Raw genomic sequence first — 70,976 nt, 5'->3', positions numbered from 1 at the left:
GACCAACTTGGTGTGTTTTTTTTTTTTCTTTTTTTGTTAGGGAATACTCTTTTAAACTGTAGGTAAAAACTGCCTTGGATTCATGATCCCAGGAAGGGGATTTAATGAGAACACAGAAAGGATCTGAGAGAATTTATGAATTATAAAGCCATGAATGGGTGAGGCTCCTGTGGCTCTTTAGCCACTTTTCAACATTCATCCTATGTGGAATCCGATGTGTTCCTCTTTTAGTTCTGCGGATTCCAATTCAGTGGGTTAGATAGGGTTCAGGCATCTGTACTATACCTTGGCAAAGCTCCTCCAAGTGATTTTAATTATAACCTGAACAACCTGTCCTCCAAGATTAAAAAAAATATATATCTATTGGATGGACCAAGGGTCTGACAGAGCCTCATAACACTCAATAGTTTTAATTGTCAAACTGCTTGCCTGGTGAATAACAATTCTAAAACAGATCCAGCTGGTGGCCTGGAAACCAACCCCAGAGCAACCATGACATTCTGAATCTGTGGGTCAGATCAAGCAGTGGAATCAACTTCTGCTCCCGGTTCCGTTAGAACCTTCTAGATTTGTGAGTCTGTCCCATCTCCAGCAGGGGTTCTAGAATAAGGTTCTACTTTTCAAAGGAAATACTCAGATTTACGTGTAGCGAGAAGGTGCAGACTTCTTTATACACTTACCTCATGGATAATTTTGGACACTAACATAGTATTAGGAATTCCGTTTTTCAGGAAAAAGTTTTATTGATTAAAAATTAAGTACAGGGCTGGGCGTGGTGGCGCACGCCTTTAATCCCAGCACTTGGGAGGCAGAGGTAGGAGGATTGCTGTGAGTTCGAGGCCACCCTGAGACTACAGAGTGAATTCCAGGTCAGGCTGGGATACAGTGAGACCCTACCTCAGAAAACCAAAAAAAAAAAAAAAAAAAAAAACAAACAACAACAACAACAACAAAAAATTAAGTACAGGGCCAGGCATGGTGGTACATGCATTTAATCCCAGCACTCCGGAGGCAGAGGTAGGAGGATCACCATGAATTTGAGGCCACCCTGAGACTACAGAGTGAATTCCAGGTCAGGCTGGGATACAGTGAGACCCTACCTCAGAAAACCAAAAAAAAAAAAAAAAAAAACAAACAACAACAACAACAACAAAAAATTAAGTACAGGGCCAGGCATGGTGGTACATGCATTTAATCCCAGCACTCCGGAGGCAGAGGTAGGAAAAAAAAAAAAAAATTAAGTACAGGGCCAGGCATGGTGGTACATGCATTTAATCCCAGCACTCCGGAGGCAGAGGTAGGAGGATCGCCATAAATTCGAGGCCACCCTGAAAATACATAGTGAATTCTAGGTCAGCCTGATCCTAACTAAAAAACAAACAAATAAACAAACAAACAAAACACTTTGGGGCAAGGCTACAGGGATTGCTCAGCAGTCAAGGCACTTGCAAAGCCTAACAAACTGGGTTCAATTCCCCACTACTCACATAAAGCTGGATCCATAAAGTGGCTCATGCATCTGGAGTTCATTTACAGAGGCTGGAAGCCCTAGTGCACCCATTCTCTCTCTCTCTTTCTCTCTCTACTTGCAAATAAATTATATATATATAATTTTTTTAATGGGGCTGGCAGATGCACAAAGTTGTGCACGCGTCTGGAGTTTGTTTGCGATGATTAGAGACCCTGGCACACTTATTCTCTCTCCTCTATCTGCTTCTTTCTTTCTCTATTTCTCCCTCTGCCTATATCTCAAATACTTACCTACAAACATACATATATACATACATATATATGAATGTATATGAATATATATATGTTCCTCAGGGTGGCCTCAAATTCTCTGCAATACTCCTACCTATGCCTCCCGAGTGCTGGGATTAAAGGTGTGAATCACTATTACCCTGCTTAAATATATATATATTTTTTAATAGGGCTGGAGAATGGCTTAGTGGTTAAGACACTTGCCTGTGATGCCTAAGGATTCTGGTTCAATTCCCCAGTACCCATGTAGTAAGCCAAATGTATAAGGCGGCACATGCACCTGGAATTCATTTGCAGTAGCTAGAGGACCTGGCATGCCCATTCTCTCACTCTCTATCTGCCTCTCTCTCTCAAATAAATAAATAAAAATAAAAACTTAGGTGGGCATGGCATTAAAGGCATGTGTTACCATATCCAGCAAGAGTAATTTTGTTGTTGTTGTTTCAAGATAGGGTCTCATTCTAGCCCAGGCTGACCTGGAATTCACTATGTAGTCTCAGGGTGGCCTTAAACTCATGGTGATCCTCCTACCTCTGCTGTCCGAGTGCTGGGATTAAAGGTGTGCGCCACCACGTCCAGCAAGAGTAATTTTTTAACCTCCTTAGGAACACAGCATTTAAATTCTTCAGAAGAGGGCTGGAGGGATGGCTTAGCAGTTAAGGCATTTGCCTGTAAAGCCAAAGGACCCCAGTTCGACTCCCCAGGACCCACGTTAGCCAGATGCACAAGGGGGCTCATGTATCTGGAGTTCGTTTGCAGTGGCCGGAAGCCCTGATGCGCCCATTCTCTCTCCTATCTCCCTCTTTGTCTGTCTCATAAATAAATAAATAAAAATAAAATATTTTTAAAAATTCTTCAGAAGAGTTAACCTTATGCCAAGAGCAACCACAAAAAAGTGTGCCCACTTTTTCCTTTCCAGTGCATCCACTGTGAAAGATACACATGCATTTCCAGAAGATGAGAATTATGTGCACAATACTGACCTGCCTCAAAAAACCTGAGCAGAAAGCCGGGCATGGTGGTGCACACCTTTTTTTTTTTTTTTTCTGTTTTATTTATTTACTTGAGAGGGACAGATAGAGAGAGAAAGAGGCCGATAGAGAGAGAGAAAGAGAGAGAGAGAGAGCGAGGGAGAGCGAGAGAGAGAGAGAGAGAGCAAATGGGTGCGCCAGGGCCTCCAGCCACTGCAAATGAACTCCAGACGCGTGCGCCCCCTTGTGCATCTGCCTAACGTGGGTCCTGGGGAACCGAGCCTCGAACCGGGTTCCTTAGGCTTCACAGGCAAGCGCTTAACCGCTAAGTCATCTCCAGCCCAGTGCACACCTTTAATCCCAGCACTTGGGAGGCAGAGGTAGGAGGACTGCTGTGAGTTCGAGGCCATCCTGACACTACATAGTGAATTCCAGGTCAGCCTGGGTCAGAGTGAAACCCTACTTTGCATAAACCATAAAAAAAAAAAAAACTTGAGCAGAAGTCATTCGAGGTCACATCAGGTTAGGAAGAGGCAAGATTTTCCTGACGTTACACTGTTCCTTGCGCATCGTAAGTGTTCAATGCTTTTGAGTGAGGGAGTCACTTTCCGTGTATACTTGTACCAAGTCACTGGATGTTTTTCTTGCTTGTTTTGGTATTTTGTTTGATGAGGCAGTCTCACTGTGTAGCCGAGGCTGGCTTTGACTTTATTGCATAGCCCAGGCTGGTCACTAACTCATGATCCTCCTGCCTCAGCCTCACAAGTGCTAGGGTTACAGGTGTGTACCACCAAGCTTGGCATGTCACAGAATTTTTGACTCTCACATTCCTGGTGACTGAGGCAACAACTACCTTACCTTCTTGTAATGCAATTAGAAATCACGTAAGAGTCATTGGCATGTGCCTGGCATACTGCTGGTACCTGAAAAATGTGAAAGGGCATGGTTATTACTATGAGAACAGATAACCAAAAACACAAGCCAACTGGAATGAGCAATCTGACATCTAGTGGCGCACTTTTAGAAACTACACCAAAAGTATAATTAATTGCTGGTTTGAAACTTAACCTGGGGAATAACTGGAACTTAACAGAGCACCTGCTTTCATATAAGTAACAATATTTAATCTTCACCAGTGATTCTCAACCATGGCTATATGCTACTATGGACCTGTGGAGGTTGTTTTTTCTTTTTTCTTTTTTGTTTTTTTTTTTGAAATAGAGTTTCACTCTGGTCCAGGCTGACCTGGAATTCACTATGTAGTCTCAGGGTAGCCTTGAACTCACAGCAATCCTCCTCTCCTACGTCTGCCATCCTACCTCTGGAATTAAAGGCATGCACCACCACGCTGGGCTAACTATGGAATTTATTTATTTATTTATTTACTAGTGTGAGAGAGCGCGCGCGCACACCGGGGCCTTTAGCTCCTGCAAACGTACTCCAGACACATGCGCCACCTTGTGTATTTGGCTTAGGTGGGTCCTGGGAAATCAGACCTGGGTTCTTTGGCTTTGCAGGCAAGTACCTTAACCACTAACCCATCTCCAGCCCTAACTGTGGCATTTTAAAAAAGTGATTTTAGGGCCAGGCTTGGTGGTACATCTTTAATCCCAGCACTCAGAAAGCAGAGGTAGGAGAATTGCTGTGAGTTTGAGGCTAGCCTGGAACTACAGTGAGTTCAAGGTCAGCCTAGACTAGAGTGAGATCCTACCTCCAAAAAAGGAAAGGAAGAAAGGAAGAAGGAAAGAAGGAAAGAAAGAAAGAAAGAAGGAAGGAAGGAAAGAAAGAAGGAAAGAAAGAAAGAGCAAGCAGGGTGTGGTGGTGCATGCTTTTAATCCCAGCACTCGGGAGGCAGAGGTAGGAGGATTGCCAAGAGTTCAAGGCCACCCTGAGAATACAGAGTTAATTCCAGGTCAGCCTGAGCTAGAGTGAGACCCTACCTTGAAAAACCAAAAAAAAAAAAAAAAAAAAAAAAAAGAAGAAAGAGAAAGAAAAAGGGGACTAGGGATTTGGCTTAGCTGTTAAAGTGCTTGCTTGCAAACCCTAAGGGCCCAGGTTCGATTCCTCAGTACCCATGTAAGCCAGATGCACAAAGTCTCAAATGCATCTGGAGTTTGTTTGCAGTGGCTAGAACCCCTGGTGCACCTTTTCTCTCTCCCTCTCTCCAGATAAATAAAATATATTTTTAAAAAGTAAAGAAAGAATAGCTAAAGCTCAGACACAGGAAGTGCCCGGGGAGGGCCTCACTGGGTCAGGAAGGAAGGCTGCAACATCTCTTACTGATGATCAGGAACCAGGCCAACTGCCTGCCAAGGCTCAGCTCAAAGAGTTGCTAGGATGATTTGCTTGAATTTTCTGGAGAATGTTTCTTCGATTTGGGCTGGGCAAGCCAAGGAAGCCAATGGTCAGCCAAATAATAGAGTCTAGAAACTGGTCAGATGAAAAGACTACATTAGAGGGTCACAAACTCAGTCTGAGGACTGAATTGGGCCCACAGATATTTTTGGCTCAGTGTTAGTTGGCAGTGTGTTGAATATGTTTCAATCAATTGCCAACATTTAACTCTAGGAAGATTGCACATAAGCGCTTGCCTGTGAAGCCCAAGGACCCCGATTTGTGGCTCAATTCCCCAGGACCCACATTATCCAGATGCACAAGGGGGTGCATGCATCTGGGGTTCATTTGCAGTGGCTGGAGGCCCTGGCGTGCCCATTCTCTCTCTCTCTCTGTGCCTCTCTCTTTCTCTCTCTCTGTCTGTCACTCTCAAATAAATAAAAAAAAATATTTAAAAAAATTCAGATTTATTGGGCTGGAGAGATGGCTTAGCGGTTAAGCACTTGCCTGTGAAGCCTAAGGAACCCAGTTCGAGGCTCGATTCCCCAGGACCCACGTTAGCCAGATGCAGAAGGGGCACATGCATCTGGAGTTTGTTTGCAGTGGTTGGAGGCCCTAGCGTGCTCATTCTCTCCTCTCTCTCTCTCTCTCTCTGCCTCTTTCTCTGTCTGTCTGTCACTTTCAAGTAAAGAAATAAACATAAAACAAAAAACAAATCAGATTTGTAAAGCTGGGCATGGTGGCACACACCTTTAATCCCAGTACTCAGGTGGCAGAGGCAGGAGGATCACTGTGAGTTAGAGGCTACTCTGAGTCTATATAGTGAATTCCATGTTAGCCTGGGCTAGAGCTAGACCCTACCTTGAAAAGCCAAATAATAATAATAATCATCATAAAATAAAAAACACATTCATATTTTTCCAGATGTAGTGGCATACATCTTTAGTCCCAGCACTTGGGAGAGGCTGAGGTAGGAGGATCACAGTGAGTTTAAAGCCAGCCTGAGACCACAGAGTGAATTTCAGGTCAGTCTCTAACCACTGAGCAATCTCTCCAGCAGCCCCCTTCCTTTTTTTTTGCCATGTAAGAACTTGCTATGTAGCCCAAACTTGCCTTGAATTTGTGGCAATAGCCCACCTCTGCTCTAGCGCATTGGGATTACAGGCATGTGCCAGTATGCCCAGGGTCTGTATGTGGTGCTGGGGATTGAGCCCTTGGCCTCACACATGCTAGACAAGTGCACTGTGCTACACCCTAGCCTTCAAGATACAATTTGTATTTGTTTTTGTGAGACGGGGTTTTATGTAGCCAAGAATGACCTTGAACTCACTAGCTAAAGTTGAACTTGAATTTTTTGTTTTTTGGTTTGTCAAGGTAGGGTCTCCCTCTAGCCCAGGCTGACCTGAAATTCACTATGGAGTCTCAGGGTGGCCTCGAACTCACAGCAATCCTCCTACCTCTGCTTCCCAAGTGCTGGGATTAAAGGCGTGTGTCATCACGCCCGGCTGAACTTGAAATTTAAAAAAAATTATTTATTGGGGGCTGGAGAGATGGCTTAGCGGTTAAGGTGCTTGCCTGCAAAGCTAAAGGGCCTTGGTTTGATTCCCCATGTAAGCCAGATACATAAGGTGGCACATGCATCTGGAGTTCCTCTGCAGTGGCTAGAAGCCCTGATGTGCCCATTCTCTCTCTCTCTGTCCCTCTCTCTCCCTTTTTTCCTCTCTCAAAATAAATAAATAAAAATAAAATATTAAAAAAATTATTAGGAAGTCAGCCTCAATAAAGATAAAGGTCTCTACAGCTTTAGAAATCTTTTTATTTATTAATTTATTTGAGAGAGCGAGAAAGAAAGAGGCAGAGAATGAGAGAGAGTGAGAGGAAGAGAATGGGTGTGCCAGGGCAACTCCAGATGCATGCACCACCTTGTGCATCTGGCTTATGTGGGTCCAGCGGGGAATCAAACCAAGGTCCTTTGGCTTTGCAGGCAAATGCCTTAACAGCTACAACATCTCTCCAGCTTCAGCTTTAGAAATCCTGATACTTCTTGCTGTCTTGATTTGGCCTTGCGCTGAGAACATCAATGTGAAAATAAACTTCTCTTTGGATTGGGTGAGGGTCTCCATTAGCCCTTCTACTGACAACAAAAACAATGTATACATACATGCTGATGAATTGTTTCTGGGAATGGGCTGCCCTGTGACTGATATAAACATATTTATACCACTTTCTATACCCTGCTCACAGATATAGCATGAAGAAAATGGTTACCTCAGAGGATGCAGTCCTCTTTCAAACTGAGGTATACTTTACGCCAATGAATATTCACTGTCAATCTCAGACCATCCCTTTGGCGTGTTCTGCATCTCGGAAATCAGCACGGCTTATAGCAGTTTGTACTGATGATGAACTAAAATTGGAACCAGGTCCCTTTATGGGTAACTTTAAAGCAAGGCCCAGAAGAGTCAGGATTACTAATTTCATCAAGATGTTTCCCACTAGAGAAGTGGAAACCATGAATTTTAGTATGGTAATTTTGTCATAGCAATATGTTTATTAAAGTTTATGAGCATTGTTGCAGCCAGGTTCGCACTGCTGGTAGAAATTACCCAACCAAGAGCAGCTTGAGGGGAAATAAAAAAGGGGGGGTTTATTTTGGCTTATGGCTCAGGAGGAAAGCGCCACAAAGGCAGGGGAAAACGATGGCATGAGCAGAGGGTGGACAGCACCCCCATCCAGCATAAGATGGACCACAGCAACAGGAGAGTGTGCCGAACACTGGCAAGGGGAACACTGGTTACAACACTCATAAGATAAGCCTGCCCCAACAATACACTGCCTCCAATTCCCAAATCTCCATCAGCTGGGAACTTAGCATTCAGAACACCTAAGCTTATGGGGGACACCTGAATCAAACCACCACATTCTGCCCCTGGCCCCCATAAACTGAAAACCATACATGATGTAAAATGCAATGCATTCAGTCCAACTTTAAAAGTCCCCATAGTTCTTATCAATCCCAATGATGTTCAAACATGCCCATAGTCCAAAATCCTTTAACTGAGCCATAATACCAAAAAAATCCCCGCAAACTCATAATAGCACAGAATAAACATTCACACTGCAAAAGATGGCATTGGGCATAGCAAAGAAGTATTCAGCCAATACAAGGTTTAAAACAACCAGGGTAAACATCAAACTCTGCACCTTCAAGTCCAACAACTCTTGTCAGTAACAAATCTCCAAGTCCGATAATTGTAATCAGCAAGTCTCTGGCATTCCAGTTCCGCTCCTCCAGCTAGGCTACTCACAGTCCTGGAAAACTTCATCAGGGCCAGCAGCTTTCCTTAGCAGCAATCTCATGGTCCTGGCATCTCCACTAGGTCTACACTGCAATCCATGGTTCATCCTCGTGGCCCCATGGGGTCTCCATTCAGGCATCCAGCAAACCTGCTTCACACTGCCCATGGCCATTTCCAAAACACAAGACCATGTTGCAAACTCAATGACCCTCTCTTTCTTGCATTTCTTATACTCCACAATACCAGGTAAGGTGCCAATTTGTCAATCCAGGGAGGAATAAAGCAGACTTTGAAGAACAGGACACTCCTTGTGCACTCAGGCCCCTTCAAAAGAGTCTACATTCTTCCTGTTGCCCCAACACAGTCAGCTGGCCCAATCTCAAAGGTTATAATCTCTCAATTGCAGCTGAATGGGCAACAGTTCACCCAAAGATTTTTCTTTCTGTGCCATATCCCTCTGTTCATACCAGTTCATTTCTATGCAAAGCAACCCTGCACAACTTCTCAGGACAGGGGCATAACTGCAAGCTTCTCACACAAACTGCTAGCCCAGTCCAAGCAAAGCTCTTTCTCACCCTCATAAGACAAATCTCACAGTCCACAGTTCTTACTGCATTCAGGTCTTTCTGTTGCTCTCAAATAAGCAAATAAAAGTAAACAAAAAATTTATTTAAAAAATATTTATTTGTAAGCAGAGAGAGAGAGAGAGAAGAGAGACAATCAGAGAGATAATGGGCATACCAGGGTCTCCAGTCACTGCAAACAAATTCTAGACTCATGTGCCCCCTTGTGCATCTGGCTTATGAGGGTCCTGGGGAATCAAACCTGGGTCCTTTGGCTTCACAGACAAATGCCTTAACCACTAAGCCCACTCCAGCCCTCCTTTTTTCATTCTTTCTTTCTTTTTTTTTTTTTTTAGGTAGGGTCTTGCCCTAGCTCAGGCTGACCTGAACTTCACTATGTAGTCTCAGTGTGGCCTCAGACTCATGGCAATCCGCCTACTTTTGCCTCCTGAGTGTTGGGATTAAGGGTGTGTGCCACCACGCCTGGCTCTTTATTTTTATTTTATTTATTTTTTTAAATATTTTTTTGTCCATTATTTATTTATTTATTTGAGAGCGATAGACACAGAGAAAGACAGAGGGAGAGAGAGAGAATGGGCGCGCCAGGGCCTCCAGCCACTGCAAACAAACTCCAGACACGTGTGCCCCCTTGTGCATCTGGCTAACGTGGGACCTGGGGAACAAAGCCTCGAACCCGGATCCTTAGGCTTCACAGGCAAGCGCTTAACCGCTAAGCCATCTCTCCAGCCCCTATTTTTATTTTATTTTTCAAGGTAGGGTCTTGCTGTGGCCCAGGCTGACCTAGAATTCACTATGGAGTCTCTCAGGGTGGCCTCAAACCCACAGCGATCCTCCTACCTCTGCCTCCTGAGCGCTAGGATTAAAGGTGTGCATCACCGCACCTGGCCCCTTCTCTTTCCTTTTAAGTCTTGTACAGTTTCAGATCCAACGAAAGCACTCAGTCTATAAAGCTATCTCCAGCCAGCCTCTTCTTTCCTGAGCTCCTTTAGTACATCGACTGTGTGCTGTACAATTCCCACTTGATTGAGCATGTTGTCTTGAAAGGGTCTTGAATGTGTATGACAAACCCCCTTGTAAATGGCTACAAGACAAGGGCCATTTCTTCTGTTGCTGCAATGTCTCCCACAGGGCTGATGGCCTAAGGACCCTCTGTACAGACTGGCCGGCTCACGAACTGGAGAGCTCAGTTTGTCTCCCGAACTCTTGCCAGCAATACAAAGTGTACACAATAAAGTCCTTTCACTACTAAATGACAAACTCAAAGATAGGAGGGCTGAGAAGAAAGTACACATACAGAATTATTCATTGTCTCAAATGCTTCATGGGAACCAGACCCACAATACTCAGGTTTGATGTGGCAGTAACTTGGATATGTTGCATGTTATAGTGTTTCTTAGATTAGTACTTCATGAAATGTATAAAGTAAGGACTACAAGGTCAGGGCTGGTATATTTTTTATAATCATGGAAAATGTTAATAAAAATTGAGAAAAAAATAAAAATAAACAAAAAAATTTTTTTTAAAAGTTTAGGGCTGGGGGGCTGGAGAGATGGCTTAGCGGTTAAGCGCTTGCCTGTGAAGCCTAAGGACCCCGGTTCGAGGCTCAGTTCCCCAGGTCCCACGTTAGCCAGATGCACAAAGGGGCGCACGCGTCTGGAGTTCATTTGCAGAGGCTGGAAGCCCTGGCACGCCCATTTCTCTCTCTCTCCCTCTCTCTGTCTTTCTCTCTGTGTCTGTCGCTCTCAAATAAATAAATAAATAAAAATATTTAAAAAAAAAAAAAGTTTAGGGCTGGGAATGTCACTCATTGGTAGAACTTTCACCTAGTATAACCAAAGCTCTGGGTTTATCTCTAGTACCACACAAAAAAAGAAAGAAGAAGAAAAAGACAGAGAGAGAGAAGAGAGAGAGAAAGTGAGGCGTGGTGGTGTACACCTTTAATCCCAGCACTTGGGAGGATTACTGTGAGTTCAAGGCCAGCCTGGAAATACAGAGTGAGTTCCAGGTCAGCCTGGGCTGAAGTGAGACCCTACATAGAAAAAAAAAAAAGAGAGACAGAGAGGAGGAAGAGGAGAGGAGGGAGGAGACTGGGTTAGATGGGGAAAGGATGAGTTTTCTATCACTATTCTCCAAAGTTCTCCCCAATCATAGTTCATAGTTAATAGTTCATAGAAAGAAAATATTGTTTCTCATATTTCAGTGGTAACAGTGCCACCAGAAGAGATGATGGAGGTGGAGGAGAAGACAAAAGAAGAAAGTTCACACTGCCATTATTTTCACTGTTAAATATTCCATTGCTTTTTAAGTTATAAACGGTAGTCAAGCCTGGTGTGGTGGTATATGTCTTTAATTGCAATGCTCCAAAGGCAGAGGTAGGAGGACTGCCCTGTGTTCCAGGCCAGCCTGGGATTATAAAGTGAATTTTAGGGCTAGAGTGAAACTCTACCAAAATAAAAAAGAGGAGACTGGAGAGATGGCTCAGCAGTTAAGGCGTCTGCCTTCAAAAACTAAGGACCTGTTCTCAGTACCCGCATAAAGCCAGATGCACAAAGCGGCACGTACATCTAGAGTTATTTGTAGCAGCTAGAGGCCCGGTATGCCTATTCACTCTCCCTCTCCCGTGCACTCTCTCTCTCTGTCTCTCCCTCCTCTCTCCCTCTCTCTCTGTCAGTGCTTGCAAATAAATAAACAAATTAAATTTTAATAAGAGAAAAGGCAAGGCTGGAAAACAACCTGGAAGATCATAGGGTTAAGTGCCTGCTTAAAAAAAAAAAAGTAGTCAACATTAGCAAGTAAAGCTAGATTCACACTTTAAAAAAATCCTGGGACTGGACTGGAGAGATGGCTTAGTGGTTAAGCGCTTGCCTGTGAAGCCTAAGGAACCTGGTTCGAGGCTTGATTCCCCAGGACCCACGTTATCCAGATGCACAAGGGGGCGCATGCATCTGGAGTTCATTTGCAGTGGCTGAAGGCCCTTGGCCTGCCCATTCTCTCTTTCTGTCTCTTTCTCTGTCTGTCACTCTTAAATAAATAAATAAAAATAAACCAAAAAAAAATCATTTAGGGCATGGTGGCCTACGCCTTTAAAAAAATCCTGGGTCTCTTCTCTTCCATAGCTATTTTGGGTACCAAGTCTCATCTAATGCAGTTATAGCTGCAACTGCCTGCTATGTCTAAATCTTTTTTTAAAAAAATACCTTATTATTATTATTTGGTTTTTTGAGGTAGGCTCTCTAGCTCAGGCTTACCTAGAATTCACTCTGTAGTCTCAGGGTGGCCTTGAACTCACAGCAATCCTCCTACCTCTGCCTCCTGAGTGCTGGGATTAAAGGAGTGCTTCACCACGCCCGACAAAATACTTTATTTTTATTTATGTTATTTGAGAAAGAGAGAATGAAGGGGAGAGAGAGAGAAAGAGAGAGAGAGAGAGAGAGAGAGAAAGAGAGAATGGGCACCTCCAGCCACTGCAAATGAACTCCTGATGCATCTGCCACCTTGTGTATCTGGCTTATGTGGGTCTTGGGGAATCAAACCTGTGTCCTTTGGTTTAGCAAGCAAGTGTCCTAACCACTAAGCAATCCGTCCAGCCCCTAAATAATTGTTTTTTGAGGCAAGCCCAACACATGGGCCTTTTTTTAATGTGAGAGAGCGAGAGTGAGAGCAAGAGAAACAGAGAGAATTGGCATCCCAGGGCCTTCCGACACTGCAGTCAAACTCCAGACATGGGGCTGGACAGATGGCTTAGTGGCTAAAGCATTTTCCTGCAAAGCCAAAGGACCAGGTGGCACTTGTGTCTGGAGTTTGTTTGCAGCAGCTGAAGGCCCTGGCGTGCCCATTCTCTATCTGCCTCCGTCTCTCTCTCCAATAAATAAAAAATTTAAAAAAATAAAAAAAATAAAAAATATGTATTTAAACTCCATCCCTTCCTAAAAAAAAACAAAAACAAAAAAAAACTCCAGACGCATGCCCCACCTGTGCACATGTGCCACCTTGCACACTTGCACACTTGCGTCACTTTGTGTGTCTGGCTTACATGAGACATGGAGAGTCCAACATATGTCCTTAGGCTTTGTGGACAAGTGCCTTAACCACTAAGCCAGCTCTCCAGACCTAATTAAAATTTTTTTTTTCCTTTTTTTTTTTTTTTTCTGAGGTAGGGTCTCACTCTAGCTCAGGCTGACCTGGAATTCACTATGGAGTCTCAGGGTGGCCTCGAACTCACGGCGATCCTCCTATCTCTGCCTCCCGAGTGCTGGGATTAAAGGCGTGTGCCACCATGCCCGGCTCTAAAATATTTTTTAAAAAAGATTTATGGGTCTGGAGAAATGGTTTAGTGGTTAAGGCACTTGCTTGCCTGCAAAGCCAAAGGACCCAGGTTCAATTCCCCAGGACCCATGTAAGCCAGCTGTACAAGGTGGCACAAGCATCTGGAGTTCGTTTGCAGTGGCTAGAATCCCTGGTGCATCCACCTTTCACCCCAGTAAATAAATACTTTATTTATTTATTTGTTTTATTTATTTACAAGGGGAGAGATAGAGAGAATGGGTATTCCAGGGCCTCTAGCCACAGCACACAAATTTCAGATGTGTGCACCACTTTGTGCATCTGAATTTATGTGGGTACTGGGGAATCAAACTCAGGTTGTTAGGCTCTGTAGGGAAGTGTCTTAACCACTGAGCATCTCTCCAATCCCTAAATCTTTTAAGCATTACATAATAAAGTCGCCAATTGGCCTGGGAAAATTGTGGAATTGTTTTCTAGGGACTTAAATATGTTCACATTCACCTTCACAGTGTGAAGGGGAAATGATAAATATATATTTTTTTCCTGAGGTAGGGTTCCATTCTAGCCCAGGCTGACCTAGAATTCATTCCGGAGTTCCAGGCTGGCCTTGAACTCACAGAGATCCTCCTACCTCTGCCTCCAGAGTGCTAAGACTAAAGGTAAGCATCACCACACTGGCTCTTCTTTAACCTTATATATATGATGCATATTAAGAAACTGAGGGGGCTGGAGGGATGGCTTAGTGGTTAAGGCGTTTGGTAGCAAAGGTTCGATTCCTGAGGACCCACGTTAGCCAGATGCACAAGGGGGCGCATGAATCTGGTGTTTGTTTGCAGTGGCTGGAAGCCCTGGCATACCCATTCTCTCTCTCTCTCTCTCCCTCTTTCTCTGTCAAATAAATTAAAAAATAAAATATTTAAAAAAAATCCTGGCGGACGTGGTGGCGCACGCCTTTAATCCCAGCACTCAGGAGGTGGAGGTTGGAGGATCGCTGTAAGTTCGAGGCCACCCTGAGACTACCTAGTGAATTTCAGGTCAGCCTGGGCTAGAGCAAGACCCTACCTCAGAAAAAAAGAAAGAAAGAAACTGAGGTGAAGCCAAGCACAGTGGCGCATGTATATATATTTGACAGAGAGAGAGAGAGAGAAAGAGGCAAAGAGAGAGAGAGAGAGGAGAGAGAATGGGTGCGCCAGGACATCCAGCCACTGTAAATGAAATGACCCTAAGGATCCAGGTTCCATCCCCCAGTACTTACCTAAGCAGATGAACAAGGTGGTACATGTGTCTGGAGTTTGTTTGCAGGGGCTAGGGGCTCAGGTGCTCCCATTCTCTCTATCTGTCTCTCTCCAAATTTTATATATATGTATATATATATAGCTGCGTTGAAAGCCAAGTCTATGGTGCAGGTCTATAACCCCCACTACTAGGGAGGCTGACTCAAGAATGGCAAGATCAAGGCCTGCCTGAGCTACGGAGAGTTCAGTGCAAGCCTGGGAAATTTAGTAAGACTGTGAAGGTCATGCCATGCCCTGTTCTGTTATTCCATATTGTGTAAAACAGTGTGGAAAAGCACGCCTTTAATCCCAGCACTCGGGAGGCAGAGGTAGGAGGATCGCTGTGAGTTCGAGGTCACCCTGAGGCTACATGGTGAATTCCAGGTCAGTCTGGGCTAGAGTGAGACCCTATCTCGAAAAAACAAAACAAACAAGAAAACCAGTGTTTTGTTTTGGTGTGTGTGTGCATGCACACGCAAGTGCAAGTGCAGGTGTGGGAGCGCTATGAAGTGTGTGAAGGTCAGAGGATGACCTTGGGTGTCAGTCGTCTTCCACCTTGTTTGAGACAGGATCTTTTGTTCTCATTCTTGTTCACGCAGCATTCACACGGCAAGTGGCCCATGGGCTTCTGGGAAATTCTTCCGTTCCCACCTCTACTGCGGGCATGCTGGGCTCGCGCAGGCTCTCTGCAGTGTCCGGGCTCCGCAGGTGCTGTACTCATGCTTATCCACTGAGCCATCTCCCCAGGCCCAAAGCAGTGGTTTTTCAGGTTGTGCCTTGCCCTGAAAGACTCCAACTTACAGAAGGTTTTTGTTTTTTTTTTTTTTTAATTTTTTATTTATTTATTTGAGAGCGACAGACACAGAGAGAAAGACAGATAGAGGGAGAGAGAGAATGGGCGCGCCAGGGCTTCCAGCCTCTGCAAACGAACTCCAGACGCGTGCGCCCCCTTGTGCATCTGGCTAACGTGGGACCTGGGGAACCGAGCCTCGAACCGGGGTCCTTAGGCTTCACAGGCAAGCGCTTAACCGCTAAGCCATCTCTCCAGCCCTTACAGAAGGTTTTGATTGCTTTTTTTTTTTTTTTTCTTTTTTGGTTTTTCGAGGTAGGGTCTCACTCTAGCTCAGGCTGACCTGGAATTCACTACATAGTCTCAGGGTGGCCTTGAACTCACAGCGATCCTCCTATTTCTGCCTCCAGAGTGCTGAGATTAAAGGCGTGTGCCACCACGCAGTATGTGATGGTATGAGAGTTAATATTAGTAGTTAAAAATGGAATACAAGAACTTATGTTTGCCTTAGCCTGTTATCAATATAAATCATGATTTCTCAGCAAGTTGCTCCCAATGAATCTGATACAGCTTGTGAATTTATTGTTCTTCAATAACTTCTGACACTGTACTAAGATAATTGTGTCCATCTATGTTGCTAACAGAGATCTTGTCTAGAAACTTTAAAAAGTAGGAGGGAAGAGATGGCTTAGCAGTGCTTGCCTTCAAAGCTAAAGCACCCAGGCTTGAGTCCCCAGAACCCACGTAAGCCAGGCATACAAGGTGACACATATGTCTGGAGTTTGTTTGCAGTGGCTAGAGGCCCTGCTGTGCCCATTCTCTCTCAAATCTGCTTCTCTCTCCCTCTCTCTGTTTCATACATAAATAAAAATAAATTAAAAAACAGGCTGGGTGTGGTGGCGCTTGCCTTTAATTCCAGCACTGGGGAGGCAGAGGTAGGATCGCCATGAGTTTGAGGCCACCCTGAGAATACAGAGTGAATTCCAGGTCAGCCTAGGCTAGAATGAGACACTACCCTGAAAAAAAAGGGGGGGGGGGCTTGAAGGATGGCTTAGTGGTTAAAGCACTTGTCTGCAAAGCCAAAGGACCCAGGTTCGATTCTCCAGTACCCACGTAAACCAGATACACAAGGTGGTGCATGCGACGGGAGTTCCTTTGCATTGGCTGGAGGCCCTGGCATGCCCATTCTCTCCATCCGCCCCTTTCTCTCTCTCTGACTCTCTCAAATAAATTATCTTAAAAAAATTAAAAACTTTAAAAAGGGGGCTGCTGGAGAGATGGATTAGTGGTTAAGGTGCTTGCTGAAGACTAAGGACCCAGGTTCAACTCCCTAGAACCCACATAAGCCAGATCCACAAGGTGACACCTGCATCTGGAGTTCATTTGCAGTGGCGTGCCCATTCTCTCTCTTTCTTCCTGCCTCTCTCTCTCTCTGTCTCTAATAAATAAATAAAAATAAAGTTCTGAAAAAACAAACAAACAAACAAACAGAGTAGGGCTATAGCTCAGTGACAGAGTGCCGGCCCAGCATGGGTGAATCCCTGCATTCAATCCCCAGAAACCTCCCTCCGGGTATGGTGGCACACGCCCACAACCTCAGGTTCTAGAAGCCAAGGTGGCAGGAACACACGTTTATGGCCCAGGCTACAAAGTGAGCTCCAGGCTGGTCTGGACTGCCTAGCAAGACCTTGTCTCAAGAGCAACAAGAAGAACAACCAAATCAAGTTCACTGCTAAATGATTTTTTTTATAAGCATAGTGACAATAAGATCATACCAAATCAGTGAAAGAGACAGACTATCACCCCATTTACTGCTCTGTGTGTCTCGAAGCAAGAGCACCAATGAGTGCATTTCCTTCCACGGCGAGACGCCTTGGCACTGGAAGATAAGTATTTGCCCAGCTAGAGATCGGAGCTGGGAGACTCAAAGGGTCCTCTCTGCATCAGTTTTTCCCGGGCTGAGCGTAGATCCCTTTTAAATGGTGACCGAGTCTTTGGTGTCTTTAATTCTGTAATTGGACTTTGTAACCAGACATTTGGTGTGCAGGGCATCACAGGCTGCAGAGAAACATTAGCGTATTAGTAAGTGTATCCAACATGTGGTCTCATGTGAGAAAAGAGACAGAAGTGAAAATCTCTTTAGCCATAGCTTGTTAGAATAATAATGAATTAGTCAATTTAATAAGAAAATAGAACTGGGCTGGAATAGCTCAAAAGCTGGGCATTGCCAGGTGTAGTGGCACACACCTTTCATCCCAGCACTACAGGAGAACTCCTATGAATTCAAGGCCAGCCTGAGACTACATAGTGAATTCCAGGTCAGCCTGGGCTAGAGGAAGACCCTACCTTGAAAAACATAAACAAACAAAAAAGCTGGGCCTGGTGGTATACGCTGGCGAGGCAGAGGCAGGCAGACAGGCAGATCCATGGGGCCTGTTGGCAGCCAGTCTAGCCTAATTGAGCAAGTACCAGGCCAATAAGAGATCCAGTCTCAATGAAGAAAGGTCGACGACACCTGAGGAATGACCCCTCTTCCAGCTTCTACGTGCACATACACAAACGTGCATGGGTACTGTTGTGGGGTTTGGTGTGGCACAAGTAAGACCACTGACTCACGGAATGTGAGGCAAAGTTTTATTGGGTAAAAAGAGAGAAAAAGAAGAAACCTGGTGCCTCAGGTCTGCAGCCCAGGGCTCGGGATCTCAAGATGCGGCCCTGATCTGTTCAGAGTCAGTTTTTATTGGAAATAACCACATGATGTTGATAGTAAAAGCAGGATCGGGAGTTAAAACACAAAATTACATACTGCTAAACAAGGGGGGGGGCTATTACAAGAAGTCACAAGGTTATATAGGTCACATAGGTGGAACTGAGGCAAGAAATATTCTATGCTATGTAATCACAAAGATATTTAGAAACAGAGATACAGGGAGGTCATCCCGTTCCTTTTACATTCCGTTTTCCAGGTACGCCCTCCTCCTCACATGTACACCAACACACACGTACACACACACACACCACAGTTCTTTTACAACCAATACAGCCATTCCTCAGGGACTTTCTTCCTTTTCTTTTTCTCTCTCTTTTTTTCCAAAGTAGGGTTTCACTCTTGCCCAGGTTGACCGGGAACTCACTCTGTAGACCAAGGCTGGCCTTGGATTCACAGTGGTCCTCTTAACCTCAGCCTTCTGAGTGCTGAGATTAGAGGCTTGTGCTACCACAACCACACCCGGCTCCTCAGGGAATTTATTTTTCTTTTTCTTTATTTTTTATTTTTTCCTAGGTAGGGTCTCACTCTAACTCAGGCTGACCTGGATTTTACTATGTAGTCTCAGGGTGGCTTTGCATTCACAGTGATCCTCTTACCTCAGCCTCCCAAGTGCCACCACACCTGGCCCCTCGGGGAATTCCTATCTTCAGTTTGGCAAGTATCTTTCCAGATAATCAATGTACAGATATGCACACACATAACACATGTGGCATTGTTTTATTTGTATTTTGAGATAGGATCTTATCAAATAGCCCAGACTAGTTTTGAATTCACTACACTCTTGCCTAAGGCATAATACTGGGATAGACACAGATGGATGCCACGATGCCTTCTGCCCTGCTTAACATATGTACATATTTTTCAATTTTGTATTGCTTTATTTTTAAAAAAATATTTTTATTTATTCATTTATGTGACCGAGAAAGGGGGAGAGAGAATGAGAAAATGAGTGCGCCAGGGCCTCCAGCCACTGCAAACAAACTCCAGATGCATGCAGGCCCTTGTGCATCTGGCTAACGTGGGTCCTGGAGAATCGAACCTGGATCCTTTGGCTTTGCAGGCAAACAATGCCTTAACCTCTAAGCCATGCCTCCAACACTGTATTGCTGTATTTTTTGGAGATAGAATCTTTAATTTTTTTTAAATTTTATTTATTTAAGAGAGAAAGAAAGTGGCAGATAGAGAATGAGCACACCAGGGCCTTTTAAAAAAAATATTTATTTATTTATCTATTTATTTATTTGAGAAAAGAGAGGGAGGGAAAGAGAGAAAGGGGCAGAGAGAAAGAGAGGGAATGGGCACGTCAGGGCCTTTGGCTGCTGCAAACAAACTCCAGATGCATGTGCCACCTTGTGCATCTGGTTTACGTGGATCCTGAGAAGTTGAACCTGGGTCCTTTGGCTTTGCAGACAAGTGCCATAACCACTAAGCCATCTCTCCAGCTCATGACAGGGCCTTTGACCACTGCAAATGCGTGTACCATCTTGTGTATCTTTACCTGGGTCCTGGGGAATTGAATCTGGATTCTTTGGCTTTTCAGACAAGTGCTTTAACTGCTAAGTCATCTCTCTAGCCCAGAGACATGAACTTATTATGTAGCCCGGCCCCTCTCACCCTTTCGCTGTACTGACCTGACTCAGGTTCTTGCATTTGCTTGGCATGTACTCTATCACTGGACTATGTCCCAACCCGTGATCAACTCTTAATTCTCTGGCCTCAGCCTTTCAAATGCTAGGATTACAAGTGTGTGCTATTATACTTTTCTTAGCTTAATTTCTTTGTTTTGTTTTGTTTTTCTGAGGTAGGGTCTCACTGTAGCTCAGGCTGACCTGGAATTCACTATGTAGTCTCAGGGTGGCCTCAAAGTCATGGTGATCCTCCTACCTCTGCCTCTCAAATACTGGGATTAAAGGTGTGTGCCACCACGCCTGGCAATTTTTTATTTTTATTTTTATTTTTGAGGCAGGGTCTCGTTCTAGGCCAGGCTGACCTGGAATTCACTATGTAGCCTCAGGGTGGCCTCAAACTCATGGTGATCCTCCTACCTCTGCCTCCCAAGTACTAGGATTTTAAAAAAATATTTTTATTTTATTTATTATTTGCAAGCACAGAGAGATAGAAGAGAGAATGGGCACACCAGGGCCTCCAGCCACTGCAAATGAACTCCAGATGCGTGTGCTACTTTGTGCATCTGGTTTTACATTGATACTGGGGAATGGAACCAGGTCATTAGGTTTTGCAGGCAAGCACCTTAATCATTGAGCCATCTCTCCAGCCTGGAATTTTATTTTATTTAAGTTTTTATTGACAACTTTCATATGCATAGGTAAGATACCATGGTAATAATTCCCTTCCACCACTCTCCCTTCTCCCCCTCCCAAGTACCCCCTCTACTGAATCCTTTCTTCTTACCAACTAGTCTTTCTTTTTTTTTTTTTTTTTTGGTTTTTCGAGGTAGGGTCTCACTCTGGCCCAGACTGTCCTGGAATTCACTATGGAGTCTCAGGGTGGCCTTGAACTCATGGCGATTCTCCTACCTCTGCCTCCCAAGTGCTGGGATTAAAGGCGTGCGCCACCACGCCCGGCTGTCTTTCTATTTTTTGTCACCATTTTTCCCCTTCTATTATTCAGGTCTTGCATCAGCCATAGTGAGGTCATGAGAACCACAGCCACTTTGGGTGAATATTTTTAAAGGATAGATTCCTAGTGGTAGAATTGCTGGTTGAGAGAAAATTTTTGATGATTGTGCTGGGCATGCTGGCGCACACCTTTAATCCCAGCACTTGGTAGGCAGAGGTAGAGGATCGCCATGAGTTTGAGGCCAGCCTGGGCTGGAGTGAAACCCCACCTCGAAAAACCAAAAAGTAAAAATAAAAAATACAAAGACCCCAATATATTAGGGACATTATTCTAAGTCATTAAATAATATAGATGAAAATGGTTATTAATAGCCGCTTTTGTAGTGAGAACTAACTACAGCCACAGGAAAAGTGATGGAATGAAAGATAAGTCAGATTCCAAAAGGCAACTCCCAGTTACAGGGGAAACTAGAGGACAGAGATATCAACACAATTCTTTATTTGAGGAAATCACAAGATGTTCCAAAAAGAAAAGGATGAGGTCACAGGAAAGGCTGGGAGGAGGAGATGTTTGAATAGCATGCAGACATGATGACCTTACAGCCGTCTAGTACTAAGCATAGGTCCTTAGCTTGACAGGCAGAAGAGCACAGTACTTCTACCCAGTCTACTGCAGGATGTGTCTTTTGGCAGCTGAAAACCACTCTTTTTGAATAGGTAATTTGGGCCTGGGGAGATAGATGGCTTAGCAGTTAAAGGGCCCTTGCCTGTCAGCCCAGGTTCAGATCCCCATTACAACCATAAAGAGGCACATGCATCATTTGCAGTAGCAAGAGGCCCTGCCATGCTCATTCTCTCTTTTTGCCCTTTCTTTGCTCATTTTTTTTCTTTCTTTTTTTTTAAAATTATTTATTTATTTATTTGAGAGCGACAGACACAGAAAGACAGATAGAGGGAGAGAGAGAGAATGGGCATGCCAGGGCTTCCAGCCTCTGCAAACAAACTCCAGATGCGTGTGCCCCCTTGTGCATCTGGCTAACGTGGGACCTGGGGACCCGAGCCCCAAACTGGGGTCCTTAGGTCCTTAGGCAAGCGCTTAACCGCTAAGCCGTCTCTCCAGCCCCTTTTTCTTTCTTTAAAAAAAAAAATTATTTTTAGTTATTTGAGAGACAGAGACAGAGAGGGGGAGAGAGAGAATGGACATGCCAGGGTCTCCAGCCCTGTCGCAAATGAACTCCAGAAGCATGTACCAACCTGTGTATCCGGCCTCATGTGGGTCCTGGAGAATTGAACCTAGGTTTTTTGGCTTTGCAGGCAAGCTCCTTAACTGCTAAGCCATCTCTCTGGCCCTCTGCTTGTTTTCTTTTTTTTTTTTAATATTTCATTTATTTATCTGCATGCAGAGAAAGAAGAGAGACAGATAGAGAGACAGAGAGAAAGAATGGGCATGCCAGGTTCTGTAGCCACTGGAAATGAATTCCAGATGCATGTGTCTCTTTGTGCATCTGGCTTTATGTGGATACTGAGGAATCAAATCTGGGTTGTAATGAGAGGTAGAGTCTTGTTCTAGCCCAGGCTGACCTGGAATTCACTATGTAGTTTCAGGATGGCCTCAAACTCATGGCAATCCTCCTACACCTGCCTCAGGAGTGATCTCAGCTGCAATGGAACGCTAGACATTTGTGCCAATGTGGGATCTGGAGAGTTGAACGTAGGTCCTTAGGCTTCCCAGGCAAGCGCCTTAATTGCTAAGCCATCTCTTCAGCCCAGTTTTGCAAGGAGTTTTAAAAAATATTTATTTATTTATTTATTTGAAAGCAGAGAAGACAAAGAGAGAGAATAAATTGACACGCCAGGGCCTCTAGCTGCTGCAAATGAACTTCATATGCATGAGCCACCATTGGCATCTGGCTTTACATGGGCACTGGGGAGTCAAACATAGGTAATTAGGTTTTGCAAGCAATCGTTTTAACTGCTGAGACATCTCTCCAGACAGGGTTTTAAAAATATTTTATTATTTTTATTTATTTGATAGGAGAGAGAGAGAATAGGCACACCGAGGCCCCCAGCCACTGCAAATGAACTCCAGAAGCATGCACCACATTGTGCATCTGGCTTATGTGGGTACTAGGGAATCAAACCTGAGTCCTTAGGCTTCACAGGAAAGTGCCTTAACCCCTAAGCCCTCTAGCCCCAACCCAAGAATTTATTTTAGTTATTTTATTTTTTAAAAATACTTTATTTATTTGAGAGAGAATGGGTGCACCAGGGCCTCTAGTCACTGTAAATAAACTCCAGACATATGTGCCACCTTGTTCATTTGGCTCACATGGGTCCTGGAGAGTCAAACCTGGGTCCTTAGTCTTCACAGGCAAGAGCCTTAACTGCTAAGCCATCTTTCCAGCCTCCCAAAAATTTACTTTATTTTATTTATCATGTTATCTTTATTTATTTTTTGGTTTTTTTAAGTACATTTTTGTTTATTTTTATTTATTTGAGAGCAACAGATAGAGAAAGAAAGAGGCAGATAGATAGATAGATAGATAGATAGACAGACAGACAGACAGACAGGAAGAAAGAATGGGCACACCAGGGCCTCCAGCCACTGCAAATGAACTCCAGACACATGTGCCCCTTGTGCATCTGGCTTATGTGGATCCTGGGGAATTGAATCTGGGTCCTTTGGCTTTGCAGGCAAATGCCTTAACTGCTAAGCCATTTCTCCAGCCATTTAGTTTTATTTTTTGTTGACAGCTTCCCTACTTACAGATAATAAACCATGATAATTCCTTCCCCTTCCTCACTTTCCCCTTCACAAATCCACACTCCATCATATCCCCTCCCTCTCTCCACTAGTCTCTCTCTCTCTTTCAAGGTAGGGTCTCACTCTAGCCCAGGCTGACCTGGAATTCACTATGTAGTCTCAGGGTGGCCTCGAACTCATGGTGATCCTACTTCTACCTCTGCCTCCCCAGTGCTGGCATTAAAGGCGTGTGCCACCATACCCACCTTTTTCTTTTATTTTGATATCATCTTTTCCTCCTATTATGAGGGTCTTGTGAGGATTTTTTTAAAAGTTTTATTTATTGGGCTGGAGAGATGGATGAGTGGTTAAGGCACTTGCCTGCAAAGACTAATGACTTGAGTTTGATTCCCCAGTGCCCACATAAAGCCAGGTGCACAAGGTGGCGTGTGCATCTGGAGTTCGTTTGCAGTAGCTAGAGGTCCTAACATGCCTATTCTCTCTCCCTCTTTCTCTCACTCTCAACTAAAATAAAATTGTTTCATTTATTTGCAATAAACTCCAGATGCATGTGCCACTTTGTGCATCTGGCTTTACTTGTGCACTTGGCTTTACATGTGCACTGGAGAATCAAACCAGGGCCATCAAGCTTTACAAGCAAATGCCTTAATTGTTTGAGAGTGAGACAGAGGGAAAGAGAGAAGAGAGACAGAGGGAGTGGTAGGGTCTTTAGCCACTGCAAACTGACTTCAGATGCATGTGCTATGCATCTGGCTTTATATGAGTACTGGAGAATCAAACCCAGGTCATTAGGCTTTGCTTTAACTGCTGAGCTATCTCTTTAGCCCATCTGCAAGGGTTATTATAATTATTTTTGAGCCAGGTGTGGTGGTGCATGCCTTGGGTCCCAGCACTCCGAGGGCAGAGGTAGGAGGATTGCCATGAGTTCAAGGGCACCCTGAGACTAAAATTCTAGGTCAGCCTGGGCTAGATGGGAAAACTCTTGGAGCTTCAATCACTGAAATTATCTGTAGAATAAGGGAAACTAGAAAGAACTGTGATCTGTGTAGACTCTTGAACTTTGACAACATTATTATTTGAGAGAGAGACACAAAGAAAGAGGCAGACACAGAATGAGTGAGTATGGGGTGCCATGGTCTGCAAATGTTACTTGCACCAGTTTGTGGATCTGACTTTATGTGGGTTCTGGACAATCGATCCAGGGCCATCTGTCTCTGCAAGCAAATGGCTGTAACTGCTGAGCCATCTCTTCAGCCCCAATAGTATTTTTTTTTTCCTTTTTTTAAAGTTTTATTTATTTGAGAGCAACAGAGAGTGAAAGAGGGAGAAGAGAATGGGCTCGCCAGGGCCTCCAGCCACTGCAAATGAACTCCAGATTCATGTGCCCCCTTGTGCATCTGGCTAACATGGGTCCTGGGGAATGGAGCCTCGAACTGGGGCCCTTAGGCTTCACAGGCAAACGCTTAACCGCTAAGCCATCTCCCTCTCTCTCGTTTAGGTAGGGGTCTTTCGTCTTTCTCTAGCCCAGGTTGACCTGAAATTCACTATGTAGTCTCAGGGTGGCCTCGAACTCACACGATCCTGCTACCTCTACCTCCTGAGTGCTGGGACTAGAGGCGTGCGCCATCACGCTTGGCTCCCATAGCATTCTTTTAAAACCAGATCTGTGTGCCTTCTAGAAGGAAGCTGCTGGGGGAACATCTTTTCACAAAACTGATGGCAGGGAGGACAGGCAATATGCGGACTTACAAAAGAGAAATTAGCCATTTGTCTTTCCCCTTGAGTGTTTTTTAAATTGCTCTGTTAATATGTGATCTTTATAACTCGCTTGGCAAGAGATTCTGCCTCTCTAGCGCGAAGCCAGGGGGTTTTAAATTCAATAAGGCAACGTTTAACTTTTTCAGCACCTTTGAGCAGGAGGAGCAGGGTAGCCCGAAATGGGCGTGGCCAAGCCGCAGGAGCTCGGAGGCCCCGCCCCCTACCCAGCGTGCCCTGCGCCGCCGCCGGCGCCGCCGCCGTGGGTCAGCGCGGGGCTCTGAGTCCCCCTCCCCGTCAGTCATGAATGGACTTGGGGATCCCGCCGGGCTGGCGAGGCGCGGGCGGGTGCGGCGCCGCCGCCAGCCCTACGCTGCCAGCGGATCGGTGTTGGCCGTGCCCTTGAGGCCCAGGAAGATCCGAAGGCACCGGAGAAGCGCGGCGTCCCGCATGGCGGCGCTGAGCGCCCAGACGTTGCCGCCGAGCGACGACTCGTCGGACTCGCGGCTGGAGGCGGCCGCCGACGGCCCGGGTGCGGGGGACGCGCGGGCCGGCGGGGCGGCGGCCGCGGCGACGGCGACCAGGACGGCGGGCGTCCGGGGCGCGGGCGGGCCACCAGCGTCCGTCCTCCGCGGGCCTGCAGAGCCTCGGGCCGCCTCGCGCTCGCGGCCGGCCCCGGCGGCCTCCTGTGTTCCCCGCGAGCCGGCAGCCGAGGCGGACGAGCCCGGCCGGGAGCCGCCCCGGGACTCGCCGCTGCAGCAGGTCCTGGCGGAGCTGAACCGCATCGCCAGCAGCCGGCGGCGCGCCGCGCGCCTCTTCGAGTGGCTCATCGCGCCCATGCCGCCCGAGCACTTCTACCGGCGCCTCTGGGAGCGGGAGGCCGTGCTGGTGCGGCGGCAGGACCACGCCTACTACCGGGGCCTCTTCTCCACCGCCGACCTGGACTCCGTGCTGCGCCACGAGGACGTGCAGTTCGGCCAGCACCTGGACGCCGCGCGCTACGTCCGCGGGCGCCGGGAGACCCTGAACCCGCCGGGCCGCGCTCTGCCCGCCGCCGCCTGGTCCCTGTACCAGGCCGGGTGCTCGCTGCGCCTCCTCTGCCCGCAGGCGTTCTCGCACACCGTGTGGCAGTTCTTGGCTGTGCTGCAGGAGCAGTTCGGAAGCATGGCCGGCTCCAACGTCTACCTCACGCCCCCCAACTCGCAAGGGTTTGCCCCCCACTACGACGACATCGAGGCGTTCGTGCTGCAGCTGGAAGGTAGGAAACTCTGGCGCGTCTACCGACCGCGAGACTCGTCCGAGGAACTGGCTTTGACCTCGAGCCCCAACTTCAGCCAGGAGGACCTTGGTGAGCCCGTCCTGCAGACGGTGCTGGAACCGGGAGACTTGCTCTATTTCCCTCGGGGCTTCATTCACCAAGCCGAATGCCAGGATGGATCTCACTCTCTGCACCTCACCTTGTCCACCTACCAGCGCAATACCTGGGGTGACTTCCTGGAGGCCGTCTTGCCCCTGGCAGTGCAGGCAGCAATAGAAGAAAATGTCGAGTTTCGGAGGGGTCTCCCTCGAGACTTCATGGATTACATGGGAGCCCAGCATTCAGATTCGAAGGATCCGCGAAGAACAGCCTTCATGGAAAAGGTGCGGGTATTGGTCGCCCGCTTAGGGCACTTTGCTCCTGTCGATGCTGTGGCGGACCAGCGAGCCAAAGACTTCATCCATGATTCTCTGCCCCCGGTTTTGACTGATAGGGAGAGGGCGTTAAGCGTCCATGGGCTCCCAATTCGCTGGGAGGCTGGGAAACCTGTCAATGTGGGGGCTCAGCTGACCACCGAAACGGAAGTCCACATGCTTCAGGATGGCATAGCTCGCCTGGTGGGTGAGGGAGGTCATTTGCTTCTCTATTACACCGTGGAAAACTCTCGTGTTTATCATCTGGAGGAACCCAAGTACTTGGAAATCGACCCCCAGCAGGCTGATGCCATGGAACTCCTGCTTCGATCCTACCCAGAATTTGTGAGAGTTGGAGATCTGCCCTGTGACAGTGTGGAGGACCAGCTTTCCTTAGCAACCATGTTGTATGATAAGGGGCTGCTGCTCACCAAGGCGCCGCTAACTGTGAACTAGGTCCTTGTTGATGGCTGGGAAGAACACAATACTGGTTCTGCACTACCATGGCCACATCCCCCCCCCCCTTTTTTTTTTTTTAACTCATGTTCTTACCTTGGTCACTGTAATACGGTCACACTTACCTTTATGGCCGCTTCGATGTCAAACTCTGGTGGTCCAGGAAGAACTGCTTGATCTAGGTACAAAAGTAAAGGCAGAAATTGGAGGGGGGGGGGGCCTATTTCTTCAGGGTACTACTACTGGATGTTATCCTGCTTGAGGCATTACAGGTTTTTATACGGAAGTTGCATCTTTTCATTAGTTTGTGGGGAGGGCTGGGGTCAGTATCCTGTTTGTTAAAACCTTTTGTGAACCTAGATTTATTAAAGTACCAAAGAATTTTTTTTTTTTCCTAAGCTTAGATTATTATGTGTGTTGGTTTGAAGAAGTGTGGGTAAGAGGAAGATACGGAGAGTCTACAGTGAGAAGAAAGGCACCTTGTAGTGCTTGCAGAAGGTAATAGGAGCAGGTTTAAGTGCTGGGAAGAAAAGGGCTGAGGTAGAGCACATGCTGGCCTATGCAAGGCCCTGCGTTCATCTTGCACCACACACGGGCACTTAGTAAAGAAGACAAATAGACGTGGTTGGGACCATTTTACTTAACTCTGGGGGCAATTTATTCACTGCATTTCTGGTACTTGAACTCCAAACAGGATAATCCTAGCAGAAGAGTGTCAGCTTTTGAGAGTGTATGGTTTTGCCCAGTGCTTGCTTTGAATCAGGAGCTGCTCTGCTCCCAGCACAGCAGCATGCCCCTGGTTCTACTCCCAAACCTCAGCCAACCAGCTGGTAGCAGGTTGACCACGAGGAAAGGGTGGTGGTCAAGTTACTTTCAACACTTTTTTTTTTTTTTCTGGCAGTTGGAAGAAACTTCCCCCAATCTGGCAAGTGCATGCTCTCATGGTTGGTGGAAACAGCCTGGTGTGCCAGAAAGAGCATGGAACTGGAAGACCTGGGTTTGGGGTGGTGGCTGGAAGGCACTGGCTAACTAACCTGAGGCTGCTGCTCCACTTGGGCACGCAGATTTTGTAAGTATATTGGTACAGTTCTTATCTACATCCTCATCGTTAGGCTATATATATATAGCACTCTAAGATCCTAATATCATAACTGATAGGGTCAAGGTGTCTATTTTTTCTCTGTTTGTTTATTTGATTTGAGAGAGAGGGAGAGAGAAAGGCAGATACTGAGAGAGAATGGGTGCACCATGGCCTCCAGCCACTGCAAACGACTGTACACCCCCTTGTGCATCTGGCTAACGTGGGACCTGGGGAATCGAGCCTCAAACTGGGGTCCTTAGGCTTCACCATTAAGGCATCTCTCCAGCCCTGTTTTTTAGTTTTTTGAGACAGGGTCTTGACCCAAGGTGACTTGGAACTCAACTCTGTAGCCCCAGGCTGGCCTTGAACTCACTACTGTCCTCCTACCTCAGCTTCTTAAGTGCTGGAATTAAAGGCTTGTACCACCATGCCCAATTTAGGTTGTTTCCAAGGCTGAGAACTTGCTAAAAATTTTATTTATTTGCAAGCAGAGAGGAAGAGAGCCAGTGGGTACACCATGACATAGTGCCACTGCAAATAAACTCCAGATGCATGTGCCACTTTGTGCATCCAGCTTTACATGGGTACTAGGGAATAGAACCCAGGTTGTTAGGCTTTGCAGGCAAGCGCCTTAACCGCTAAGCCATCTCCCTATGTTGAGAACTTTTATAAAGTTTTCAAAATTGCAAGGTGGAAAAATTGTGTTATATATAACTTTTAAAAATATTTTTTTGTTTAAAAATTTGTGTTTTTTTTTTTTTTTTTTTGTCTTGGTTTTCTGAGGTAGGGTCTCACTCTAGCTTAGGCTGATCTGGAATTCACTATATAGTCTCAGGGTGGCCTTGAGCTCATGGTGATCCTCCTACCTCTGCTTCCTGAGTGCTGGGATTAAAGGCAAGTGCTTAACTGCTAAACCATCTCTCCAGCCCTTTTTTTTTTTTGAAGTAGGGTTTCACTCTAGCCCAGACTAACCTGGAATCCACTATTCACTATGCAGTCTCAGGCTGTCCCTGACCCAAGTGCTGGGATTAAAGAGGTACACCACCTTGCCCGGAAAGATTAAAAAAAAAAAATAGATTACAGCTGGGTATTGTGCATGCCCAAACCCAGCGCTCAGGAGGCCAAGGTAGGAGGATCTCAGTGAGCTCAAGACCAGCTTGAGACTACAGAGTGAATACCAGGCTAGCCCGGGGTAGAATGAGAGCCTACCAGACAGTGAGAGAAATAAAAGAAAAGAACAAGTAGATTAAAAAAAAAAAAACAAAACAACAAGATGGGGCTGGAGAGATTGCTTAGTGGTTAAGGTGTTTGCCTGCAAAGCCAAAGGATCCCAGTTTGACTCTCCAGGACCCACATAAGCCAGATGCACAAGGGGGCGCATACATCAGAATTTCGTTTTCAGTGGCCAGAGGCCCTGGCATGCCCATTCTCTCTCTCTCTCTGCCTCTTTCTCAAATAAATATTTAAAAAAACAAGAAAAAAAAAAAAAAAAAAACCAAGAACAGACTGAGCAGGTAGGTAGTAGCCAAGAAGGAAAGAAAGTAACCTTTCCTGACTCAACCTTACTGGGTTCCTTACCAAGTCCCAAAACATCTAGATCCTGGGATAACATTAGAGGAGTCACAGGATGGGATTTACCCTTAGGAAACCTACTCTGAAAGGTTTTATGGAGAAAAGTGTAAAGGTCCAGTGGAGGTCGCTCCTCACTGGGTTCTGAGTACACACGATTAGCTTCTTCCTTCATGCGCCGAACGGCCACCTCTATACTGATTATTTTCTGTGCCAGCAAGTCCTTTTGGCTTAGTGCTTGAACCTAGATTAGGAAAAAAAAAAAAAAAAAAGTAAAAATAACCCAACTATGTTAGGCAGGAAATCACCAATATTAATAAAGTTAACTTGATTATGCTTGGCATGGTGGCAAATGACTGTAAATACCTCCAGTGGCTAAAGCAGGAGGATTCTAAGTTTGAGGTCATATTGGGCTACATGGCAAACTCTGTCTCCAAAAAAACAAGACAAGGGGCTGGAGAGATGGCTTAGTGGTTAAGCACTTGCCTGTGAAGTCTAAGGACCTCGGTTCAAGGCTCGATTCCCCAGGACCCACATTAGCCAGATGCACAATGGGGTGCATGCATCTGGAGTTCGTTTGCAGTGGCTGGAGGCCCTCGCACGCCCCTTCTCTCTCTCTGCCTTTTTCTCTCTCTGTTGCTCTCAAATAAATAAATAAAAATAAAAAATATTTTAAAAAATAAGACAAGACCATGTTTTGGTGATGCCCACCTATAATCCCAGCACTCCAGAGGCAGAGGTAGAAGGATCACTGAGTTTGAGGCCAGCCTGAGACTACATAGTGAATTCCAGGTCAGCCTGGGCTAGAGCAAGATGCTACCTCAAAAAGCAAAAAAAAAGATGAAGTAGTGACTATATCATACATTACTATTAGAATACAAATGCCTGAAAGCATTGTTCTCATGGTATTGATTGGGAGAGTTTTTCTGGTAGAGGGTTTCATCGTAGGGTCCAGGCTGACCTAGAATTTACTATGGAGTCTCAGGGTGGCCTTGAACTCATGGTGATCCTCCAGTCTCCGTCTCCTGAGTGTTGGGATTAAAGGCATGTATCACCACACTTGGCTGATTAGGGTTGGAGAGATGCTCAGTGGTTAAAGTGCTTGCTTACAAAATCTGCTGGCCCAGGGTTCGATTCCCCAGTACCCATGTAAAGACAGATGCACAAAGGGACTCATGCATCTGGAGTCTGCAGTGTCTGCAGGCCCTGGTGCGCACATTCTGTCTGTCTTCTCTCTCTTTCTGGAAGGCAAGCACCTTAACTACTGAGCCATCACTTCAGCCCCTCTTCTCTCTCTACTTGCAAATAAATAAATAGAAGTATTTAAACTGGCTGGGGAAATGGCTTAGCAGTTAAAGATGTTTGCCTGTGAAGCCTAAGGACCCCAGTTCGATTTCCCAGGACCCACGTACACAAGATACACAAGGGGGTGCACGCATCTGGGGTTTGTGCAGTGGCTGGAGGCCCAGGTGTGCCCATTCTCAATGTCTCTCTGTCTCTTCCTCTGTCTCTCTCAAATAAATAAATATTTAAAACAAATATTTAAACAAAAAAATTTTTTTTTTGCAGGGTCTCATCCTAGCCCAAGCTGACCTGGAATTCATTCTAGCCCTGACTGGCCTTGAACTCATGGCTGTCCTACTTCCACATCCAGAGTGCTAGGACTAAAGGCTTGTGCCACCATGCTATGCTTGATTGGGGATTTTTTTTTTTTTTTTTTTTTTTGAGATAGGGTGTCGCTGTAGCCCAGGCTGACCTGGAAATTCACTATGTAGTCTCAGGGTAGCCTCAAACTTACAGCTATCCTCCTACATGCTGGGATTAGAGGTGTGTGCCACCACACGTGGCTTTTCAGTTGGGGATTTTATTTAGACCTGCTAATGAAACTTTTACCTTAACTATTTGAGTATAAGAGAAGAAACTTGCTATGAAATCCCTGCTTGGTGTGAACTTAGTTTTGGGAATTTTTTTTTCTTTAGGTAGGGTCTGTTTAGCTCAGGTTCACCTGGAATTCACTATCTAGTCTCAGGGTAGCCTTGAACTCATGCTGATCCTACTAACTGTGTCTCCAAAGTGCTGGGACTAAAGGCGTACACCTGTTTTTAAAATTTATTTATTTGGGGTGGGGGGAGAATGGGTGCGTCAGGGCCTCCAGCCACTGCAAATGAACTCCAGCCGCATGTGCCCCCTTGTGCATCTGGCTTAAATGGGTCCTACAGAATCCTGTGGCTTTGCCAGCAAATGCCTTAAACACTAAGCCCTCTCTCTAAACATTGGGAATTTTTTTAAAGTCTGTTTTTATCCATTCATCTCACCTAATAGTACTTAAAAATTAAAACTACTGTAAACCAGGCTAGTTGGCGCACGCCTTTAATCCCAGCACTTGGGATGCAGAGGTAGGAGGATTGCCGTGAGTTCGAGGCCACCCTGAGACTCCATAGTGAATTCCAGGTCAGCCTGAGCTAGAGTGAGACCCTACCTCGAAAAACCAAAACCAAAACAAACAAACAAAAAAAATCAAAACAAGTAAATAAAAAAAACTGAATTTTTTTGGTTTTGTTTTGTTTTTGAGGCAAGCCCAATATACTGGCCTTTTGCCCTTTCTTTTTTTAAAAGAGTGTGTGAGAGAGAGAGATGGCTGGAGAGATGGCTTAGCGGGTAAGTACTTGCCTGTGAAGCCTAAGGGCCCCAGTTCAAGGCTCAACTCCCCAGGATCCACATTAGCCAGATGCACAGGGGTGCACACATTTGTTTGCAGTGGCTGGAGGCCCTGGTGCACCCATTCTCTCTGCCTCTTTTAAATTAAAAAAAAAAAGTGAGAGAGAATGGGTGCACCAGGGCCTCCAGTCACAGTAATCAAACCCTAGATACGTGTGCTACCTTGTGTGCATGTGTGACCTTGCGAACTTGCGTCACCATATATGTCTGGCTTACATGGGCTCTGAAGTGTCGAACATGTGTCCTTAGGCTTGCAGACAAGCACTTTAAGTACTAAGCCATCTCTCCAGTCCTTTTTCTTTTTGAGGTGGGAAAGCCCAGGTCAACCTGGGCTAGAGCAAGCCCCTACCTCAAAAAAAAAAAAGAATGCCAGTCATGGTGGCGCATGCCTTTAGGCCCAGCACTTGGGAGACAGAGGTAGGAGGATTGCTATGAGTTCAAGGCCACCCTGAGACTACATTGTGAATTCCAGGTCATTCTGGGCTAGAGTGAGACCCTACCTCAAGAAACAACAGCAACAACAAAAAAGGCTGAAGAGATAGTTTATTGGTTACTGCAAATCCAAAGGATCCAAGTTCAATCCCCCAGGATCCCCATAAGCCAGATGGACAAGGTGGCACATATGTCTAGAGTTTGTTTGCAGTGACTAGAGGCCATGGTGTGTCCATTCTCTCTCTCTCAAACTATGTATGTGCCAGTGTGTGTGTGTGTGTATAACTTTTTCCCCCCTAAGGTAAGGTTTCACTCTAGCCCATGCTGACCTGAAATTCATCATGTAGTCTCAGAGTGGCCTTGAACTCAACAACAATCCTCCTACCTCTGCCTCTCAAGTGCTGGGATTAAAGGCATGTACCTCCACACCCAGATCAAATAAAAATTTTTTTTTTTTTTTTATTTATTTGAGAGCGACAGACACAGAGAGAAAGACAGAGAGAGGGAGAGAGAGAGAATGGGCGCGCCAGGGCTTCCAGCCTCTGCAAAGGAACTCCAGACGCGTGCGCCCCCTTGTGCATCTGGCTAACGTGGGACCTGGAGAACCGAGCCTTGAACCGGGGTCCTTAGGCTTCACAGGCAAGCGCTTAACCGCTAAGCCATCTCTCCAGCCCCAAATAAAAATATTTTTAAAAAAGAGGGAGTATAGGTGCACCAGGGTCTGCTGCCACTTCAAATGAACTCCAGACACATGTACCACTTTGTGTATCTGGCTTTACATGGATACTGGGGAATTGAAGACTTTCAGGCTTGGCAAGCAAGCAACCATCTTTCACTACTGAGCCATTGTTCCAGCCCCTGCCTTTTTATTACTTGGATTTTACAACAGTATCTTTGGGCTTGTGGAAAGTATTTCTGTGGTAGGAGAGAGGTATGTCTATGCATAGGGGATAAAAAGGTTTGAAGTTCTTAAGCACACTGGGCTTTCTGTTGAAAACACAGTTGGTACTTACCCTGTTCTTGATCTCCTGAAGCATTTCTTGGCTTCCTTCATTTTCCAAGTTGAGTATCTTCATTGCCTCGTACATTTCTCTGAAAAGACAAGCATTCCTTAGATTATTCTATCCTGCTGTTTTGGTTTTTTTCAAGGTAGGGTGACCTGAAATCCACTATGAAATCTCAGGGTGGCCTCAAACTCATGGTGATCCTCATACCTCTGCTTTCCGAGTGCTGGGATTAAAAGCTTGAGCCACCACACCCGGCCTTCTATCTGTTCTTTAAAAAAAAAAGGTGGGGGTAGAGGGTGGGGAGATGGCTCAGCAGTTAAAGGCACTTGCTTGCAAAATCTGATGGTCCAGGTTCGATTTCCTGGTACCTACTTAAAGCCAGTTGCACAAAGTGGCACATTTGTTTGTAGTTTTCAGGGACAGGAGCCCTGGTGTGTCCATGTTTTTAACCCCCCTCTCAAAAATAAAATAAACAAAACAAAACAAAAAAAAAACTAACCAGGCATGGTGGTGCATGTCTTTAATCCCAGCATTCAGAAAGCTGAGGTCAGAGGATCACTGAGTTGGAAGCCACCCTGGAAGTACACAGTAAATTCTAGGTCAGCCTGTGGTAGTGTGAGATACTACCTCAGCAAAACAAAACAAAACAAAACAAAAACAACAAAAAAGAGCCAGGCATGGTAGCATGCACTTGTAATTTCAGTGCTGGGGAGATGGAGACAAGCAGATCCCTGGGGCTTGCTGGCCAGTCAGTCTGGCTTATTTGGTGAGTCCCAGGCCAGCAAGAGACCCTTAAAAAGGGGAGTGGGGTGGGTGGTTGTAGCATGCACCTATAAACTCAGTACTTGGGAGGCAGAAGTAGGAGGACTGTGGTGAGTTCAAGACCACTCTGAGACTACATAGTGAATTCCAGGTAAGCCTGGGCTAGAATGAAACCCTATCTGGAAAAACCAAAAAAGAAAAACAGGGATGGAGAGATGGTTCAGTGGTTAAGTTACTTGCCTGCAAAGCCTAACAACCTAGTTTCAGTTCCCCAGTACCCACATAAAAGCCAGATGCACATGTATCTGGAGTTTGCAGTGGCTGGTGGCCCTGACATGCCCATTCATATTCTCTCTCTCTGTCCCTCCAGTATCTGCTTGCAAATAAATAAAGACCCATTTATTTTTTTAAACAAGGTGGGCAGCACCTGTGCAAGGACCCCCGAGCTTGTACCCTGGCCACATGCAAGCACATGTACATGCATACACACAGCATGAGGGTTGAAAATATAGGACTTAGAATTAGGCAAGAATCCTCATTCCCATCCTAAATTCAGTTTTGCCAAATGTTCTCTGTAAGAGCATTCTAATACTTAGAGTTATTGTGGAGATCTGGAGTTGATATGCTTGAATGCATTAACAGATAGTTTATTGAACACCTCTGTGAAAGGTACTATGTAAATGGCCTCATTTCGGCCACAGCTGTACTTTCATCTGCATTTGATTATCGAAAACAATGGGCTCAGAGTATTTAAGTGCCTTCACGAGGCTCACACAGCTCCTGAAATGAAAGAGCTGGAATTCAAACCCTGGTATTGATTCTGTTGTCACTTAAGCACTTGGTAACTGTTAGTTGAATGTAGAAATAACTTTAAACCACTTAGCAGAGGACAAACAGCACATGAATTACGGGAGCTTTGTCAATCTAATTCAGGCTGGGTTTTCTGTTGCCTGCTTGGGCACAGAGCCGTTACTTCTAGAGAGAGTCTGCAAAGGCAGGGCGTGTTCAGTGATAGGAGGTGGGAGAGTCCAAGAGGTCCTGGCAGAGACCGAAAGTTTAGCACTTACTTCAGAACGGCCTCGAAAGTTTAGCACTTACTTCAGAACGGCCTCGTGGTCCTCCAGGAGCAGCACATTTAGGAAGGTGTCCCTGACCTGGTTCCCTTCAAGTTTGAGGGCCAGGATGCTACGGCAAGCCTCCAGGCGGACACCTGGTGAATCTTCATAGTGGATAGCCCACAGCAGGAGATCTGTCAGCTGGGGACTCACTTGTCCAATTTGTCCCAAAGCTGTAGAAATGAGAGGGGAGCATGTCAGTGAACACTGAGTTGGCTATACTGTAGTATCCGGAAAGAGTATTGCAAACAGTATCTTCTCTTTGGGATAACAAGTCATTAAAACCATATGGGTAAAAATGACATTAAAAAATTCGGGCTGGAGAGATGGCTTAACAGTTAAGGTGCTTGCCTGAGAAAGCCTAAAGACTCAGGTTTGATTCCCCAGTATCCATGTAAGCCATATGCACAAGGTGACAAATATCTGGAGTTCATTTGCAGTGGCTAGAGGTCCTGGTGTGTCCATTCCCGCTCTCTATCCGCCTCTTTAGTAAATAAAATATTTTTTTAAAAATTATCCTGGCGTGGTGGCACACATCTTTAATCCCAGCACTTGGGAGGCTGAGGTAGGAGGATTGCCATGAGTTTATAGCCACCTGGAGACTACACAGTGAATTCCAGGTCAGCCTTGGCTAGTGTGAGTCCCTACCTCAAACAAAAACAAATGAAAGTTGAGTGTGATGGTGCATGCCTTTAATCCCAGCACTTGGGAGGCAGAGGTAGGAAGACTGCTGTGAGTTCAAGACCACCCTGAGACTACAGAGTGAATTCCAGGACAGCCTGGGCTAGAGAGAGACTCTACCTCAAAAAATGAAAAAATCATAAATAAATATAAATGAAAGCAACAATAAAACAAAGCCAAGCCTTAGCCATGCATACTTGCTCCCAGTGTTGGTGGGGGCCAGAGAGAAAATTGCTGGGATAGCTAGTCAGCCAGTCTGACTGAAAAACCACAGCTCCAAGTTCAGGGAAAAGCTCTGATCTGTGACAAGATGGTAAGTCAAGGAAGTATTTTGTCATCTGATTGATCTGGAAAGGACATTACAGTCCCCTGTTGTTCACAGTGCACTCACTGTCCTGTGGGAACCTAAGACAAGAGGTCAGAGTCAGGAATGTGAAGGGACATCCAGGCCACATCAGTAGGGACATTTAAAGCACCCAGTGAGCCCAAACTTCATGCTAGAGCATACCTCACAATCCTATTCTTACCTCAGCTAACTAGCTTAATACCCAGATGCTGGTAATAAGATGGAAGATTAATAGAAAAAAATACTCAGCTGGGCATTGTGTGGTGGTGCACACCTTTAATCCCAGCAGAGGTAGGAGGATTGCCGTGAGTGCAAGGCCACCCTGAGACTACATAGTGAATTCCAGGTCAGCCTGGGCTAGAGTGAAACCCTACCTCAAAAAAAGTTCATTTTTCTTCCCTGGGGTCTGTATGTGTGTGCCCGGGATGCACACCTATACATAACGCCACGAAAAAAGAAAAAGGAAACAGTCCCAAATATCCTGGGAAAAAAACAAACTGAATATCTCCTAACTTAAACTCAATAGCATGTTAAATCTGGTCTGGCTTTCACAATGTGCTATAGTTGAAATCTCCAGGGACAACAAGATGGATACCTACTTGAAACTTATTCTTAATTCAATTGGTAGGGACTGACTGTCTTGTTGGTCCTTTGTCTGAAGTTTGACATAGATCCTTATCCAAAAACGAAAAAGGAAATCTTTCTGAAGCAAGGAACTTCTGAGAAGTTAAGATCATCCCCTCTCTTTTGACCACCTTCCTGGAGTGTCAGGGCAACATCTATGTGAGCTTGGAGAAGATAATTTAAAGTTCAAGACTTGGGGCCATTATTTCTGAAGTACCTTGGATGGCAAAAGCCTTGATTTTCCAGTAAGGATCTCTGTGCATCAGATTCAGAAGACATTCAAACACCTGGAACAGACAAAGGGCAGAGCTGAGTGGGGAGAACAAAAATAGGTCAGAAACAAGTACCTCATCCTGTCCCTAGCGGATGCTCTACCTGAAAAACGACCTGTCAGTTCTAGTGACAAATGAGCTGGCACCGTATGTACCAGCCTGTGCAGTGTATAGGTGCCCGCTTTCTGTATATTTTGGTCAACACACACATCAATGGCCATATAAACTTTACACATTCATGTGCAGCGTTAGGGACCAAGCACACGCCCTGCCTCTGAACTCCAGTCACAGAATTAGTCTTTTTGTTTGTTTGTTTTTGGATATGGCCTCTTTGTAGCTCAGCTTGACCTCAAACTCTGTCTTCCTGTGTGTGTCCTTTGTGCCAGGATGATAGGCAGGGACTGCCCACACCCTCTTCAAACTTTTTTTTTTTTTTTTGGTTTTCGAGGTAGGGTCTCACTCTAGCCCAGGCTGACCTGGAATTCACTATAGAGTTTCAGGGTGGCCTCGAACTCACAGCAATCCTCCTACTTCTGCTTTCTGAGTGCTGGGATTAAAGGCATGCGCCACCATGCCCGGTCCCTCTTCAAACTTTTTTGACCACCTCCATCCAGTTTTCCCCCAGTAACTAGGGATTGTAAATCCACTTACTGGAGTTGATCCTATAGCCTATTAGCATCCGGGTATTAAGCTAGTTAGTTGAGGTGAAGCTAGGATTGGGAGGTAAGCTCTAGCATGAAGTTTGTGTTCACTGGGCATCTAAAGTGTCCTTGTAATGATGTGGCCTGGATGTTCCTTCAGATTCCTGACTCTTGTCCTGGGTTCCCACAGAACAGTGAGTGTACTATGAACAACATGGGACTGTAATGTCCTCTTCAATCAGGTAAGATGACAAAATATTTCCTTGACTTACCATCTTTTTTTTTTTCATTTATTTTATTTTATTTATTTGAAAGCGACAGACATAGAGAGAAAGACAGATAGAGGGAGAGAGAGAGAATGGGCGCGCCAGGGCTTCCAGCCTCTGCAAACGAACTCCAGACGCGTGCGCCCCCTTGTGCATCTGGCTAACGTGGGACCTGGGGAACTGAGCCTCGAACCGGGGTCCTTAGGCTTCACAGGCAAGCGCTTAACCACTAAGCCATCTCTCCAGCCCTTGACTTACCATCTTGTTACGGATCTGTAGGGCACCTGCTGCCAAACAGGCTGCCTGCCGGACTGCTATGAAGTTATCAGAAAAGCACTGCAGGAAGCTTGGGAGAAGCTTGGCGGACATGAGCTTGAGCCCACGAATCAGGGAGAGGGCCTGGACACGCTCCTGGGAATTTCCTTGACCCAACTTAATCCTGTAAGGTACAAGTGACTTCTTTCCATCTTCAGCTTTCAGTGCCTCCCCCCACCCACCAGCACCATGCTCCTGGGATAAAATATTCTAGCTCTAAGGACTCTGCTTCCTACACCTGGCTTATGCCCAGTAGAGTAAGTTTCACCAAGTTCAGACCTCAGGGGTCATATTTTCCTGTTGCCGACATCTGCCGGGCATTCGTGTTCAATGACCGAATAAAGGAGAAGTGTCTACTTGGACCTCTTGTAACAGTCACATTGTCCCCTCCACTGCCCTTACATGTGCAATACTCATTTTGGCAGCTGTCCCCTAGCTTTTGTCTTAATCCTCTAGCCCACATTAGAGAGACAGATCAGGAGAGACAGACAGAATGAGAGAATGGGTGTGCCAGGGCCACTATCTGCTGCAAGCAAACTCCAGATGCATATGCCACTTTGTGCATCTGGCGTTACAAGGGTTCTGGGAAACCAAACCTGGGTTGTTAAGCTTTGCAGGCAAGCACCTTAACCACTTAGCCATATCTCTAGCCTGACTATTCCTTTTATTTATTTATTTGCAAGCAGAGAGAGAATGGGCATGCCAGTGCATCGTACCACTGCAAACTCCAGATGCACGCACCCCTTTGTGCGTCTGGATTTATGTGGGTACTAGGGAAGTGAACTCAGGCTGGCTGTCAGGCTTTGCAAGCAAGTGCCTTTAACTGCTGAGCTCTCTCCAGCCCCCACTGATCTGTTTTATAATAAGGTTTGTTATTGTCTTTTTTTTTCGAGGTAGGATCTCGCTCTAGCTCAGGCTGATCTGGAATCCCAGGGTGGCCTAGAACTCTTGGCAATCCTCCTCCTACCTCTACCTCCCCAGTGCTGGTATTAAAGGCGGGCACCACCACACCCAGTAGGATTGTTTTTTTGTGTTTTTTTTAATTTTATTTATTTCTTTATTTGAGAGAGAGAGAGAATGCTCATGCGAGGGCCTCCAGTCACTGCAAACGAACTCCAGATGCAAGCGCCCCCTTGTGCATCTGGCTTATGTGGGTCCTGGAGAGTTGAACCGGGATCCTTTGGCTTTGCAAGCAAATGCCTTAACTGTTAAGCCATCTCTCCAGCCCCTGTTTTTTGTTTTTTTGAGGTAGGGTCTCACTGTGGTCCAGGCTGACCTGGAATTTACTCTGTATTCTCAGGGTGGCCTCAAACTCACAGTGATCCTTCTACCTCTGCCTCCAGAGTGCTGGGATTAAAGGCATGTGCCACCACACCTGGCTTTGTTTTACTTTCCCCTGAGGTAGGGTCTCACTCTAGCTCAGGTTGACCTAGAATTCACTCTGTAGTCTCAGGGTGGCCTTGAACTCACGGCAATCCTCCTACCTCTGCCTCCCGAGTGCTGGGATAAAAGGTGTGCACCACCATGCATGGCTTTTTTCTTTTTTTGAGGCAAGCCCAACAGACTGCCATTTTTAAAAATATTTTATTTAATTATTTATTTGAGAGAGAGAGAGAGAAAGAAAAAGAGAGAGAGAGAGGGAGAGAATGGGCACGCCAGGGCTGCCAGCCACTGCAAACAAACTCCAGATGCGTGTGCCCCCTTGTGCATCTGGCTTACGTGGGTCCTGGAGAATCAAACCGGGATCTTTTGGCTTTGCATGCAAATGCCTTAATTGCTAAGCCATCTCTCCAGCCCAGACTGCCATTTTTTTAAATGTACATGTGAGAAAGAATTGGTGTGCTAGGGCCTCCAGCCAGTGCGATCAAACTCCAGACACATGCGGACCCTTGCGTGCATGTGTGTCCTTGTGTGTATGCATCACTGTGCACCCGTCTTACATGGGACATGGAGAGTTGAACGTTGAGTCCTTAGGCTTTGCAGGCAAGCGCCTTAACCACTAAACTATCTCTCCAACCATGGAGTTGGTTATTTTTAATTAGTATCATGCCTATATCTATCAGAATTGTGCCCTACTTAAAAAAAAATATTTATGAGAGAGAGGGGGGTGGAGAGAATGGACATGCCAGGGTCTTCATCCACTGGAAACGAACTCCAGATGCCTGTGCCACCTTGTACATCTGGCTTACGTGGGTACTGGGGAATTGAACCTGGCTCCTTAGGCTTCACAGGCTAGTGCCTTAACTGCTAAGCCATCTCTCCTGGGCCCTGTGCCCTACTTTTTTTTCAATCTACATTTTATTATGATCATGGTAGTCATGGCAAGAGAACAGATGGGAGACAGAGAGAATCCCATCAGGATGGAGAGACATGTCCATGAAAGAGAGCGAGAGCAACAGAGCTCAGGAGGAAAAAAAAAAGCAGATACAGAAAATAATCCCCCCCCAGTTATATTCCCCAAACAAACAATAATATTTAAGACTTCCCTGGAGCAAGACAAATTGTTATGGTCTGTGGGGGACAGATTTTCAAATGACCTATTTATAAGCCTATTTTATACCCACAAGAAACATTTTCGAATAGCTTTCTCTAATTTTTGTTCCTCAGGTCATATGCCATTGTTCTAAATAAGGGAACCTAACTTGTCCATACAGTGTGTAAGCATGTCAAGGATTCTTCCCTGGCCACCTGGAGTTCCTGCAGGTAGAATCACAGGCTGGGGCTCCAGCTTACTGGGCTTCTGCCCTTGCCCTGCCCACCTTGCAGCAGCAAAGGTGGATAGACTCTGTGCCCTACTTTTGATCTCCCTGTAACACACAAAACACTGCTTCGCATCTAGTGGGTATCCATTGCATCTAGTGGGTATCCATTCCCTGGCCATATTGGTAGTGTCTGTAAGGACTGAACTTTTTGCAGTGGGACCTGATACAATGCTAAGCACACAGTGGAGCTCAATAAACGCTAACTGGCAGGGTCCCAGAACCACTAACAACACTTCTAAGAAAGGAAGCGTCTCTGTCCTCCCGTTGACTAGGTCTTACCTGATGATGTCGTGCACCTCTTTCCCGAGGTTCATCTGCCCCAGCGCGAGGGCGGCTGCTTGCCTCACTTCCTTATTCCAGTCATTCCACATCAGCTGGATCAACTTACGTTTCATATCCTATAAATAGGTATAACAATTAGCTACACTTACTGAATGCTAATTTTGTACTTGCTATCAGGCTTTTCGTATTGTTAAGCTCCCAAACTATCCAGCAGGGAAGACGTTATTACTACATACAGTTGACACAGTGGAGGCTTTGGTTAACTTGCCCAAGGTTAACCCGGTGATTGCTAGAGCCTGGACTCATATCCAGTCCTGTTTCCCAAGTTCATCCCTTAAACTACTGCACGGTGTTTGGGGGCCAGCCTAATCTGTGTGAGAGGCTTGAAATCTGAAAGTGATATTTAGTGGGGTGACCAACTCATTCTAGTTTGCCTGGAATGTTTTTGGTTTTAGTACTTAAAGTCCCATGACCCCGACGAACCAGGACACTTGGTCAGTGTATAAGGGAGAAGGCAAAAGCATTGTTACCAAAGTTGTAGTCAATGATGGTGGACGTGTGTGTGCGCAGGCTCTTCTCCCTGCCAAAATACCTCCCTTCTCCACCCTGACCTGATGCCAAGGGCTTTTCTACTCTTTAGCAATTACCTCAAAAAGCATCTAAAAAAAAAAGTCGGGCATGGTGGCACACACTTTTAATCAGCACTTGGGGGGCAGAGTTAGGAGGCTCACTATGCTTTCAAGGCTACCCTGAGACTACATAGTGAATTCCAGGTCAACCTGGGTTAGAGTGAGAACCTAACTCGAAAAGCAAAAAAAAAAAGGTGGGGGAGCATCTCTTTAGTGAAGTCTTCCCTGTCCTCTTTAAGTACAGGAAACCACTGTAATACATTACAGTTCTTCAGTTGTAACTATTTATAACATTTACCAAGAGAAGATATATCATTGCATCCCCAATGCTAGCATAAACTGCTTGCTTACTAAATGAGGGAAATAACTCAGATAGCCTTTTTTAGAAGTCCTGATCATTAACTTATCCACAACTAGTTCTTCATGTCTGTTTGCATTGGTAATTTTTTTTTCAAGGTAGGGTTTCACTCTAGCCCAGGCTGGCCTGGAATTCACTACGGAGCCTCAGGGTGGCCTCAAACTCACAGCGATCCTCCTACCTCTACCTCCCAAGTGATAGGATTTTTTTTTTTTTTTTGAGGTAGGGTCTCACTGTAGCCCAGGCTGACCTAGAATTCATTTTGACCTAGAATTCACAGTCTTGGGGTGGCCTCAAAATTGGCAATCTTGAGTGGCAGGTACCAAGGAGAGACTGTGCATATTAGTCAGGTATTGCTAAAATGAAATGGTTAAAATTCAGAGTCTGACTGCATTGGCCTAAGGTAGCATTTTCATCTCTAACAAGGTTCAAGGCGATGCTTGTGCTGGTCCTGGACTTGAGAAATAGGATACGATAGCACTTGACATACAATTAACCTAGTCACAATTAACCCAGCTGGGTGTGGGGGCTCATGCTTTTAATCCTAGTACTTAGGAGGCTGGGGTAGGAGGATCATAGTGAGTTCAAGGGTTCAAGACCAGCCTGGGCTAGAATGAGACCCTATCTCAAAAAAAAAAAAAAAGAAAGAAAAAGAAAGAAAACAATCCAGTCTTAAGCCTATCCAGGATTATAACGAATGGCTCATTGTGTGTATGCATGTGTGCGTGCAAGCGTGTGTGTGTATGCATGCACATATGCTTTCCATATCAAAATGTGAGAGTGCCTGGCATGGTGTGACCCCAGCATTCAGGGAGGCAGAGTTAGGAGAATTGCTGTGAGTTCTGGCCAGCCTGGGACTACAGAGTGACCACAGGTCAGCCTGGGCTAGAGCGAGACCCTACGTTGCAAAAAGTAACAACAACAACAACAAAAAACGTGAGAGTGCCCACCTCTAGCTGTGGGCCATGTTGTAGATAGTGTTATAGGAATAGATGTCGCAGCACAAAGGAAGAAGAGAACTCTCCCACCTGGACAACTAGTAATTTAAAAATGATGGTCAAAAAAAAAAAAAAAAAAAGTCGGGTGTGGTAGTGCACACCTTTAATCCCAACACTCAGGAGGCAGAGGTAGGAGGGTCACCATGAATTTAAGGCCACCCTGAGATTACATAGTGAATTCCAGGTCAGCCTGAGCTAGAGTGGGACCCTACCTTGGAAAAATAATAATAATAAACAAATAAAAAGAAAGAAAAAAAGAGGTCAGGGTTTCCTTTGCCCCCTGAATTCCCCCTGCATTTGCAGCCAACTCCCAAACTCTCACAGAACTTTTAAGCAGTAATCTGTGTTCCTCAAACTCAGGAAGGGCCAATGTTCAGACTGGATGATATAAAGTCCAGTGGTACTGAGACAATGTCAGAATACTGTGAAAGCTTACATGTGGACTGAGGAGATGCTCAGTGGTTAAGGGCATTTGCCCATAAGCACAAGAGCCTCTTGGACCTGAGACTACAAAGTTTGACACTCCAAAACCCATGTAAAAAAAAATTGGGGGTGCTTGAGAGATGGCTTAGCGGTTAAGGCATTTGCCTACCAAGCCAGAGGACCGTGCTTTGATTCCCCAGTACCCACGTCAGTGAGATGCACAAGGTGGCGCATGCATCTAGAGTTAATTTGCAGTGGCTGGAGGCCCTGGTGCGCCCACTCTGTCTCTGCCTCTTTCCCTCGCTCAAATAAAAAAATCAAAATAAAATATTTTCAAAAAGCTGGGTGTGGCCCTGCACATCTGTCCTCATTCTGCAGTGGGCAGGAGCAGAGGCCAGAGAATCACTGGGGCTTGCTGATGGAAAGCAGCTTTGGGTTGAGGAAGAGACCCTTTCTCAAGGATACAAGTGGGTAAGCGACAGCAAACACTTCAAGTCTCCTCTGGCCTCGGCGGGCACGTCCATGCGCGCACGCGCGCACACACACACACACACACACGGGGTACCATCTGCACACATGCATCAATGGCACGTTACATGTGCAAATTAAAAAAAAAGCTTATAAGCTCTTCCTGTTGGTTTCTGTGCATGTTTCATTGTGGCGGCCTTGCAGTTTGTGGATTGCTACCACACCAAGCAGAAGTACATGTTGATATTCACAGATAATCTTGGGTTATGAGTAACAGGTAAACACGAGAATGGGATACTAGATAGCAGCAAAAGGTAGCCAGACTCCCTAGGCCAGCCTCACATAAGTTTTCTGTCCTAGAAGCACGGGAAAGGGAAGGCTTACAATGCAGGTATGTCCGCTGATCCGGGAGAAAGCCCTACAGGCCACAATCCGGTCCTTGAACTGGCGGCTGTTCAGCTCCACAGCAAGCATTGTGTGTATCAGGGTCTGAGGAAATGAAAGACTTGAATGGATATTCACAATCACTTTTAGAGATGCTGGAAACTTGAAGAAATTATGTCCTAACAGGGTATCCAGCATAATTAATGCCCCAAGGTCATGAGATGCGTATTATGAGATGGAGTCAGTTTATAAGAGCTGGGGTGCTCCTCCATCCAAGCCAATTGACTTGAGATTTTAAATTAGGATGTAATAATCTGAGGAGAAAACAAGGGTTTTCTTCTAGTTTTTAGCACCCCCCCATCATTTGTATATGTCTGTCTTTTGTGAGTTTCATTCATGTTTCTACCAAAAGTAACAAACAGTCATAAGTTTGTGGTTTTTCATGGGAAACCTCTTATCAAAAGCAGATTCTAAATGGCTTAGCGGTTATGTCATTTGCCTGTGAAGCCTAAGGACCCGGGTTCGATTCCCCAGGACCCACGTAAGCCAGATGCACAAGGGGCACATGTGTCCGGAGTTCGTATGCAGTGGCTAGAGGCCCTGGCATGCCCATTCTCTCTTTCTATCTGTCTCTTTCTCTCTAATAAATAAATAAGACACTTTTTTTTTTTTAAGAAGCAGATTCTAGGGCTGGAGAGATGGCTTAGCGGTTTAGCACTTGCCTGTGAAGCCTAAGGACCCCGGTTCGAGGCTCGGTTCCCCAAGTCCCATGTTAGCCAGATGCACAAGGGGGCACACACATCTGGAGTTCGTTTGCAGAGGCTGGAAGCCCTGGCGCGCCCATTCTCTCTCTCCCTCTATCTGTCTTTCTCTCTGTGTCTGTCGCTCTCAAATAAATAAAAAAAAAAAAAAAAAAAAAAAAAAAAGAAGAAGCAGATTCTAGGGCTGGGCATGATGGTGCATGCCTTTAATCCCAGCACTCAAGGCAGAGTTTGAGGTCACCCTGAATCTACACAGTGAATTCTAGGTTGGCTTGAGCTAGAGCAAGACCATACCTTGAAAAACCAAAAAGAAAAAGAGACACAGAGATTCTAGTCTGGGCTGCAGAGATGACTTAGGGGTTAAGGCACTTGCCTGCGAAACCTAAGGACCCAGGTTTGACTTCCCAGGACTCACATAAGCCAGATGCACCAGGTGATGCCTGCGCACAGGTGGCACAAACATCTGGAGTTCGTTTGCAGTGGCTAAGGCCCTGGCATGCCAATTCTCTCTCTCTCTCTCTTTTACTGTTTTGCTTTCTCTCTCTTTGGGTTTATTAATACAATTCTTTTTAATTTTGTTTATTTTTATTTATTTAAGAGGGACAGACGGAGAGAGAAAGGCAGAGAGAGAGAGAGAGAGAGAGAGAATGGGCGCGCCAGGGCCTCCAGCCATTGCAGACGAACTCCAGACGCGTGCGCCCCCTTGTGCATCTGGCTAACGTGGATCCTGGGAATGGAGCCTCCAACCGGGGTCCTTAGGCTTCACAGGCAAGCGCTTAACTGCTAAGCCATCTCTCCAGCCCAACTAATACAATTCTTTAAATGAAAAAATACAATGTTAAGGATAAAATTTAAGTTTGAGAGCTGGGGATGTAGCTCAGTGGATGTAGCTCACTTGTCTAGGCCCTGGGTCAGTAGTACACAGGTCCACAAGGTCAGGTTTCTGAGGCCAGCCTGGGCTACAAAGTTCCAAATCAGCATGAGCTACAGTGGGGGGGGGGGGGAGCAAAAGCTTTCTTTCTTTCTTTCTTTTTTTTTTTTTTTTTGAGGTAGGCTCTTGCTCTAGCCCAGGCTGACCTGGAATTCTGTAGTCTCAGCCTGTAGTGCCGCAATCCTCCTACCTCTGCCTCCCCAGTGCTGGGATTAGAGGCATGCGCCACTGCACCTGGCTTGCAACAGTTTCTTTCTGACTTTCCCCAGCTAGCTCCTGCCATATCTCTCCGTGTATATCTCTGTACGCTGTTTTACAAAGCTTAGCACGCTTTTACCCGTGTTTCCGGTTACCCTACTCAATCACTGTACTTTGGAATCTGTGCGCGCACTGACGACAAAGATCCGCTCATTGCCCAACGCTCACTTTCCTTCTCTGACCCAGGAACAGACACACACCGTCTTTCTGCTGATATGGCTCAGGAGAGCACAGCACTGGTCCTCAGTGGCCTTGCTGTACTTGTTAAACAGCTGGTGGAGGATCCTCTTAATCACCGGGTAGGTTGCAACACCTTCCAGAGCCAGGCACTGAGCCGCAGTCCAGCTATCCACATTGTTACCTGCCCCAGTGGGGTGGGAAAAAAAAAAAAAAAAGCAACAACTGTTCAGAATGGTGATGTTTCCTCCCAGAGAACAGCATTTGCATTGGTACTCAAGACTGTTGCTTGCCTGATAATTCATTTCCCTGTGCCCCTGAGTGTCTGGAAAGCCAATGCCATATTTAAATGGAGCATGTCAAGATTTTGAATAAAAATTTGAGTTAAAATTTTTTTAAAGGTGATATTAATACCTTTGGTTTTTATTTATTTATTTATTTTTTGAGAGACAGAAAGAAGCAGAGGGGCGTGGGGGAGAGAATGAGCGCTCCAGGGCCTCCAGCCACTACAAACGAACTCCAGGTGCATGCACCACCTTGTGCATCTGGCTTATGTGGGTCCTGGGAAATCGAGCCTCAAACCAGGGTCCTTAGGCTTCACAGGCAAGTGCTTAACCGCTAAGCCATCGTTCCAGCCAAAACTTGGTACTTGTTTTTCGTTTTGACTTTTCAAGGTAGGGCCTCATTCTAGGCCAGACTGACCTGGAATTCACTCTGTAGTCTCAGGGTAGCTTCAAACTCAGTGATCCTCCTACCTCTGCCTCCTGAGTGCTGGGATCAAAGGGGTGTGCCACCATGCCAGGCTCAAAACTTGACTTTTTTTGTAATAGGATTTTATGTAACCCAGGCTGGCTTCAAACTTACTATGTAGCCAGAGATGACCTTGAACTACTGATTTTCTGCTTCTCTCTTTTTGTTTTTTTAAATATATTTTATTCGTCTATTTATTTGACAGAGAGAAAGAGGGAGAGAGAGAGAGAATGGGCACGCCAGGGCCTCCAGCCACTGCAAATGAACTCCAGATGCATGTGTTCCTTTGTGCATCTGGCTTACGTGGGTCCTGGGGAAATTGAACCAGGATCCTTTGGCTTTGCAGGCAAACACCTTAACCACCAAGCCGTCTCTCCAGCCCTTAAGATTTATATTTATTTATTTATTGAAGACAGGGAGAGAGAGAAAGTGTGAATGGGTGCACCAGGGCTTCTGGCTATTGCAAATGAACTTCATACACATGTGCCACTATATGCATCTGGCTTATGTGGGACCTAGAGAATCGAATCTGGGTCCTTAGGATTCACAGGCAAGTGCCTTAACTGCTAAGCTATCTCTCCAGCCATCTCTTTTTATTTTTATTTATTTATTTATTTATTTAAGAGAGAGAGAGAAAGAAAGTGAATGGGCATACCAGGGCTTCTAACTGCTGCAAATGAAGTCTAGATGCACGTGCCACCTTGTTGTGAACCGGAGTCCTTTGGCTTTAGTACTTTAACTGCTAAGCCATCTCTTTAGCCCTCCATCTCTTTAATTTTTATTTTTTTTTTTCAGTTTTTTGAGGAAGGGTTTCACTCTAACCCAAGCTGACCTGGAATTCACTATGTACTCTAATGGTTGACCTCAAACTCTTGGCAATGCTCCTACCTCTGCCTCCCAAGTGCTGGGATTAAAGATGTGCGCCACCATGCCCAGTCTCTTTATTTCTTTTAATTTTATTTTTATTTGAGACAGATAGAAGGAGGGGGGTGGAGATAATGGGCATGCCAAGGCTTCTAACCACTGCAAACGGACTCCAGAAGCATGCACCACCTTGTGCATCTGGCTTACATGAGACCTGAAGAATCGAACCTGGGTCTGTTGGCTTTGCAGGCAAGCACCTTAATAGCTAAGCCTTTAAATTTAATTTATTTGGGCTGGAGGAATGGCTCAGTGGTTAAGGCATTTGCCTGCAAAGCCAAAGGACCCAGGTTTCTACTACCCAGGACCCACGTTAGCCAGATGCACAAGGGGGTGCACATGTCTGGAGTTCGTTTGCAGTGGTGGAGGCCCTGGTGCACCCATTCTCTCTCTCTCTCCCTCTTTCTCTGTCAAATAAATAAATAAGTAAATAAAGATATTTTTTAAATGACTGTTTTCATTTAAAAATTAAAAAAATAATTTATTTGCACAGGAAGAGGAGAGGATGGGCAGTGGTACTTATGAATCGAACCCTAGTCATTAGGCTCTGCAGGCAAGCCCCTTAACTGCTAAGCCATCTCACCAACCTGTGCCTCCATCTCTTAAATGCTGGGATTTCAGGTGTGTACCACCCAGGTTTGGCTGAAAAAAAATTAAATCTAAAATAAACTCTTATTAGGTAATATTTCTGAGACCAGGAAGACTGGAAGTGCAGGTCCTTTTACTGAGCCAGGAATTAAGCTAAACAAGCCCAAACCAGCTCGCCAGTTTCTCTCCTACGATAGGGAAGAGCCTATCCCAGAGAGGGTAACTGGGCACCTTGAGCCTTTCACTTGACAGTCTTGTTGATTAACTCCCAACCGTGGATGTGGGTGGTGCCTGGACTTCACTACACAGAATTTGGGAGTAAGATGTGTTGAGAAGGATATTTTCAAATTTTCAAAATGTACTTAATATTGTTGTATCATATTTTCAACGAAGAAAAAAAAAATCAGGTTACAAAAGAAGCCATTGTTTATTTCCTTTTGTGCTGGAGGATCAAACCTATGGCCTTGAAGATGCTAAGCAAGTGCTCAACTATTGAGCTAAATCTCTAGCCCTAAAATTGTTGGTTCACATGTATCAATTGTACACATTAATAGGGTTCAGAGAGGTATTTCAATAAGTGCAGCATCACACTGAGCAAGCCCAGCCTTCCTGCATCCACCCCTAACCTCTGGCAATCACTCTCTTCATGCAGGTTGGCCTCTTTAACTTCCACATAGGGGAGAAAACGCATGGAACCTGTCTATGTGTCTGGCTTATTTTACTGAACATAGCAACCCTCAGTTTCGGGCAGGGTTCCTCTGATGCACCTATGTTTTATTAAAGTACGTAGGAAGAACAACCCCAACCCCGACGCAGCAGACATCTGGGCATGACAGTGAAGAGGAAGGCGCTGGGAAACGGGTGGTGATTTAACCTCCTTATCATCCTGTGTTGCCAGAGGTAACCGGGAGTTTACTCACCCTTCACGAGGGCAGTCTGCATGATGTCCTGGGCAATGGGATTATGTGACTGTATGGCATATTGGCATACTGCAGCTGCCATCCTCACATTGGCATTCTTGTCATATAGCGCAGCCTCCAGAGCGGGAAGTAGAGCCTCTGGCAAATCCTGAATTAATGGCTCTTTCACAACCTCGTCTGTGATCAAAAGGGAACCAAGTAAGAGTGATGTGTGGCGTGTTGTAGAACCAACCATCCCTTTCTTTTTTTCTCAAGTTGCTTCTTCCCAAGACTATATGCTGGCCTGCCTCGGTCTTGGTGGCTTACTTCATAGCATTACAGTTCAGGTCTGGCGTGGTGGCGCACGCCTTTAATCCCAGCACTCTGGAGGCAGAGGTGGGAGGATCACCATGGGTGCGAGGCCACCCTGAGACTACAGAGTGAATTCCAGGTCAGCCTGGGCTAGAGCAAGACCCTACCTTGAAAAACAAACAAGCAAACAAACAAAACCCCAATCATCACAGTTCAGCTGTCCTCTCCAATTGGCAGGATTTTATGCCCAGGGGATTAGAGTCCTATCTGTGCTAATGTGCCAGTTCCCAGTCCTTTGTCATCTGACCTCAGGTATGAGCTGAAGAGGAGGCTTTGCGGCTATGCTATGGTGACTCCATCATTAGCTTTAGTGACAAAAATAACCCTCGTACCCCATGAGCCTTTATATTATGTTAGCAATTATATTTGGGTAGTGCCTTGCCATTTCCTCATTAATTGCCTCATTCAGTCTTTCAACCCTGGTTGAATTTGGCAAAGTAGATATCACTGCAAAACCCATCAGCAGGTATTTGGTTCAACTCTAAACATTTAGTTTTGCAAAACTATCACAGGCCACATGTGACGCTACTCTTTAGGATGTAGGACGGGGCCCGTTGGTCAACGGGGCAGCAGTGTCGGGCATTCTTGTCAAGGTTTTTGCGGACAGTTCAGGAGCACGGTGTTCGCTATGGAAACAGGTGCTCGTACCTCTTCGACCTTCACAGGTGCAGTTCTCTGGTCCACAACTGGTATCTCCGGCATTTATGAGTTACTCATAGTCTTTCCAGTGCTGAAGTGGTTTTTTAAATTAATTAATTAATTAAGTTTAAAGAGAAAGGCAGAGAGAGAGAGAGAGAGAGAAAAAGAGAAAGAGAGAACGGGCACTCCAGGGCCTCCAGGTGCTGCAAACGAACTCCAGATGCATGAGCCACCTTGTGTATCTGGCTTATGTGGGTCCTGGGGAATTAATTGAACCTAGGTCCTTTGGCTTTGCAGGCAAGTGCTTTAACTGCTAAGCCATCTCTCCAGCCCCTGGAGTGTTTTTATTTTAATTATTTATTTATTAAGAGAGAGGAAGAGGGAGAGAAGAGAATGGGCACACTAGGGGCCTTCAGCCGTTGAAAGCAAACTATAGATGTATACACCCCCTTGTGCATCTGGCTTACGTAGGTCCTGGGGAATTGAATCGGGATCCTTTGGCTTTGGCAGGCAAATCCCATAACCTCTAAACCATCTCTCCAGTCCAGATTTTAGGATTTCTAATTTATCTTTTTTGGTTTGTTTTGAGATGATCTCATGTAGCTCAGGCTGGCCTTGAACTTGATCATGTAGCAGAGGATGGTCTTAAACGTGATCTATTGTTGTGTCTATCTCCCAAGTGCTGGGATATACAGGCCTGCACCCCCACACCCTACTCAACTGTCCTTTATACGAATGCTTTGGGCCAATATGTCATCTGTTAAGGACAGAGTATGTATGGATTGAGCACCCTTGATATCAAAATTCAAAATGACCCAAATTCCTAAACTTTTTGCTGTTTTTTTTTTTCCGAGGTAGGCTTTACTCTAGTTCAGGCTGACCTGGAACTCACTCTGTAGTCCCAGAACTAGAGCTCATAGTGATCCTCCTTCCTCAGCCTCCCAAGTGGTGGGATTAAAGGTGTGTGCCACCATGCCTGGCCCCAAATCCTAAACTCTAAGGGCTGATATCACAACACAAGTGGAAACTTCCACACCTGTCCTCAGGTGGTAGGTTTCAGTCACAAGGAAGGCACACTAAAAATGATGTATAACCCTACCTTCAAGCTATGTGGATAAGCTATACATGAAACACAAATGAATTTCATGTTTAGACTTGGGTTTCATCTAAGATAACTCATTATATATTGTAATATTTCAAACTCTGAAAAAAAATCCAAAGACTTCTAGTCTCAAGCATTTCAGATAGGGCATAGCTCAATCTCTATGTACTATATAATATATATTTAATTGATGGAAGTCAATTAAGCATTTCAAAAACTAATATTAAGGTAACTTTCTTTGATGAGCTATCAAGAAACCAAAATCTAGGGCTGGAGAGATGGCTTAGAGGTTTAGGTGCTTGCTTGCAAAGCCAAAGGACCCAGGTTTGATTCCCCAGGACCCAAGTAAGCCAGATGCACAAGGGGGCACATGTGTCTGGAGTTTGTTTGCAGTGGCTAGAGGATCTGGTGTGCCCATTCTCTCTTTTTCTCTCTCTCTCTCTCTTTTTAAAAAAAAATTTGTTCACTTTTATTTATTTACTTGAGAGTGACAGAGAGAGAAAGAGGCAGATAGAGAGAGAGAGAGAGCTACTGAGCAAACAAAAGGGGATAGAAGAAGGTGGTACAAAAAGCCCTGGGTGCCGTGGGTAGTTGCACACGTGCCTTTATTCTTAGCCTTGGGAGGCTAAGGTAGGAAGATCACTGTGAGCTCAAGGCCAGCCTGAGACTACAGAGCGAGTTTCAGGTCAGCCTGGACTAGAGACTCTATCTCGAAAACAAACAACAGCAACACCTAAAAGCTCTGCGGATAGAACGTGGGCGTGGGTGCTTAGCTTGCTGAGGGACTGAGGCTCAACACTCAGGACTGGCCTAGAATTCAGCTCAGTCTCTTCTCTCTTGTGATATGCTGGGGTGTCCAGGCCAGTCTCTGGGCCTCAGAAAATCACTTCAGGTAAGCTCCTGCCTGGTGTTCATATATTCTGTGGTTTTTTTGAATTGCACAATGTTCCAGAGCACAATGTTCTGTTCTACTCTCACCTGAGTCCTCCTGGCTAGTGGCAATCCGGGGCCGTTCTAAAGCAGCCGTGGCACATGTGACGATGGCTTGGACCCGAATGTCGTCATACATGCTTACTAATCCCCGCATGAGATTCTCCACTGTCTCGTGGTGCCATTCGATGACTTTGTCATAGGAAGGAAAAGTGGAGAGAAACCAGCTGGTTACGGCAAATACTGTGCTATATTCAGGTGACAAGAAGTCCCTTTCCCTACGATAATTCAAGTTAAACCTTAGCTCTAAAGAATAAATGATTCAAACTGGGTGTGGTGGCGCACACCTTTAATCCCAGCACTCGGGAGGCAGAGGTAGAGGATCGCCATGAGTTCGAGGCCACGTTGAGACTACATAGTGAATTCTAGGTCAGCCTGGGCTAGAGTGAGACCCTACCTTGAAAAACCAGAAAAAAAAAACAAAAAACAACAACAACAACAAAAAAAACATGATTCAGAGAGGGATTTCTTAGGGAAGTTATTTATTTTTTATGTTTATTTTATTTATTTATTTATTTAGGTTTTTCAAGGTAGGGTCTCACTCTAGCTCAGGCTGACCTGGAATTCACTGTATAGTCTCAGGGTGGCCTCGAATTCACGGTGATCCTCCTACCTCTGCCTCCCGAGTGCTGGGGTTTACTTTTTTAATTGTTAACTTACTTATTTTTTTCAAGGACAGAGAGACAGACAGACAGACAGGAAGAGAATGAGACTAGGCATACCAGAGCCTAGTGCCCCTATAAATGAACTCCAGACACACGTGCCACTTTGTGCATTTGGTTTTTTGTGGGTACCTGGCAAGTGAACTCAGGCTATCAGGCCTTCCAAGCAAGTGCCTTTTACCACTGAACCATCTCCCCAGCCCAGGGAAGCTATTTCTGTGGCGACTCATATATTTCTCTAGTAATTTCCCTTCATTTCATTCTATGTCCATTCTTCTTTGCTTAAATAACTTTCCACGGTCAAAATATGGAAAATAAACAGGACAATAAAATACCACAGTTAGGGCTGGAGAGATGGCTTAGCGGTTAAACGCTTGCCTGTGAAGCCTAAGGACCCCGGTTCGAGGCTCGGTTCCCCAGGTCCCACGTTAGCCAGATGCACAAGGGGGCGCACGCGTCTGGAGTTCGTTTGCAGAGACTGGAAGCCCTGGCGCGCCCATTCTCTCTTTCTCCCTCTATCTGTCCTTCTCTCTGTGTCTGTCACTCTCAAATAAATAAATAATTAATTTAAAAAAAAATACCACGGTTAGCTGGCTAAGGCGCACACACACAGAGTGCCAGTTTCCTGCGAGGCTAAGGCAGGAGGATCACAGGCTCCTAAGTTCGAGACCAGACTGGGTGACACAAAACAAAAGCAAATGCATAAGAGTTAAGCATGCTGGCTGTCAGGCATCCCTAGTGACTGATCCCCTCTGAGCCCGACACTTCCTGTTTGTAATAGGAATAACACTAGAATTTACCCTGTTGAGTTATTTTGAAGGCTAAGTGTGGTCAACAGACAGAGAGAGTGTGTTTAGCATAATGTCTGGCAAGATGACAAGGGTTTAATGAGTTTTTGTTTTGTTTTGTTTCCTGGCCATGGTGATGGAACCCAGAATGTCACCCATGCTAGACAAGTGCTCTGCAGGGACAAAACTTTTCTTTCTGCGATCAACTAGTTGCATGTGCTTTTTTGAGTACTTTCTTTTTTTTTTCTTTCTTCCTTTCTTTTTCTTTTTCTTTTCTTTCTTTTCTTTTTCTTTTTTTCTTTTCTTTTTTTTTTTTTTTTTTTTTGCTGTTGTTGTTTGTTTTTCTGAGATAGGGTCTCACTCTAGCCCAGGCTAACCTGGAATTCACTATGTAGCCCCAGGGTGGCCTTGAACTCATGACAACCCTTCCACTTCTGCCTCCTGAGTGCTAGGATTAAAGGCGTGAGCCACCACACCTGGCTTTCAACCTTTTTTGTTGCCCAAACCATTTTACCTACTGGGTCATTTCTCCTGCAGTAACTAAACGAGTCTCTGGAGTTTGCAAGAACTGGCAGCCCTTTACTTCTCAAACACAGAAGCTTCCAACTGTCCTTGGTAGGCAGTTACTCTGTCCTGGGTGCTCAACCTTCTATTTGAATATCTTTGAAGAAAAAGTACACACATGGTAATCTCCATCCCCACAGTTGAAGCTGTTAACTCTACCGTCACCCGCAGTTTCTTTACTTACCTGCCTGTCCAAAGCCTGTATCTTTTCTTTCCCCTCATGCATCATTTATTGAGTCCATTTCAGACATCAGTAAGACAAGATCCCTAACTGAAGATTTCTTGGAGTAGTAAGCTTCCACATATTACTGAACTTTAATACCTATCCACGCAAAAAAGAATGTGGGGCTGGAGAGAAGGCTCAGCAGTTAAAGCGTTTGCCTGCAGAACCTAATGACTGGAACTCACTTCCCCAGTATCAACATAAAACCAGATACACAAAGTGGCACCAGCATCTGGAGTTCACTTGCAGCGGCTGGAGGCCCAGGCATGCCCATTCTCTCTGTCTCTCTTCTATCTTCCTCTGCTTGCAAATAAATGAATAAATAAAAACATTTTTAGAGTAGAGTGTGGTGGTATACACCTTTACTACCAGCACTAGGGAGGCAGGGATAGGATCACTGTGAGTTTGAGGCCAGCCTGAGCCTACATAGTGAATTCCAGGTCAACCTGGGCTAGAGCGAGACCCTACCTTGAGAAACCAAAATTTAAAAAAAGAAAGAAATCTGGATGGATATATAACTAGATTCATAGAACATCTATGATGTGAAAGGCTCTTATCTAGCTCAGCTTTGGTGAGGTAACCAGCCTTTTACATTTTCACAACAGCAGGGTAGATTTTCAAAGACTGGGGACACACTAGTGCAAGGAGAGACCCCCTCACTCACAAACCTGCACACTTATCTCGGGTCCCCTTTCACTCACTGAGGGCCCAGGCCGTCTTCCACTCCTGCAGCATCCTGCGCAGAACCACCAGCTCCCAAGTCACGTCGTCCTCCTTCGGGACTTGCGCCTGCTTCTTCACTCTCCTGGTCTTGATGGGCACGTCTTCCTCACATATCTGCAGCAGCAGATTCTTGACTGGGCTGGGCAGGGCAGTCCAGCGCAGGGCTCCTTTCTTGGGCCTACAAGCTGTGTGACATGCAGCGTGAGGTCTCACCTGACTTCCCAAGGTCACCACACAGTGGCCCCCAGCTACCACCATCCCATTCCTAACACCAAGACAAAAGAAAGCTTGTTGGGCTGGAGAGATGGCTTAGCGGTTAAGCGCTTGCCTGTGAAGCCTAAGGACCCCAATTCGAGGCTCGGTTCCCCAGGTCCCATGTTAGCCAGATGCACAAGGGGGCGCACGCATCTGGAGTTCGTTTGCAGAGGCTGGAAGCCCTGGCGCGCCCATTCTCTCTCTCCCTCTATCTGTCTTTCTCTCTATGTCTGTCGCTCTCAAATAAATAAATAAAAAATGAACAAAAAATATTTTTAAAAAAAGAAAGCTTGTTGTTGTTTTGTGGTGGCAAGGATGGAACCCAGGGCCTGGCATATGCTGGACGGGTGCTGTACTACTGAGCAACAACCCCAGGGCCCATCTGAACAGTGATATGGCAAAGAAAAGTCATGAGGAATGGAGACATTGACTTAGAGAGTGGTCATCTCCCTCCCCTCTACCTTTCGTGTTACAACATGAACAGTATACGTAAGAAACAGAAATTTACAACAAAGGAAGACCCTAGGGCCTGCCACCATGGTCATGAGTATGGAAGTGGGCGGGCAGAACAACCCAAGAGGGCAGAGTGGTGGTGAGTAAGGAGTTTGATGTGCTTCCATGGATGCGCTAAGATGAGCCCTGTCTTATTGATAATTATTGACCTTAAACCACTTGGCTATACATGTTATATCTGATTCCAAATGAATGTATCTTTCACCAAGGCTCTTCCTAGTTGAAATTAGTAAATTAGTATTTTATAGAGTTGTGAGATGACTTTTTTTAAAAAAAATTATTTATCCATTCTGAGAGAAAAAGTGTGTGTGTGTGATGTGACAGAAAGAGAGACAGAGAGGCAGAGAGAGAGAGAGAACAGACGCACCAGGGCATCCAGCCACTGCAAATGAACTCTAGACACATGTGCCACCACGGGCATCTGGCTTACATGGGTACTGGGGAATTGAATCTGGGTCTCTTAGGCTTTGCAGGCAACCACTTAACCGCTAAGCCATCTCTCCAGCCCCAACTGTAGCCTCACTTCTGTCATTACTATCATATCTACTTACGTGCTTCAGGAACAGGCTGAGAGCTCCACTTTTCTGCAGTTTCAGGGAAGACCTTAGATAGGTGCTTTTTGTACTGATTGAGATTTTCCAGGAAAATCTGGTCCCTCCTCGCGCCAATCTTGTGGATGATCTTGACTTTATCTGTAAGGAAAGATACACTAAGCCCCTGGTTCCTCCCTCTTTTCCTCTCTTTCTGAGTTTTGCTGACCAGCCCTAATTTTCTTTTACCCTAATTTAAGCCCTAGAACCCAAGATTCCCATGCTGTGAGGCATCCTTTGAAGGTGACTGTTGTCACCGCTGGTAGTGTCCAGGAGAAGCCTCCTAGAGGCCTGGGATGGCAGGACCTGTCTAATATGTAGGCATTTGTCCTGTCTGAAAAGCTGGACAGTAAAATCATGATTCCTTAGTCTAGTTTTATTAAACTCTCTCAAAAGACCCAACAGACAACAATTATAAAACAAGATGGGGGTAGTAAAGAAGGAACCGCTTGGAACATACAGCCTTGAACATGTGTTGTGAAGGACCAGGCATTGGTGGAATAGCAGGGTTCTGGAAGGGGAGGAAGTGGACATGTCCGGAGCACCCCTGTGCGCTAGGCACTGGGCAAGAAGCATGCCGATGCTTTCACATCTGCTATACTTAAAGTGCATTTTTTTTTTTTTTTTTTTGGTTTTTTGAAGTAGGGTCTCACTCTAGCCCAGGCTGACCTATGGAGTCTCAGGGTGGCCTCAAACTCACAGTGATCCTCCTACCTCTGCCTCCCGAGCGCTGGGATTAAAGGTGTGCGCCACCACGCCTGGTTTAAAGTGCGTTTTGTTAACATTGCTCTACAAGTACAGTATCATTCCAAAACTGAGGGGATTACATAATTTGATGAAGGTTACAAAGAAGGGGCTGAGCCAGGATTCAAACCCAAATCTGTCAAATTCAAAGTCTGTTTTTTTTTTTTTCCCCTCTCCCCAGAACACAATAGGTCAATGGGGAGGGAAGATCTCAAAGTGAAGAAAGGGAAAAGGGTGGATAATCTTGCTGACCAGCGAACTGCTTGCTCCCCACCAGATACAACTGCCTCAGTTCCCGTGCTAGTACCATGGACACCCAGGACATACAGGGCCTCTGGTCACCACACCTGCCTGTGCATGTTCCCCAGCCGCTCTCACCTCCCTGGCCCGTGTTCGTCCCTGTACCGCACACAGAGCCCAGCGCCGTTACCAAAGTAAATCTCCTGCTCAAAGGCGTTGTCCGTGGCGTATGCAAACTCGCCGGCTCGGGAGTTCACTCGTCGGAAGCAGCTCCGCTTCGGTGGCTGGACGATGCTTCTCTCCTCGCAGATATCCTCGGCTGTCATATTGTTGCCAGGTACGCTTTCTACTGCGTGTGCTTGTTGTGGGGAGTAACCAGGTAACCTTGACCACGGTGAGAGGGAAAAGGGGAAAGAGTAGGAGGTTGCCCCCCCACTTTTCAGTTAGGTCCATGATCACCATAACTCAGTTAAGCTCAGCTCCCCTGCAAGCATCTGAACCCCTGTGTCTAACTGTTATCCCCGTGGTGCTGGTTGGACATGGAGCCACTGGAGTGGCCTGTATTCAGCTACCCTGTGTCTTCATGGATGGAGCCTCATCTTCTGCAACCGCTGGACGGCATGGAAGGAGAGCCACGCTCCCTCATGTTTCCCTTCTGTGGTGGTTTGATTCAGGTGTCCCCCATAAACTTAGGTGTTCTGAATGCTAGGTTCCCAGCTGATGGATATTTGGGAATTAATGCCTCCTGGAGGGAGTGTATTGTTGGGGGTGGGCTTATGGGTATTAAAGCCAGTTTCCCCATGCCAGTGTTTGGCACACCCTCCTGTTGCTGTGTTCCACCTTATGTTGGCCAGGGGGTGATGTCCACCCTCTGCTCATGCCATCGTTTTCCCCTGCCATCGTGAAGCTTCCCCTCAAGCCTGTAAGCCAAATAAACCTCTTTTTCCCAGAAGCTGCTCTTGGTTAGGTGCAATGCGACCCAGACTGCAACACCTTCCCTTCCTCCACCCTTCGATCACTTTCCTTCCTACCTTTCTATCCCTTCCCTCTTTCCTTTTTCTTTTCCATTTTTTAAAAAAAAATATTTGATTTTTATTTATTTATTTATTTAGTAGAGGAAGAGGGAAGGGGAGAGACAGAGAGAGAATGGGCATACCAGAGCCTCCAGTCACTGCAAACAAACTCCAGACGCGTGTGGCCCCTTGTGCATCTGGCTAACATGGGTGCTGGGGAGTAAAACCTGGGTCCTTTGGCCTTGCAGGCAAACGCCTTAACTGCTAAGCCATTCCTCCAGCCCCTTTTCTTTCAAGGTAGGATTTCACCCTAACCCCCTAGCTCAGGCTGACCTGGAATTCACTATGTAGTCTCAGGGTGGCCTTGAACTCATGGCAATCCTCCTACCTCTGCTTCCCAAGTGCTGGGATTAAAGGCACGCACCATGTCTGGCTCCTTTCCTCTCTTTTCCTTTCCTCTCCTCTCTTCTCCTTTCCTTTTTTTTTTTTTTAATTTTAAATTTATTTGAGACAGAGAGAGAAAGAGAGAGAATTTCTTGTTAGGGCCTCAGCCACTGCAATCAAACTCCAGACACGTGTGCCACCTAGTGGGCATGTGTGACCTTGCACTTGCCTCACCTTTGTGCATCCAGCTTACATGGGATCTGGAGAATAGAAAATAGGTCCTTAGGCTTCTCAGGTAAGCGCCTTAAGTGCTATGCCATCTCTCCAGTCCCTGGTAGCCCCCTTTTTTTTTAAAAAAAAAATTTTATTTATTTATGAGAGAGAAAGAAACAGAAAGAGAGAATGGGCACGCCAGGGCCTCCAAGCTCTGCAAATGAACTCCAGACATATGTGCCCCCTTGTGCATCTGGCTTATGTGGGTCCTGGGGAACCTAACCCAGGTCCTTAGGTTTTGCAGGCAAATGCTGTAACTGCTAAGCCATTTCCCCAGTTCCCCTGGCAGCCCTTTCTTAATATTGGTTCCTTCCAAGGTTGCAGGGACCTCCTACGTGACCTCAGTGTGTCTAGTATAGGTGTAGGTATTTAATGTGTATCCAGAGGGTGAACACACAGGCAATAAGCTCTTTAAAGGTACATGCCTGTCCTTTTTTTTTTTTTTTGGTTTTTCAAGGTAAGATCTCAGTCTAGCCCAGGCTGACCTGGAATTCACTCTGTAGTCACAGGGCCTGTTCTTTTATATTATATTCCATTAAAAGCACTTTTTAGACTATTTGAAGTAGCAAAAATGCAATTTATATTTCCAATAAATGAATAGTTTCCATTTATTTTAGTTCCCTTTTGGAAACCAAGGACATTATAAGTCTTCACACTAGCGATATATGAGAAGGATGCAATCTGAGAAACCTGGTCATCTTCTCCTCATGGGTTGCTTAGTTCTCTGCCCTTCCTCTGGTTGCATTTTGGGTTAGGGACACACAGACTTCTTTTTTTTATTTTTTATTTATTTTTGTTTTTTTATTAACAACTTCCATGATTATAAAAAATACCCCATGGTGATACCCTCCTTCCCCTCACTTGCCCCTTTGAAACTCCACTCTCCATCATACCCCCTCCCCATCTCAATCAGTCTCTCTTTTACTTTTGATGTCTTGATCTTTTCCTCCTCTTATGATGGTCTTGTGTAGGTAGTATCAGGCACTGTGAGGCCATGGATATCCAGGCCATTTTGTGTCTGGAGGGAGCATGTCACACAGGTTTCTTATGCAAAGTGAGGCAGAAGCAAATGTCAGTGCTATGAGCTGTCTGCCTTCCTCACTGTTGCCATGGATGCATTTCTTGGCGTGTGGGCTAGTAAATGGATTAACAGTCTAAGAGCTCAGTCTGCTGGGGAAGGCTGAGAACCAAGAGCCCTTTAAGGCAGTGACTCTGAATTGTAGGTGGGTTTGTCCCTCACACACCTCTTGCAGTGTCTGAGACATCTTTGGTTGTCACAACTGAGGGAGCACCTGGCAACTAGTGGCGAGAGGCCAGGGATGCTGCTAACATCCTACCCTGCACAGGGAAGGCCTTTACAAAAGAAGTTGTCCAGGGGCTGTGAAGGAGGGCTCAGTGGTTGAAAACTCTCGTTTGTAAAGTCTATTATTGGCCAAAACTCAATTGTCTAATATCCATGTAAATCCAGATGTAAATTGGTGCATGCACGGCACAAATATGTCACACAGAAACAAATGAAGGAATAATTTAGAAATGTTCAACTCAGAATGTGGATGTGAAGAGGTTTTTGTTTTTGTTTTTCTTTATACTGTACAGAGTAGACTTGGTGAGAGAGAACACGAGACTGATGGGAAAATGCATTCTGAAATAAGGAGTGTGGGCAGAGATGTCACCACTGTATGTCTACCATGTGTATGGAGATGGATTTGATGCCCAGTACCACAAAATAATAATAATAGGGCTGGAGAGATGGCTTAGTGGCTAAAGTGCTTACCTGCAAAGCCCAAGGACCCATGTTAATTCTCTCTCCAGGTCCTACCTAAGCCAGACACCCAAAGGTGACCCCAAGCATCTGGACTTCGATTGCAGTGGCTCTGCCCCTGGTGCACCAATTCTCTCTCTCTCTTAAAAAATAAAAATAATGGGGCTGGAGGGATTGCTTAGCGGTTAAGGCATTTGCCTGCAATGCCAAAGGACACAGGTTTGGTTCCCCAGGACCCACGTTAGCCAGATGCACAAGGGGGCACATGCATCTGGAGTTCCTTTGCAGTGGCTAGAGGTCCTGGTGCCCCCATTCTCTCTCTCTGTCTCCCACTTTCTCTGTCAAATAAATTAATTAATTTAATTAAATTTTAAAAATAAAATAATGGCTGGAGAGATGGCTCAGCGGTTAAAGGCATTTACTTGCAAAGACTGGCGGCCTGAGTCGATCCCCAGTACCCACTCAAAACCGGATGCATAAAGTGGCACATGTGTCTAGAGTTCATATGCAGTGGCAAGAGGCCCTGGGGTTTCCAGAGTTTATTTCTCTCCGCAACCCCACCATCCTTGCAAATAAATAAAATATTTTTTTAAAAGGGTGGGGGTAGAGAGATGGCTTAGGGGTTGCCTGCAAAGCCTGAGGACCCAGGTTTGATTCCTTAGTACCCATGTAAACCAGATGCCCAAGGTGGCACATGCATCTGGAGTTCATTTGCAGTGGCTAGAAGCCCTGGTGTGTGCTCTCCCTCTCTCTCTGTCTGAAAATAAATAAAATAATAATAAATCCAGGCGTGGTGGCGCACACCTTTGGGAGGCTGAGGTTAGGAGGATCACCGTTGAGTTCTAGGCCAGCCTGAGACTACATGGTGAATTCCAGGTTAGCCTGGGCTAGCTAGAGCAAGACCCTACCTGGAAAAAACAGCAAGCAAATAATAAGTTGCAATCCAGTAGGGAGCGCGAACCTGCTTGGGAGTCTTGAAGGGGGACCAGGAGCTTCCTCGAGGCGCACGTGCCGCAGAGCCAGCCTACCTATAGTAAACGGGAAGCAGCAGCTCGGGCCTCTTGGTCTCCTCCGGGCGCGGGGTGACGCTGGGCCCCGCGAGCTCGGCCTGCTCCTCGGCCTCCAGCTGCTTCAGCAGCTCCAGGTCGCTGGCCGAGGTGAGCTCGTCCCGGATGTGGCTCCAGTCGTACTGCTGGCGCAGGAAGTTCTGCCACTTGTTGGGCGACAGGGGCGTCTTCCCGGGGTGCTTTCTCTGGATCCAGCGGGCCGTGCGCCGGTCCAGCTTCTCCAGCACCATGGCCTCCCAGGCCCGCGCCTCCTTCTCCGCCGCGGGGAGCCAGGTCTCCCTCTCCTCCAGGCTCTCGTCGGGCGAGGGCGGGACGTCCAGGACGTCTGCTTTCCTATCCTGGCGCCTGATGCAGATGCGCACCGATTTGCGGCGCTTGCTCTCGGGCTTGGGTTTCTTGAGCCACTTGGCCGGGCTTGCTCGCTTTGCAGCCTGGCTGACGTCTTCCACTAAGAGACCCGAGAAAGGCTTTGGGCCCCGGGGCTTCTGAGCGCGGGGCTCCCTGAGCCGGGGAGGCGGCGGCATGATGCCCTCGGCGCAGTACAGGTGGTCAAAGTTGTACTGGTTGTAGGGCATGCTGGGCAGCCCCCTCTGCCAGCCCACCTCCTGAGAGAAGGACAGGCTGGCTGCAGCGTTTTTCAGGTACTGGTCCTTGAGGCGCTCCAAGTGCTTTGGGTTAAAGTGGAAGACGGGAGGCACTCTGGAGATGGAAGCACCCACCTCCCGGTCCTTGGGTTTTGAGAAGTAATTCAGGCCCCACCATAGCCGAGGGGGCAGTGCGGGAGGGCAGTCATGGGAGGCAAAGGTCGTTTTCTTAGGGGTCCTCGTCTTGTTCCCCAGCAAATGCCCTTCCATCATGCTGGCCATTAAGGCAGGTGCAGGTCCCCAGCACCTACAAAAGGGGGCAGGAGAAAGAGCGAAGAGCTCTGAGTTAGCAGAAATAAACAAAGAGGGTTGTGGAGGTTTGGGTGTGAAATGTACCCCGTAAGGTTCATGTGTTTGTGATTAAGCCTTTGGGCGGTGGAGAAGGGGGTGTCACTGAGGGGCAGGCCTCGGGATGTTCGAGCCCATGAGCTTCCACTTGAACTCTGCAGAAAGGAAGATGTGATGCAGCGCCCTCTTCCCATGCTTGAACCGTGAGCCAGAAATAAACCCTTTCCCTCCATAAGCTGCTTGTGGCCAGGTGTTTTGTGCCAGCAATGAGAAGTTAACGAACATAGACGTCTGTAACAGTACAGGAAGAAAATAACTTGGAAAACAACTGGGAAGGCGAGTGGGGCAAGGCAGAATGAGAAAATCACGAGATTCCAAAAAACAGGAGGAAGAAATAGTGCAACGTCCTAAGTATTTTCTATCAGGCCCTTGCTTCCAAGTCTCACCTGTGCATGTCTCTTATCTCCTTAGGACAGGCCCACTGCTTTTCAGTAGTAAACCAGTTCTTCTTGAAACACTTTTCAAAGGCTTACAAGCAGCCGGACGCTGCTAGTGGAGGTTCTTGGGAGGCTCAGGGAGGGTGGAAGGTGTACAGGTGTTCCAGGGCAGCCCGGGCAGCACAGCCAGACTGACTGCCTTACACCCCCTGCCCCCCAGAAAAAAACGTTATGGTGTGGGCACTCGGGAGGCAGAGGGAGGAGGATCACCGTGTGAGTTCGAGGCCACCCTGAGACTACATAGTTTATTCCAGGTCAGCCTGGATCAGAGTGAGACCCTACCTCGAAAAAACAAACAAACAAAAAACCCTGTTATGGCATATAGTTCAAACCCCTCAGCCTGACCATTGGCTCTCTTAAGTCCAACTTGTAACTTTGTCCGGCCATGAAGCCTATGCCTGAGCCCGCTGGATCCCAAGCTGTTCCTGGAGCATTTCTCCCTCCACAAAGGCAGTTTTCTCTATGTTCTCTGCATGAAATGGGTCATTATTCCATCCGTGACATGAATTTCACCCATCCTTTAATTAATTAATTTATTTCTCAGAGAGAAACAAGCAGAGAGACACAGAGAGAGAATGGGCACACCAGGGCCTCCAGCCACTGCAAACAAACTCCAGATGCATGCGCCACCTGGTGCATCTGGCTCACGTGGGTCCTGGGGAATCAATCCCAGGTCCTTTGACTTTGCAGGCAAGTGCCTTAACTGCTAAGCCATCTCTCCAGCCTGAGTTTCAGTCATTCTTTTAGGCCCCATCTATCCCATAACTCTTTCTTGGTCTACGAGGCCACCTTGTCATACATGAATTTACAATCTCTTCTAGTCTATTCCACTTATTTTAGCTGTTAGTCCTGTGATACTTCACACTGTTGACTATGCTTCCTGTCTCTCCTGACCCTAAAACCAACCAGCACCAAATTGCCTCATAGCCTTCACTATTAAAGTGCCTCAACTGTAGCACATTATCAAGTGGACAAATTGCTTTGACTCTTCCTTAATTAGTGGGCAAACTGTTTCTGAGTTTTAGTTAACATGGGAAACAGCGCAGAGTACAAGAACAAATACTTTGACTTAATAGTTTGCTTTGGTTTCCGTCTTGGCCTGCTAATGAGTTGACAATTACAGAGTAGTTTTCTAAGGGCTTTACAGAAGGAACGTATTATGATCTTCAGAGAAGCAGAGGCTCCGAGAGGTAGGTAAATTGCTTCAGCTCACAAGGCCCATAATTAGAGGAGTTAGGGTTCAAAGCTAGTATAGAGGATTGCAACCAAAGTACTTAACGCCTGTGCCACGCCGGCCTTGAGCTGGGCTCTCCTCCTGCCACTCAATATGCTGGTCTTGTCAGTGCCCAGCAACAGGTACCCTTGGCCCATGTCTTTCTATCTCACTCATACCAACTCCTGCCCTTCCTGCAGGGCTCCAGGGTGTCCTGCAGACCTCTCTGGCCCCCTCATTCCTCCACAGCAGGCAGCACTTTCTTTCTCTCCCCAGGGTCCGATTTGTCCCACTGTCTTCCAAAGATAAAATATGACCTTGTGATGGTTCCTTCTGTTGAGTCTAAGCCAGAATTGAACACCTTCTTCAAATTAAGTCACACAGGAATTTTTAACAATATCCTTCCATCTAGGCGTGGTGGCGCACGCCTTTAATCCCAGCACTTGGGAGGCAGAGGTAGGAGGATCCTTGTAAGTTCGAGGCCACCCTGAGGCTACATAGTGAGACTACATAACCCTGAGAGGCCACTCTGAGACTACATAACCCAGGTCAGCCTAGGTTAGAGTGAGACCCTATCTCAAAAAAAAAAAAAAAAAAAAAAAACTTCCAGGTTTTTTTTTTTTGCTTTGTTTTATTTATTCACAACCATAAGGGCAGTGTGGTCACAAGGGTACTGGGTATTTAAATAGACTAGAAAAGCAGGGCAAAGGTCAAGGCTGGTCACAAGGAAGTCTTTTTCCTGGAAGAGTGCCTACTGTGGCTGGTTGACAATGACCTGCCAGATGAGAACATTAGTAGCATCTTTCGGACAGCTCTGTATTATTGCTCTAAGGCTTTTGTAAGAAATACTTTTAAAAAATTTCTTTCTTTGCAAGGATAGATAGGGGGAGAAAGAGCGAGGGAGTGAATGGGTGTGCCAGGGCCTGTAGCCACAGCAAACAAGCTCCAGATGCGTGGGCCATTTTGTACGTCTGTCTTTACATGGGTATTGGAGGATGGAACTCAGGTTGTTAGGCTCTGCAGCTAAGTGCCTTAACTGCTCAACCATCTCTCCAGTCCTCTAATAAAGCATTTTACATTCTGGTTTTTTTAAAAGAAAATTATTTATTTGAGAGAGGGAAAGAGGCAGACACACACAGAGGGAGAGAGAGAGAGAGAGAGAGGGAGAGAATGAGAGCACCAGGGTCACCAGCCACTGCAAATGAACTCCAGACACGTGCTCCATTGTGGGCACCTGGCTTACTTGGGACCTGGGGAATTGAACCGAGGTCCCTTGGCTTATGCAGGCAAATGCCTTAACCGCTAATTAATCTTTCCAGCCCAATTTTACATACTTACACATCATTAGGAGTGGATCTTACTCCTAATCAGGAGGCATTTAGACCCTAAGCACTTTAAAAGCAGGATGAGGGTGGGGTTTCCCTCTTATATTACTATCTGTATGAAGGTGACCCCAAATATGCACTTGTACCTGTGCATAAGAACCTTTGTAACCATGCACACAGAAATAATATCATAGGGCTGGAGAGATGGCTTAGCAGTTAAGGTGCTTTCCTGTGAAGCCTAAGGACCCAGGCTTGATTCTCCAGGTCCCATGTAAGCCAGATGCACATGGTGGCACATACGCCTGGAGTTCGTTTGCAGGGGCTAGAGGCCCTGGCGTGCACCATTCTCACACACTCTCTCTTCCTCTCTCTGTCTGTAATAAATAAATAATAAAATAAAATAAATAATATAATAATTATTATTATTATGGTGATGGTAAGTTATGAATCCCTGAGAAATAGTTAGTATGTGATAAATTGGTTAATTGGGAAGGAAAGAGATTCATGATAGATTCATTTTATTTTATTTGTTTTTGGTTTTGTTTTTCAAGGTTGTGTCTTGTTCTAGCCCAGCCTGATCTGGAAATCACTATGTAGTCTCAGGCTGGCCTCAAACTCACAGTGACCCTCCTACCTCTGCCTCACAAGTGGGATTAAACGTGTGTGCCACTACACCCGGATAAATATTTTGTTTTTATTTAGTTATTTGAAAAAGAGAGAAAGAGAGAGAGAATGGGCACAGCAGGGCCTCTAGCCACTGCAAATGAACTTCATACACATTCACCACCTCTGAATGCTAGGTTCCCAGCTGATAGAGATTTGGGAATTAATGCCTCCTGGAGGGAGTGTATTGTTGGGGGCGGGCTTAAGGGCTTTATAGCCAGTTTCCCCATGCCAGTGTTTGGCACACCCTCCTGTTGCTGTGTTCCACCTTAAGTTGGCCAGGGGGTGATATCCACCCTCTGTTCATGCCATCGTTTTTCCCTGCCATCGTGGAGCTTCCCCTCGAGCCTGTAAGCCAAATAGGTTTACATGGGTCCTGGGGAATTGAACCTGTGTTCTTTGACTTTGTAAGTTCGTATTCTAACCACTAAGGCATCTCTTCAGCCCTTTAATATGTTTGTTTGTTTTTTCTTCTCTCTCTCTCTCTCTCTTTTTTTTTTTTTTTTTCTCCTTACTGTAGCTCAGGCTGACCTGGAATTCACTATGTAGTCTCAGGGTGGCCTCAAACTCATGGTGATCCTCCTACCTCTGCCTCCTGAGTGCTGGGATTAAAGGCATGCACCATGACACCAGACTTAAGATATATTTTATTTTATTCTTTTTATTTGTTTGGATAGGCCAATTTTATTTGATTTTTATTATTTATTTGTGGCTTTTCAAGGTAGGGTTTCATTCTAGCTTAGGCTGACCTGGAATTCACTATGTAGTCTCAGGATGGCCTCGAACTCATGGTGATCCTCCTACCTCTGCCTCCGGAGTGCTGGGATTAACAATGTGCACCACTGTGCTTGGCTCAGGTGTACAGTTTTGAGTGGTTACATTTCAACACAGAAGAGAAAGCCAGCTAGCAGGAACAGAAAGCCAATTTGTCACACTGTAGTCACAGAAAGCAGACACAGAAAGACAGGAAGTGAGGTTGGACTATAAAACTTCAAGGTCCACCCCCAGTGACTCACTGCTCTAGCAAAGCTCCACCATCCTGAAGGTTCCAGAAGCTTCTCAATCAGTACTTCCAGCTAGGACCAAGCATTCAAATACATGAGCCTATGGGGGATGTATACATTCAAACCACAACAAGCTGCATCTCTCTTAACGATCTTGTAGACTGCTTAACATTGACTAAATAGAACATTGTAAGTGTGGGAAGATGGAATGTTATAAATCAAGGAACTAAAGTTATCTTGGGGCTGTGTTTATCACCTTCAAGTAGCCATCTTCTTTTCTTTTCTTTCTTTCTTCCTTTCATTCTTTCTTTCTTCTTCAAGGTAAGGTCTTTCGCTAGTCCAGGCTGACCTGGAATTCACTATGTAATCTCAGGGTGGCCTGGAACTCATGGAGATCCTCCTACCTTTGCCTCCCAAGTGCTGGGATTAAAGGGGTGCACCACCACGCCCAGCTTAAGTAGCCTTTTTTTTTTTTTTTTGATGAGCAATTTCCTTTTTATTTACATTTAGGCATCTATCCCCCCATTATGTTCCAGTCTGTTGAATGGCTTATACTTGAACTTCACGTAGGTGCCCTGTGGGAAGAAGTGGGGATATGGGTGGAGAATCTCATCACACAGAAAAGCGTAACACAAGTCTCTCCATGTTTCTTAATTTGCTCTTGCTTCTAAAAGTCATCTCTCATGGGGTGCTATATGCTTGATATCCTGAAATTCTCCATTTGCTGCTGTTTGGTGTGAGGAGGAAAAGGCAGCATGTCCCAGTGCAGAGGAAGGCGGCAGGAGACGGCAGAAGCACTTTCCAGTGATACTGTTCCAACTCCCAGAAGCCTCCAGAATGCACTCAAGACTCCTTAGGACATGGTTCTATGGCAGACAGGGTAAAAGGCAAGCCTGCTGTGTAATGGGCCTCCAAGATGGCACTGAGTTCAAAAGGCAAAGGGCACATGGTGATGGGCCAGGCTGGGACCCTGTATGGTGCCACAGTGAGTGTGGCATTCTTTGAGGACAAGGGAACAAGACGTGCAGGGCCTGGTCCCACAGAGATAAGCAGGCAAGCTGGGGTAGACAGACCAGCTCCAGCGTACCAGGAAGGCTGAAGATCCTAACAATGAGCTGGGGTAGACAGACCAGTTCCAGCATACTAGGAAGGCTGAAGATCGTAACAATGGCTGTTGCTTTGGCATCAAAGATGTGGTGGTGTCAAAGCCACCATGGCCAAGTGGCACCAACAGGCTGCGACCAGAGGAAGTGTGTGGCCAACAGCCTGTGAAGAACAGAGGCTCAATCAACAGCTCAGAACGCCACAGGAGGACCTCTGCCTGGTGAGCTCTTGGGAAATACCTCCCGTGGAATCTTGGAGGCACTCACATCGCATATTTCTGCGTCCATTCTCTTGCTAGCCTGTTGTACCTTGACTAGTTTCAGCTTCACTCTGCATATGTCCAAGCAGATAATCCCTTATTTTATGTAAGAAACCAGAATTTTCTTCTCATAGTCTTTTGAGTTCATTGTTGGCTAACCACTGACTATGGACTAAGGACTTGGCAACAGTATCTTAGGATTCAGCAGTGGCAGCTGATGAGCTGTCCAAGGGGGTGAAGTCCTTTTCTCCCCACTCCCTCCTCAGAGTCAGAGGACATGTTAGTGAGAGCCAGGAGGCTAAGCCCAGGGCACACCCACGAAGTAGCCATTTTCTATCAGCCTTTGTATTTGAGGCAGCATCCTC

General features: G+C 46.0%; 2 protein-coding genes across 2 annotated transcripts; one reads left to right on the top strand and one right to left on the bottom strand.

The window, feature by feature from the left end:
• Positions 1 to 25,442: 25,442 nt before the first annotated feature.
• On the top strand, positions 25,443 to 27,678 carry Riox1 (ribosomal oxygenase 1). Its single transcript, XM_045155594.1, has one exon. It carries the CDS (start codon positions 25,469 to 25,471, stop codon positions 27,290 to 27,292), a length of 1,824 nt encoding a protein of 607 aa, XP_045011529.1. The 5' UTR covers positions 25,443 to 25,468; the 3' UTR covers positions 27,293 to 27,678.
• On the bottom strand, positions 27,394 to 64,471 carry Heatr4 (HEAT repeat containing 4). The gene is made up of 15 exons (XM_045155593.1): positions 63,576 to 64,471; positions 59,306 to 59,499; positions 58,093 to 58,233; positions 56,752 to 56,958; positions 53,802 to 53,945; positions 50,732 to 50,893; positions 47,576 to 47,736; positions 45,426 to 45,530; positions 42,163 to 42,281; positions 39,065 to 39,245; positions 37,845 to 37,914; positions 35,960 to 36,149; positions 34,106 to 34,184; positions 30,027 to 30,186; positions 27,394 to 27,470 (listed from the first exon to the last, which is right to left on the bottom strand). Exons 1-15 carry the CDS (start codon positions 64,469 to 64,471, stop codon positions 27,394 to 27,396), a joined length of 2,886 nt encoding a protein of 961 aa, XP_045011528.1.
• Between the last annotated feature and the right edge of the window lie 6,505 nt (positions 64,472 to 70,976).

This window comes from Jaculus jaculus, chromosome 7 (assembly GCF_020740685.1).
Source record: "Jaculus jaculus isolate mJacJac1 chromosome 7, mJacJac1.mat.Y.cur, whole genome shotgun sequence".
Taxonomy (NCBI): Eukaryota; Metazoa; Chordata; class Mammalia; order Rodentia; family Dipodidae; genus Jaculus; species Jaculus jaculus.
The sequence above is the reverse complement of the archived record's forward strand: the minus strand, read 5'-3'. Positions and strand labels throughout refer to the sequence as shown.

Bases quoted from the DNA above. Each gene is read 5' to 3' on its own strand.
- Riox1 (XM_045155594.1), top strand. From the start codon at position 25,469: ATGAATGGACTTGGGGATCCCGCCGGGCTGGCGAGGCGCGGGCGGGTG.
- Heatr4 (XM_045155593.1), bottom strand. From the start codon at position 64,471: ATGATGGAAGGGCATTTGCTGGGGAACAAGACGAGGACCCCTAAGAAA. The intron at 56,959-58,092 runs GTAAGTAGATAT...CATGTCACACAG, and splicing joins TCAGCCTGTTCCTGAAGCAC to CTTGTAGGCCCAAGAAAGGA. The intron at 45,531-47,575 runs GTGTGTGTCTGT...TCATTTCCTCAG, and splicing joins GCCATATCAGCAGAAAGACG to ACCCTGATACACACAATGCT.